The sequence below is a fragment of the Spermophilus citellus genome (assembly GCF_964194105.1).
Source record: "Spermophilus citellus genome assembly, chromosome: 10".
Lineage (NCBI taxonomy): Eukaryota > Metazoa > Chordata > Mammalia > Rodentia > Sciuridae > Spermophilus > Spermophilus citellus.
In genome coordinates, this window is record NC_138197.1 from 97,573,048 (window position 1) to 97,645,136 (window position 72,089).

Sequence of the window (72,089 nt, forward strand, 5' to 3'; positions counted from 1 at the left end):
GATTGATCAAGATGGTCACTTCCACTATCAACACCTTATCAAAATAGTTTAGAACAGGTAGGGAATATAGGAATCTGGATAATGGAACTGGGTTTGGCTGTATCTACAGCAAAGTTGTGGCTTTCTGATAAAAGTTGAGAAGGGAAAACACTGTGATTAGAGGAGGATTTAAAGCATGCTATAAAGCTTAGATAATAAAAAGAACAAGACATTTGGGCAGTGAAGAGGCTGAGGGTGGTAGGAATGGATATGTAAAATACTGATAAAGTTTGGGACTGAAAATATAAATAACAACAAAAAAAAGATTGGAAGGGTTATATATATGTCAAAAGCAATCTTATTTGTGCATATGCAAATTTGCACACATAACCTATTGCTTTCTCCTCAACCCCTTTGTTTCTTCTCTTGCAGAGCAGATATACACATACTAATGTTCTAAAACTTATATATAAAATCTACAAAGAAAATCAAAATTTATGTTACTATATGACTACAATTTTGTCTCCACAATGAAATATGGACATTGTGGTATCTCACAAATTCAGATTTTATACAAGTTAGAATCCAGGCCTCTTCTCCTGTATCTGATAATTTGTTCTCATTTCTTTCTCTATTCCACAATTTTCTCTCCCTTTAATATTATAAATTGCCTTTAATGTTATAAATTTCTTTCTCTGATGTAGCATACTCTCTATCAACCCAAGTACCTCTGCTCAGCTTCTCTCCAGAGCTTCTAAAACCACAAGTGACTGTTTCACCATTGAATTCATCCTTTTATGAAAAGCAATGTTTACATTAAAAGCTTTTTAATTTTTTACATGATGCCAACTGATCATGTGACCTTAAAATCTTGTTTGTTTATATCTCAAATTTCTGTACAAGAAGGAAATAGTATGCACATTAACATTAAAATGTCTCCTACTGAAACTGTTGTGGCCAAGATTAATAATGTAGTGAGCTGTGCCTCATATGCTTGTCCATTGGAAAGCTAGCACACATTCAACACAAATTTTTGGTGGAAATTATAACCCTTTTATAGACACTACCTCAGAGAGGAAGTCAAGTAGTCTTTTATTCAGACTTTGTGTCATTTTGAGTTCATCATTTTTCACAAAGACTTATAAACCTATCTACCACTCAACAATCTGCAAAGCAGTAGCTTCAATTAGTGTCACATAATAGTAACCCTCCAGGTATTGCAAGGAGCTCTAATCATTCAAGTGTTATTTCATTTAACATAATTGTTTGTGCACCTACTCTAGTCTAGGAAATACTCAAGCACAGGAATGTTAACTTGAAGCATCTATGGTCACTATCCTCAAGAAACTGGCAGAATAAAGCAGAAGCCAGAAAATAAATGAGTAAAAAAAAATGATACGTGCAAAAACACTTATAAGTGCTATGAAGAAAATGATTAAACAGTGATGTAGACTAACTATGAGGGCGCCTTGGGGAGAGGATGACTTGAACACACCTCTGTGGCCCTTGCTGCTGCTGCTGCTGCTGCTGTAGCTAAGCCAAGGGCTGCTAAGGCTTTGTGACCTGCTAGAGTCTAGCAAGAAGGATGACTGCTTCAGGAGCCAAGGAAAAGGCTGAGAGCAGTTAGGGAGAGGCCTGAGGGGAAGCCCCAGAAGTGATATCTGCCAGCATAAGCCTGGCCTGAGAGATGAATGAGCAGAGTTTGCCCACAGGAGGCTCCTTGCCAGGTGGACCAGTCTCCTCAGGCCTTGAGCAGCTTCCAGGTGAAGGAAGGAGTTTTTAATCAAGAACCAAAAGCACAGAAATAATTTTTAAACTTTGTTAAAGATCACTAGAATAAAAAAAATCAGCCCATATGAGAAATTGTGAGAGGACAAGCCAAGACAAAATATACTAAGAAATAAACAATCTAGAAGAAAATGAGAAAAAGAAAGGAGCAGGTATTTAGTTGAGAAAGAAATTTGAATGCAAAAAAAAATATATTAAAAAAACGTTAAAGCTCTCACTAACACCTTCTGAAACAGTAAAAATTAGGTAAAGCAGATTGGCCAGAATTAATTTCATAATACCAAGGTGGTAATGAAGATATACCACTGATTGAAGTATAAACTTATACCACCATGAAGGAGAGCTGCTTTGAAGTCCTAGGTCAATTTGAACATGTCATGCCCTGTGACTCAGCGGTTTCACTACTAAAAGAATTCCCTGGTGACACTTTAGCACATTTCCACAGGGAGTTACATGGAAGGATGCTCAGGCCAGTCTCCTCTGTGTTGGTGAAGCATAGCAACAACCTAATTATTCTTCAGTAGGGAAAGAGATAAAGTATGTTCACACAGAAGGATAATGAACTGAAATTCAAACAAATTAACTGCATTTACATATATTGGCCTGAATAAATTTACAAAAGCCATAATGGTTTTTTTTAAAAAAAGCAAGATGAAAAAAAAATGGGTTTTAAATGACTTAAAGTTGTAAAAAAACATATATATATACACTAAATGTTAAGAAAATGCATTTATAGAAAATCTTGGAACTAGAAAATATATCACATATAGAGATATCTATATTTTGTAAAATACAATATTTTGCATAGGTGACATGTATGCAACTTCAGAAAAGTAATTACATTTAAGAAGGAGGGAAGGAAGGGGCAGAGGATTAGACAGGCTTTATCTGAGGAGCAACACTTGATTCTTAGAGAGTATGGCAACAGGTCTGATTCTGTTCATTCTTGGAATTAGACATCCTTTGCACTACCATTTTGGTATTAGATGAAATCAAACTTATAGTAGGAGATTTAACACCTGGGCATATTTCATGGCAAGAGAATGTTGAAGAGTGAGGTGAGCTGAGGGTGTTCAATGTCACAGAGCTACAGAAGGGGCAGGTGGGCTGCTTTGAAAATAGGTGTGGAAGAATCCAGATGCTGCCACTGACCATTCCTAAATCTTTGAGTCATTTCACCCCTTAAAGATTCAAATTTTTTCCTCTACAAAATGGAGATAATAATGAAATCTATTTCATAGGATTGTTGTGAAGCAAAATGTACTAATATAATATAGCACTCATAAAACAGTTGGCAATGTGCTCAGAATAAATGTTCCATAAATGTTGAAGAACACAGAGTCCATTCACTCATCTTGATATTAAAATTTCCCAGATGATTATATAATTATCATAAAGATATTGTAAGGGCAAATGGAATGATACTGTAATTTAATAGTGAGCATTAGTTGAACACTCACCTGGCTGCAGGCACTTCACATAATTTACCTGTCATCTTCCAAATCACCATGCAGTGGTGACTCTATCTTCCCACATAAGGACATTTGGGCTTTAAGAGACTCGGTGTTTTGCTTGTAAAAGTTCTGAGGTCCAAAGTAAAGCTATATCTGACTGCTGAGCTCTTTCAGTTATGGTGATATTCAAGCTGTGTGCACACAGGCTATGTATGGCAGCTTAAAGATGTTCAAGAACCGTATCTCAATACCACATTTCCTTTCTGAAGACCAGGAGATGTTTCCTCATGTTCCAAGGAAGGCCCACATACTTAGCTAACACACATCTTTTGTACCAGTATGTTTCAATGATAATGTAAGATACAATGCAAGTAAAATTTTAAAAAGAACAAAATTTTTTACCCCTGAACATGTTTTTTTTTAACTGTTTTCCAATGTGGATTATAGAATTTATAAGTTAATTAGCAGACAAGCTATTGCTATTGGCTTCATGACAAGAGTATAAGAACAGGACATTGTTATTGGTTTAATAACAACAGTATAAGTATTGCATAGAAGAAAATAATACAATAGTTAACCATATGCCTGCAAGTCTGAGGCCAGTCTCTTCACAGCTTTGAGTCATCTGGGGAGTATGTAGTGAAAAAATGTAGCAGACTGTGACCCAGGGGAGCATCTTTCTCTGCTGCTCAGAGTGAAGGTTACTGAAGTTTTAAAACCTTGTCTCATCAGTGGTATGTCCCTTTTTTAGGTGTCAGAAAAAGAAAGATCTGACCTAAGTCAAGGGAGTCTTGTTCTAGAGCTGCAGGTGGCCAGGAGTAAGCCCTCGGCAGCTAGGACTACGAGGATCCCTTCCCTAGGCATCACTATTCCCATCTACATAAATAAAAGCATTGAATAAAATCAGGACAATAAGTTTCAAATCCATTTTCAGTCCCGCAGCTCTTTGTTCAGTTGAAATTGTAAGCCAAAGTTGAATATGTAAATCTGAGCCTTTCTAGAAGGGGACTTGAAGCACTTTCCCCAAGCCCTTGGAGACATCTTGAGGAGCACTTTGGAACTATTCAGAGAAATCTTTGAAAAAAAAAATCAGTGGACAATATGAACTATAAGATTAAATTAATTAAGGAGAAGATTGTGAGCCCCTAAATATGATCACTGAATTTGAATCCCATAACTTCCACATACAAGTTAGTAAGACATTGACTAAATTACTTAACTATTCTATAACCCCAAGCCCTACATAACCTACATAGGGTATACCTGATAACTCTATAACCTCCTAGGGTTCTTGTGAATATTAAATAAGATAATGCATGTGAAATACCCAAAAATATGACTAAAACATAAAAAAAGCGGTAAGTTAATCTATGGTCAATTTACCACCATCAATTATTGTTATGAAATTAACTAAATTTATGCAAAACCCTAGCAGTTGCCTGGCATCAGCGTGTATGTATTTTTAACCACCATCATTTTTTACTTTCTTACCCAATATGCACTCTATATCTGGCACTGGAAATATAAAATGCTATTAGATTAGATTAAAAGCTAATGAAGAATGAAGTGGCAAACCTCAGAACATAGTGATGGGAAATAGTTTTTTTTTTTTTCCTGCAGATTAGAAGGAATATTGAGCTAATGGTATTTTTGTCAGAAACTTTCCTTCATACCCAGCAATTTGGTATCCACTTTTCAGAATATTTCAGTGGTTGAATCATTCCAGGTTACACAGGCATGTGAAATGTTCATTAAAAGAAGCTCTTCATAGCTCTGCCTCGTAAAGATGATTCTGACAGCTCCATTCTTTATGAACTACTTGTGTGTTGGCTCACCCTGACTTTGCACAAGTTGGCCACTGAAGCAGAAACATCACCGCCAGGGTTGTCAAAGATCATTGATGCAATGTGCCTTCTATGTGCCTGGCTGAGCAGCTTCCAGTGACATCTGACGTGGGGTTTTCTCCCAAGGCTGGGCATGCTGTGTGCAGCAAATCCAAGCTGAAAGGCAAGCGCATGGCTGGATATTCTTGGTAGGCCTCTAGGCACTTCACGTTCATTTATAAAGTGCCTTCTCTCTCCTTCAAATTAATCTTATGTTCTTTCCAATCACCATTGTAATATTCTTTTGACTTTATATTCTGACAAGCTTGAAATAGCCTGATGGGATTGAACTGAAGTATAAAAAGTCAGAAACAAATGAGAAAGCAAAACCAAATCTGCAGAGTTACCTTTCACAGCTGTGTGAGTCTGCAATTCAGGTCTTTCTGGCTTTATGCTTCTGAATTATGTCTTTGTTTTGAATTAAGTTGTGGGCGTATTGTTTGCAGAGTAGTTCATCTATCTCCAAAATTTGTAACACTCCTGCTAGTTCTCTGACTTGCATTGCAAATGGAACTTGAGCGTCTGGTTTATGGGAAAGATACTGAAACAATAGGAAGAGAGTTATCACAAACCCCTTATGGATATTGTTAACATGTGGTAATTAATCTGAGTAGGACATTTGTTTTAATTCCATCCAAACAAATCAAATGAAATTTTCTCATCCTAGTTATATAATTTAATGCCTATTTAGGTTCAAATATTATATTTGTAAAATTTGTCAGCTGCAGTTGTATTTCTGGATTATCCATTCATCAATAAGCATGGATTTGGCATCTCCTATATACCTGGCTCTCGGAATTCAGGGGTAAATGGAATTATACCCCTGTCCTCACAGGATTCCCCAGCTGCTGGAGGAGGAAGCAATCAGTGTACACAAGCAATGGATGAAAGGGTTTCAAGCCCTATAGTAGTCAGATACTGGGCACAGGGGGTGACAAAAGAGAATGTCCTTAACTCAGCCTGGAGGTTCAAGAAAAGCTTCCTGCAGAAGGTAATATCTGAGCTGGATTAAAAAAGGGTAAAATCATGACAAGCACTGGTGGGAAGTCAGAGTTTGGTCTTTTGATCCAAATTCAAAGAATTGAAATAGGGCATTTGAACGATTTGTGTGGGGTTTTAGATTTATATAACACTTTCCTATCACACAATTCCTTCCTCTCGTTTATAAAAACCCCTTGAGGTAGGTAAACTGATATTCCATTTATTTTTCAGGTTAGAGCAACTGATTCTCAAAGTTTACTCTCAGGAACAGTTAGTTGAATAAGATAATAACAAATATTTATTAAGGGACTCTGCCTCTCTGTGCCTCCGGTTCTTTATCTATAAAATTAACATAATAATCATACCTCTCTCTTAGAATTATTGGAAAAAATGAGATGAGATGCTATTAATATGTAATGATATTGGTTCAAAGTCAGTGTTATATAAGTGTTATATAGCTATCATGCCAGACACTGTTTTCACCTCTGACAGTGAGCAGCACAGAGACTTGCTTTTATGGAGTTCATAGCTGAGCTGGAGTGGAGTAACCCAGGGGGGAAATAAAAAGAAATGAAGTTGAAAGATTTGCTGGAAGGAGGGAAAGGCACAGATTGTGTGGGGATTTATAAGACATAGCAAGAACCTAGAATTTTTAGCAAAACAGGAAATGATCTAACTTGGGTTTTAAAAAGAATTACTTACTCTGAACAGGTTGAAGGAGGACAAAAGTGGAGAGAGTAAAACATCAGATTATTCAAATGCTAGAAGCTTTGGATCAGTGTGGTGGGGGGCAGGAGGAGGGAGGGTGGGGGAATGGATCAGAGCAAAGTGGACAAAATCTGGATATATCTTGAGCACTTACCAAGCAGAATTCACTAATGGATTAATCATGCTTTATTTTAAAAAGAGTAGTTCTAAAATTTCAGCCTAAGCACCCAGATTGAACCTGTCATTTCTTGAGATGGGAAAAGATATATGAGGAGGAAAATTGGTCATAGTAATCAAAATTTCCACTGTAGACATGGTAATAATAAATAAATTAATGAATATGGCACGGTGTTTCCAAAGACCAAGAAAGTAACTAGGATTGAGAAATATTAATCAAGATATTTTTTTTTAAAAAAAGGAAGATCAGGAGGCTGAGGCAGGAGGACTACAAGTTCAAAACCAGACTCAGCAACTTACTGAGGCCCTAAGCAACTCAGCAAGACTCTGTCTATAAATAAAATGTTTTTATAAAATATTTTTTAAAGGGGCAGGGGATGTGGCTAAGTGGTTAAGCACCCCTGGGTTCAATCCCCAGTTCCAAAAACTAAAATAAAATAAAAAGAAAGGAAGAAAGATATTATTATGAATTAAAGATTCAAAGTGAGAGGTGGGGGATAGTACAACTCATAAAAGAGAAATATTTGCTTCTGTCTGAAGCAGAAGGATTATATGAAATAAAAATAAAAATAATGATTAGGCTTTAGAGGACTGAGATGAACAGTTTCAGCTCATTTACTAGTTGATGGGCAACAGTAAAAATTTTAAAACAAGTTGATTTGAACTAATATCTTAGCATTTATCACATTACACAGTATTGAGTCATCATTTTCTGTTTTGTACTCTGGATAGACTATAAGTTCCCTGTGTTTTGTCTCTGTACTAACACCCACTAGCACGGTGCCTGGCACATAGTCAGCACTTCAATTGTTTGTAGAAATAAATCATAGGAAAAAATGGCTTGTGCCCAAACAGGGACACTAATTGAGATGTAGTTTCCTGGGTCCAACCACCCACAGGCACTCACAGCATTGTCTACGACAAGCAGTCACTGCTTATACCCTAGAAACCATTCTTAGTACCCAGCTACTGCCTCTTCTTGCCTCACACCAGAGTTGAGAGCAACATTGCAGCATTTTTCTGTCTCTTACATTTAATTTGCTAAACTCCAAGTTTATTCAAGAGGATTCACATTGAATCCTCTACTCTATTGGAAAAAAATTAGATAAAATAAAGAGATGTTTCTCCTTCCCTGTGTGCAGGTTCATTTATCAATACCCTAAATCACACAAAACTCTGAGGAAAAATGCATCTGTATGGAAAAATTTATATGGCTTTGATCACTCCCCATGTGGTTATTCCAAGAATGAGTGTGTAACAGCATTATGGTGAAAATAATATCTGTGGCTTTGTCTTGTGTATACTAACACCCTAGTGAGATGGACAAATAAACTAAAACGCATCTCTATTTTTCTCTGAGATTTGTCTTTTCAATAGGTTTTTATTTACTATATCTCCTTCTTACTTTTAGTGCATGGAATCTCTTGAAATAGAATAAAATCTGTCTTTTCTAATTGAAAACACTATTTCTTCTTATTGTAGTAAAACTGTACCATTAAAAATTTTTGAAAGATATAACAATAGATCTCGTTGTAAGTTGGTACAATCTGTTCAATTTTTGATAGCAATAAATCCCACTAAAAGTGTAAGATATCATTTTTTTTTTCTCCTTACAGCCAAGTGTGTATTATTCCAAAATATCTGCCTCCATCTTGTTTTTTGTGAGAGATCCATTAGAGATCCCTTAGCACTTTTGGGGCTTGTGAACATCACAGTTTGCTATGGTGAAGAAGTTGGCCAGGTGGACCAGGCATTTCAGCTTGAAAGAATCTTCTAGGGTCTTAAGAGACAGGCCATATAAACAAACTGTATGAAATATGTTTCAAACTTAAATAGCTATAGTCCAGAGGAGTGGGCTCCCAACACTGGGGCAGCCAAAGAATATTTCAGTAAAAGGTGATGGTTAATTGATCCTAAAAATTGAGAATGAGTTTGCCAATGAGAGGAGGCATTCTATTTTAAAAAAAAAAGTATGTTAAAAAGGACAGAGGAGTGCAAGGATTCACTCATCTGGAGTAAAGGAATTAGGTGTGACTAAAACGAAGAGTAGTGAAAGACAGGGACTAGATGCTGGCTGGGCAGCTAGTGAAGGATTTTGAGCAGAGGCATGCCATCATCACACTGGGAGTATGGAAGACAATTTAACTTAGGTACCAAGTGCACATAAAAATCTATTGCCATATTCACAATGTGGTGGTATAAGATGGATTCAAAGGAATTAAGAAACTGAAAAGATTCAAGGGACTTTTGGAATCTGACTCCGTATCAGTTAATGGGAGGGTAGGATAAAGGGGGAGAGGAAGTAAAGGATCATTTTAGTGTCGTTAACTAAAGTAGAGAATGAATGAGACAGTATCTAGGTTGGATCAGGACAGGGAGGACCTACAACTAGAGGTATTGCACTTAAGGAAACCATGATTTGAGCTGACTGACTTGAGACTCTACACAGTGGGAAGGTAGAGGCCACTGGTGAGGAGGTACAAAAGGTAGAGTAAGTAACTTGTGATAAAACAAAAACATTTAAGGTTGTCCCAGGAACACAAGTTTATTCCTTTTACTGCTAAGACTATGATCAGCCTGGTCCATCTGAATTAGTCTAAGGGATATCAGCTATACTTCTGGAAGATATCAAGCATACATTTCTTGATTTGTAAAATTAAATGATAAATTCTCACCCTCTCAAGATGCAGGAGACCATGAGAACAGCCCATTAGCTAGAGATCACTGATATCATCTACCCAAAAAAGAGTTTTAACCTCTGAGGGCATAGAAAGTAGTTTTTATAGGAACTATAGAAGCAAATTTTTCCCTCTTCTTATGATTACCAATAGGAACTGCTATCGCTCTAAAATTCTGTGTAATCTTTGGAAGTCCCTCTGGCAAACCAACACGCTCCCAACATAAAGCCAAGATCTTGTCAAACAACGCCTTCCCCAGCTGTATTCAAGGAGAAAAGCAGTCCTTTTCACCTCTGAAAAATGATCCATTTGCGTTTTCCTCCAAGGAATACCAACTGTATATTTAATGATAGAAAAATTTAACTTTTAAGCATCCTGCTTAGAGATAGAAAAGCAGAACTCCCAAAGTGACATTGCTGGCTTCAGGCCAGAAAAGACCTTTCCTCAGTACCTTCAGGATGAATTCCCTGGATTACCTTGTGAATGTACATATGACTCACACAAGGCACATGCTTACCTAAAATCCAGTACATATCCCATGGTCCTTTTAAATTTTGCTTTTGTTTTCCAAAAATGCTTTTTTTTTCCATTTTGTTTTCATTTAACTTCTCCAGGCCTGTATTTCCTCTTAGTTACTACTTAATGACCTTCTTTGCCATGCCAAACCATAGTTCAAGCTTCACATTCTTTATTTCATTTCAGCGTCCAATACATATGTGAACAAGATTCTTCTTAACATCCGTTTTTACATATGACTTTCCATCTGTGAATGTCTCAACAATTTGCACAAAGTCACACATCTACAAAAGAGGCAGAGCAGTTATCTGAAACACAGTCTTTTTGACACAAAAAGTTCCACTTCTTTTATCATACAGTCATCTACAAATTAGTGAGGCAGAAGATAGTCCCTAATAATTCTATGTTACCTTGAGTGTGTTAATTCCAGAATTCAGCACTTAGTAAAAAACATTTTGGTGCTAGGAATTGAACCCATGGGTGCTCAGTCTCTGAAGACACATCTTCACCCCTTCTTTAATTTTTGTTTTGAGACAGGGTCTCACTAAGTTGCTGAGAGTCTTGCTAAATTGCTGAGGCTGGCTTTGAACTTGCTATCCTCCTGCTTCAACCTTCTGAGCCACTGGGATTAGAGGCAGGTGCCACCAAGCCCACATACAAAGAAACAATTTGTGGGCCAGTAATAAAAGTAGAAATGTAAAATCATATTTGCAATAAGGACACAATAAACATAAATACCCAACAATAGGGACTTCATCAATGTCAGCTGGATCTAACCTTGTCTGTGTTAAACAATAGTGTTTATCCAAGGGTATACTAGAATTTCCAGTTGTGAGATGTGATTTCAATTAAATATTATCCATAATCCTCAACAAGAAAGTGTTTTATAAAGTATCCAATGTATCACTAAGTGAAGACTTTCAACATGCTGGCTAGCGGCGATTTGTGGTTAGCATTTCTGTCCTTGAATTCTTGACCCCACTGTGGTCTTAATACACTGTACTCTGCAAACATGCAGCAGAAGAGAGCCACACGTTGACAGGGATACCTGTCAAAACCTGTGGAGGGACTCTTTGTGAATCGTTCGGCAGCTCCTAAGTCAGGTCCAATTTAAGCAGAACATGATCTCCACACTGCTACCTTTCCACATGTTATTTCAGGACCCGTGAACAGCACACCAAACAGCTGGCTGAAGAGCAGCATCAACTAGTCCACTGTATGAGTATCGATTATTTTTGTCCTTCTGAGCCTTAGCATAGCCACTCAAGGACAATCAAGGAAATAATTTCAAAAACTGAAGTCAATGGTAATTTTCTACATCGTGAGCACAAGAAAGAGGGAAATGAAAGAATGGATACATGGGTTGAGTGCTGTCCTCAGTAGCTCTGTCCAATCTTGGCAGTGACAAACCCATAGGAGGTTTACCAAATAAAGTCAGCTCAGCCAAGTGGTGAATTTTAACACTCAGCTTACAGTCTATTATTATTGATCCTGAGAAAAATTTTAATTCCTCTGTGATATTATTTAATCCTTCTAATCAATTCAGAACTATATTAATTTTAAAAATTCACTTTTCCCATAAAAGAAAAGATTTTGCACAAATGTTCTTTTTGCCTAATCATTATTTATTTATTATTATTGGGAATCCTAAAACAATGCAATTTGAAATAAACATATGCCTGCTTAATGTTATCCTTTAGAGAGGAATAACAAATTAATAATTTACAACCATGTAATTGTAAGGCATCTGGTTTGATAAAAATGTACTCTTGAGATAGAACAGTAAATAATTATTCAAAAATTAGAAATATCAGCAGAGTCACAACTTCTTCAATGATTAATAAAGTGCTGTTAAAAATACAAATTAGAAATTTTAATCCTTATATGGGTTATTATTCCTAATAATGCAAAGGTATTGATAAATTATCTTTTTAAAAAATGAGAATTTTTTTGCAATTCTGCATCTCTCCTAGTAACAAATACTAGTGCACTATGAAATGCAATCTTAGTTATATCCTGTGTGATTTTATGTAAATGTTATAGGCACCAATCCCTGATTACGACAGTGGCTTGCTTACTAGATTCATTTGGAGATGTATCTAGTTCACATTTTTCAAAGAAAATTCTTATGTCTTACTCCAGATTCACCATATCAGACTCTCAAGGAATGAGAATTATCCATGCTCATGCTGAAGTTCTAGAATCAGAGTAATTCGTATATTGCCATAGAAATTTCCCAAGTTTTGTTAAATTATTACATACTTGATTGAATAATTTTATATATAATTGCCCAACATTAAAGCAATAAAATAATATATTATCTGTTATAGATAATAAAATTTAAAAATATATTTAATGTGGAAAAATAATGACACTTGGAGTGCTTATTTGGTGCCAAGTACTATTTTAATTGGTAGTCCATTTACATTAATTTGTTGAGTACTCACAGCAACTGTATGAAGTATTATTGTGATCCCCATTTTAAGATGAGAGAACAAGGCACTGAGAGATTGAATAAATTGCCCAAAGTTACACAGCTAGCAAATAGCAGAGATAACCTGGACTTGATGAAATCTGATTCCCATAACCTCATCTTAACCATCATGTCATACTATGTTTTTCATTGAAAACTGGTCTGCTTAGAAAGTCATAGTGATAGTGGTAGGAAAATTCTCCCACACAATGACAGGTAAAAAAAAAAAAAAAAAAAAAAGAAAAAAAAAGATAAAAGATTTACAAAGCAATACAGATACAAAACTTTTGCAAATATTTGTGAAAATATACATAGAAAGAAAGTCTGAAAAGGAATAAACCAAAACACTTATTATCTGTTGATGAGTTGGCATTGATTTACTGTGTTTGCCCTATTTTCCGAATTTTCTGTAATAAGGTAATGAGTGATCATGAATCTCTCTTGTAATCAGAAAACAAAAAAATTTATCCAGTTCAAAGAATTATTACAATAGACATAGCTGACCTATTCTATAAAAATTATGCATTAATTTAGGTTTTTAATTACATTATTTTAGGACGAAGCCTCTTTTGAAACTATACAAATATATCTCCATATAATAGCAATGGGGCTTTTTATTTGAAGATTGAGTTAATCCTTACATATAAATCCTATATGTTCTTATATTTTAGTAGATCTGTGAAGAAACAAATGCAAAACATTCTTGGCACTGAAAGTGAATATGCAGAGCTGGGAATGCAACTCAGTGGTGGAGCACTTGCCTAGGATGCCTGAGGTCCTGGATTCAATTCCCATTACCACACATACACACACAAAAAAAAATTGTTAAAAAATGAAAAACAAGAAATGCAATTTCTACACTACTGCAATGGAACACTTGAGAAGATTGGAGAAGATAAGATTTGAATATCTACACTAAGAAATAACTAAGGTTCTTTGTCAGTAGGTATATTTTGTTATGAGAACCAGAATTTATTTAAATGTTAGAATCCAGAAAAATAACTATACCTTCAAATTTAAGGAAAGAATATATATTTATACACTTATGTTTGTAGCAATATTATTCACAAAAAACAAAAGATAGAAATAACCTAAGTAATCATTGACAAATCAACTATCCATACAATAAACCATCTTTCCATCTTCCAAAAGGAAGAAAATTCAGACACATGCAACAAAGTAGAGAAATCCTGGAGACATCATGCTAAGTGAAATAAGCCAGTCACAAAAGAATACGTATGGTACAATCCTACATCTCTGATATACCTAGAATAGTCAAATTCATAGAGACAGAATGTAGAGTGGTAGTTGCCTGAGGTTGAAGGAGAACATGGAATCAGGAGAACATGGAGTCAATGTGAAGGGAACAGAGTTTCAGTTGAGGAAGATAAGAACATTCCGGAGACAGTGGTGATGGTTATACAACCATATGAATGTACTTAATGCCACATAACTGTCCATTTAAAAATAGCAAAGTGTGTTATGTATGATTTAGCAAGCAAATATATAGATACATAAATAAGAAGACATTAATATAATATTTTTTTCAATTTGCCATTGCCTTCAAGAAAGATCACATTCTGAAAATCTTAAAATGACCCATTCATAAGGATTATATCCATAAAGAGGCTTGAATAGACATCTTTTAAGAAACAGTTTTCCTGCATTTTTCTTCTCCTAGTTGGTCTTTGTTCATAATGTCCCTTTTCTTGAACTGTTCCTGTAGCTTTCATTCACATTATGTATAAAATACAAAGACCCTTGGTAATCTCAGTCCCTGTGCATACAAGGGCGTACCAAGGGTACCAAGGGTCTGTATGTCTTGGTCTCCTCCTGTTGTTTTTTTGTACGTGTCAACCTTCTACCATCCTCAATTCATGATTCTGGCTGCTTCCCCACCCAGAGAGCTTCCTGAAGACTTCTGTGTTCCTCTTCAGAAGGCCATTCCTACAGGTCCCAGCCAGAACTGTGCTGCCTCAAAGGCAGCCATTACCCATCTCTATTTCCCCTCTTACGCTTATCAATCATCAAATGCTATATGGTTTTCTCCTGTTTCTTTCAACCCATTTGGAATGTCCACCCAGGTGAGAGGTCGCCTTGACCATCACCACTGCATTTCCCGTGTCTCAGCACCTAGCCTGTCTCTGGCTCAAAGTAAATATTCAGTGAATCCTCCCTGCCCCAATAATTTTTGTAGAAATATAGCCAACAGATCTCATCAGCTATTATTCATATTAGTGGAATTAATAAAATGGGATCAGGGCTTAAAATAGTAAGGATGACCCATTTCTGGGTCAACAGATTGTTGAGTAGTGGTCATGTGTTCTCTGGGATAATATCCTGATCACGGATAATGGAATTTCATGAAATGAACCTAGACTGTCTCCACTGAGAAAAAAAAATCAAATGTGGGCATTTGTCATGTATTTTCTTAAATAATTGACACTCATTGTGTAGCATTACATCCTCACAACACTATGAGGTAATTTTTTTTAATCATTCTCATTTTGCTGATGTAGAAACTAAGGTATAGAGAGCAATTTACCTGAGGTGAAATAAATATCCACATTGTTTTTCAGTATTAGCAACCATTCCGATGCCAATGCTTCTAAGCATCACTGAACATGGCTTTCCCTAAATATAGACACTCCTTTAATTGATTGTGGCATTTATTTTCCTTGTTACTCATTACATTAAAATGTGTGTTTATTCAAAAAAGACATAAAATTTTGAATATGAAAATAACATAAAATTTTCCCTAATTCTGTAAGTAGATATGACCCCTAAAATTGTTCCTGTTTATGTATTATATAAACAATTTAAAATAAAGTGAAAGAAAGCCATGGAAATGATGAATTTGTAAAATTACAGAGTAAGAAAAGTTTGAAAAGATACTTTATTTTTCTTTTGCAAGTTGATTACTTTCATTGGTTTTAATTCATCCATTCTTTTTTTAAAAAAATTATTTGTTCATTTTTTCATTCATTCATTCTAATCAGTTACACATGGCAGTAGAAAGCTCTTCAATTCATTGTACACAAATAGAATAGAATTTTTCTCTTCTCTGGTTGTATCAAAGTATGGTCACACCATTCATGCAATCATATATTTACCTAGGGACATGATGATCATCTCATTCCATCATCTTTCCTATCCATTCTTTTTCTTACATTGATAATCCATAATTAAGAATGGAAAATTGCTGAAAAACTTCATTTAAAAACTGATTTGGCAGGCTTGGTAGTGTATGCCTATAATTACAGCAACTCTAGGAGAGACTGAGTCAGGAAAATAGCAAGTTCAAAGCCAACCACAGAATCTGAGCAAGACTCTGAGCAACTTAGCATGACCCTGTCTCAAAATAAAAAATAAAAAGGGCTGTGGATGTGTTCAGTGGTTAAGTGCCCCTGAGTTCAATCTCTGATACTAAAATAAATAAATAAAAAGTAAATAAATAATTACAGTAACTAAATATAATGTTATAAAATTTAAGAATTAGTTGAAGCTGTAGTATTTATATTGAGTATCATCATTTTTATTATAATTACTGACATATTAATTGCACAAATTAATGGCATTCTCTGTGATGTTTCCATATGTGCATGCATCATGCACTGATGGGTCATGTCCATCTTTCTCCTACCTTTGCTCCTTCCCCCAACACCCTTCTCAGTCCACAGTCATCTCTCTTTATTTGAAATTTTAATCAAGTAATAGAGCATAACATTGATTTTATAAAATAAAAACATTTTAAGCAGTTATTGATGATGAGTTTAGAGTGGCTTCTAATATCTTTAGGGAAATGAAAATTATGTGATCAGTCAATTAGTTAGTGTCCACTCAGCTCCCTGCGTTTAAATGAACCTGTGATCACTGATCATATTTAGAAAGTTTTTATTTTCTTTGTCCAAGCCTTATTCTCATGTGTGAAAATGAGCTGTTAAGAGCTTTAACAAATAATATCAAAGGGTGGGGGGTCTCTTAAAACAATGTACTTACCCATATTAGTGACACACTTGTCCATGGACCTGTAAATATATCTTACTAGTTATTTTAAATGGCATATTTTAAGAGCCTAGGGCAGAAAACAGAGAAAATATAATGCAAGAATGTTCCCACAGTAACAAATAATTAAATCATAATGAGACTGTTTTAGAGTACGATTATAGGCTATTGTCAGGGGAAAATAGGCCTCATCTTGTAATATATTGCAATGACATATGATGGGTTATTATCAAAATCCTTCAATGGGTCAAACATTTTTGTAAATTGGTGTGCTCCTTTATATAATATTCATATACATTAAATGTACTTGAAACTATATAGAATTCTTTAAGTTTAATAGATATTTAGTAGAAAACTAAGGAAGGAGCTTATGATACTTATAAAACTGAATTGGAGAGCAAATCTCTCTACACATAATATACAATGAGGCAGGGAGTTGGATTTACAAAAACATAATACACAATATGTATAATGCAAAAATGGCATATTCCCCAGTAGTTGTAAAATGCTAAGGCAATTCAGAGAACAGAGTGATTATAACCAATAAGTTTGAGGGATAATGGTAAAGAAACAGAAATCAGACCCTTTATCAAAATGTTAGCTTTAATTTAGGTCTGGAGTTTTTAGTGGGTCATTATCAGGTAGAAAGCTCCCAATTCATCACATAAGTATTAATTTATCATATACTATGCATTTGTTCAGGGGCTAGACAGAGAGGTTGAACAAGACCAACTAGACCCCATATCTCATGCCTGTTAGAAAAGAAATGGATGGATTAGGCCAATTCAGATATTGACAAGTTCTATTACAATAATAAAATAGAGTAATGTATTGAGTAAGTTGGTTGAAAGAGGAAAGAAAAGAATCTTTATTCTGGAAACATAGTATTTAATAAACATTAAAATCTAGTCTCACTGGGTGCAATGGTGCACGCCTGTAATCCCAGAGGCTCAGGAGGATGAGGCAGGAGGATGGAAAGTTCAAAGCCAGCCTTACTAACTTAGAAAGGCCCTAAGCAAATCAGCAAGACCCTTTCTGTAAACAAAATATAAAATAAGGTCTGGGGATGTGGCTCAGTGGTTAAGAACCCCTGGATTCGAGACAAAAGAGAAGAAATCCTGAGGTCCATATATATTCCACTAACATGACAACAAGAATGAGTCCATGAGTGCCATAGGGAATGGTATGAGCCATGTGGTCACAGGAAAACCAGGAGAACACAGAACAGACTAGACATGTGATAAATGATACCTAAATAATGAATTTGAACACTTGAACTCATAAATATGGTTCACAGGATGCCAAGATTTAAAAATTATTGATAGCTTTTCTCTTATAATGGAATGATATAAAAATCCTTGAGCTCTTTTCCAGTATCTTTTTAATTAGAAATTTCTTTTAAAAATGTTCCATTTGTTAAGCTTAGAATAACTTCCTAAGGAAGTTGTAAAATATTCAAACCCAGAATAGCTACCTATAAAATAGGTCCTGTCGACAGTATGAAAAAAATTTTTTCCTTTGACATAATTGCTAGAGGTGATAAAATTATTTTCTTTTTAAATGACTCTGGTCTTGTGGTAGTATTAGGAATGCTCATTAAATGAGGTGTTATTACAAAATCTTGTTTTGTCTATTGCTACACTTGATCAAAATTAACTCAATGATCAAAGATGATCAAATTTAACTCAAAAGGAATAAAACAGAAATACTATAATAAACCAGAATGCAGTTTTATTCTTTATTGCAGAATTGTAGAGCCAGAGAGTACATGAATTAATTATATTAAAATCTGAGTAATAACATGTTATTTTATTTTTAGTATAATATAGAAAATATGAAATTCATTATTCCTGATGATAACAAAATTTGATCAACAGCATGAATTAATATATCCAAGAACATAGAAAATCTCAGCCATTAATGTGAAAGAGTATTAATGTCTTTTAAAAGTGCTAGAAATATAATTTAATTCTCATAATAAATTAAAAGTTTTATAATGTAAGTTTGTTCCATAAATGAAAATATGTTGATTAAATCAATGAATTTGGTAAAAATTTAATATTTACATTAGAAATCTTACTATTACAATCAAAATATTGGCATGCTTATTTTTCTAATTTTCTGAAATAAGGAAAAGTTATTGTTTCCAGAGCATGTTTATTTATACAGCATGCCTCAGTGAGTTTTCTGAAAGTATACTACATAGTCTTAACGACTTTGGCTATAAGAACTTTTTAAAGATTTATTATACAGACTTTTTATATTGGGGCAGCACAATGATACAGAATGTTATGTTTCACTGTGTCATATTCACACTATATGAAGACACAAATGGATCTATTTCATTCCGCAGTGTCCCCCTTATCTCTCTTCCCTCCTTCACTACCCCCTTCCTCTATGCTGATGGTCGCCTTTCTACTTTGATGGCACCCATTGTTTTTTGCAAATATTTTTCCCTCTAGCTTCCACATGAGACAAAACATAGAGTACATTTCTCTTTGAGTCCAAATTATTTCAATCAAAAGCATGGTCTCTGATTCCATCCATTTTCTTGCAAATGACATCATTTTGTTTTGTATGGCTCCATAAAACTTCAATGTATATATACCTCATTTTATCCATTCACATCATTGATGGACAGACACCTAGACTGGTTTCATAACTTAGTTGTTGTGAATTTTGGTGTGATAAACACAGGTATGAATGTATCTCTAAAGTATGATGACTTTAACACTTTGGGATAAATACCAAGGAGTAATATATGGATAATATGGTTGTTCTATTTTTTTTAGCTATAAGAACTTACATATACTGTAAATGTTTAGAAAACAGTAACTTGATTATGTATCACTTTAGTAAGATGGAAAAAATTATTACTTACTAAGAAAAATTCTAAAACATAGAAACAATCTTAACAAATTTGTGGAAACTATATCTGGAAAACTGTAAAGCTTTAATTTTTTTGAAGCTTAAACAGAAGCACTTCGGTGGGCTGATGGATAGATACAAGTATTATAAAGTATGAACTATAAATTTAGAGATTTAATTTGATCTTAAGCAATATATGATTAGAATACTTTTGGAACTTAGCTTGATTCTAAAGTTCATCTAGAATAATAAAAGTAGAAAGATAATTGGGCACTGTGGTACACACCTGTAATCCCAGTGACTTGGGAGGCTGAGGCAGGAGGATCTCAAGTTCAAAGCTAGTCAGCAATTTAGCAAGGCTCTGAGCAACTTAGCGAGACCCTATCTCTAAATAAAAAATAAAACGAACTAGTATGTGGCTCAGTGGTGAATTGCTCCTGGGTTCAATCCCTAGTAGAAAAAAGGAGAGTTGCAAATAGAGGTCTTTATTTTTTTAATATAAGAAAAAATAATGATTCCTTAAAAGAGCTAAGATAAAGATATGCACCAAGCTAAGAACAGTACTTACCTCTTGAAGGTAACTCAAAAGTTTTGAAGAAAAAGGAACACTTTCATTTCTATTTTTTTCTTTTTTCTGAATGTATCTTTCAAATTTAAAAAAGTTATTAGTTATTCAGGCAATTAAATTTAAAATCTGGAAAAAAACATTTAGATAATATAAAAAAGTTTAACATTGCTAATATATAAAGATATACTTTTTACCAAGAAAAGTGCTAAATATATTCCAATAGAAAATTTCATAAATATTATCAGGTAGTTGACAAAATAAATAAGAAATTAAAAATCCAATATCAGCAATAACTATATAAACATAAAACAAAGGAGAGATACCAGTTTTATCTCTGCAATTTTGTGGCTTAAAATGTTAAGAGTACTAAAGACTAGTAATGCTACAGTGACAGAGGCCCTGCCATGTCCTTCTAACAGGAGTATAAATGGATAAATGTAAATCTATGAATGTGAGATCAGAATGCATATTTATTTTCCATTTCATAATTTGTGGATTTAAAAAATACAGTATTACATAATATACTTTGATTATCAGAAAAACAAAAGGTCTTTAAATCAAGAAAGGTGTTTTATATAAATTTAACAAGCTAAGATTCTTTAAATGTAGCATTCCTTAAAAACACCACTTTTCTTAACTTCCTTATGAGTTTCAAACATTGTGATGGCTTCAGTTTCTCTCCCCAGTAAGTAAATTCATAACATTTAATAGTTGAAATTAAAGTACGGTCTCTTTTCCTAGAGATGCTAGGTGGCAGGTTCAACAATAATATTGGAAATAGTTCAGTATTGAACATCACTGTATGCTAAGTACTGTGTTAAGCTCTTCAGAGGCATTACCATATTTAATCATCATCAAACACTATGGGGTTGATATTATTGCTTTTAGCATTTTACGGATAAAAATCAAGGGCCAGTGAAATTGAGTGAATGTTCAGGATGGTGCTGGGACTCAGTCGGGACAGCAAGGTTTATATGACTGATTCCATACTTGTTTGCCATCTTCCCCCAGAGCTTATGCAAACTACCTGAGCTAAAGTTTTCTCAAACTCAGTTGAAAAATTAAAATAATAACACTTGGCAATGTTGTAAAATCCAAGTACTGTCAGAGGTATAAGTACTCTGAACAGAAAATTGTGTAAATGTAAGATATTACCATAGAAACCTGGGGATTACATATTTAAAATTTTCTCTCTAGAAAGCATATTTTCTGATTTAAGCTCTTATCTTTTCCCTACTTCTTTAAAACCTCTATGATATGTTGTAAGATTATTTCTTGATCCTTACCAAGTCCCGCATTGAAGCTGTGTCCACCTGTTGTTTCTAGTTAGTGACCAATTAACAACCTCATTGAAGGTCATTACAACCACAAAGCCTGTTTTCCTGTATAGAACTTCACCTGACACAAATAATAATTGAGAATCTATAGAAAGGTTTACAGTATACATTAATACTCCCAAAGAAAACCAGGTAAGATATGAGAGAAATGAAATCAACCACATATGATTAAAAATGTAGTGAACACTCACATGAACAAGTATATTTTAGTACCTCAGATAAATTTTGGCTGATTTATGCTCCATTGAAAATACTTCCCCCTAATTTCAGTTGGATAAGATATTTTTCCTGTTGACTTCCACTCCATTTGGCAAGAGAAATAATACAAAGAAGTAACCAAAATTTTAAACTCTTTTTTGTTTTCTCATGTATGAACAGAGATTAAAAGAAGAGCCTGCCATGATTCTTACACAAGAAGTAGCCAGAGATGTAGGTCAATTTTTCCCAGTAGGAAAAAAAAAAAGAAAAAAAGAGCTCACTTCCACTGTTTTCTATTGAGTTTTCACTGTGAAGAGCCACAAGAAAGAATAAAAATAAATAAATAAACTTAAGGGTGGAGGCAGTTTTTTTAAGTTCCTTAGCAACCAATGAATAGGAACTTGGGAAATATATTTTCCCCCAAAATAAGGATTTTATGAAGTTTAAATCTTCTAGTTTGAGGAAGAATTAGAGAATCTAATCTATTTAAGTCAAGAGAAACAAACAAAATCTAGTAAATGTTTTATTGCAAATTCATGAATGGACTATTTACACTAGCAGGCTCAAATTAAATTTTGATATCACAAGTTTATATTTTAGCTACATCCTTGGTTAATAAAAAGGAGTTTTACTTTTATAAACCTTAGTATTTCATCTTACAGTTCAGTTTGACCATTACATTTTGTAAAATTCATCAGCTAATCAAGGTAACACTTTAGTTAAATACATAATAGTCCTGAAAATAAAGCATAAATAGAATTGTCCAGAAAAAAATGTACTTATTATTGGTTCTTAGAAAGTTAATAAAAAAGATTAACACTCGTTGAAGTCATACCAAGTGCTACATGAGATTCTCACTTATGTATTATTTCTTTGAATGTTCACAAAATTTGTAATTTAAGCACCGTTATTTTATAGTCAAATACTTAAATGGGTTGCCCAAGAATGTGCAACATGAATTGACAAAGTTGGACTGTGCACAGGTTGATCTCTTTAAACAGTGTTCCTCCTCTCTCATCTATCCTGTGGATAACTTTAACGTATTTATTTTTCAAAATATTCATGGCAGAAAATGTGGCAATGAAAAATAAAGAACTTTCTGAATCTAAATCCTCTTCACTTACAATATAAAAAAATACAAGCTTCATTGCATAGAAAATCCTTACGTATCACCCTGATCTAGGATGTTATTTCTAACAAAGCTTGGGGGCAGGAGGTGGTGGAAGGAAGAAGAGAAACTCCTTAGAGGAACATATCAGGATCAAAGAAGATTGTATTACACCATGCTCAACTGTCCTCCCAACACCAGAATTTCTTCCCACTTTCTCTTGTTTCTTAGAAACCTTTTCTAATACTCTCTTTCTGAAACACCTTCATTCCAGTTGGGTGGCAAGTTTATCCTGTAGGTCTTTGTTACTTCCCCCAGGAAGACTCTCCGGCCCATGCATCATTTTACCTATTTATTTTCATGTGGTGCTGAGGATCAAATCCAGGTGTCCTTCTTCTTGCTCATAAGCACTCTGCTTTCTTTTCTACCATAGTTCTTAATATACATGCACAGTGTATTACAATTCTCAATTCATATGTTGGTCTCTTCCAGGTTATCAGAACCTTCCAAGCAGGGATAATGAGTTTTTCACTCATCTTAATGTAGTAATAAATTGTAAGAAACATAATAAATTTTAAGTTGTAAAAATAGAAGACTATCCTAACGCTTGCCACAGAAGCAGGACTCAAAGTATTTGTTGAAAGGCAAATATATTTCAACGTATCTCACAGTTTACAATGCATTTGCTCCTGTGTTATTTAATTTTCATGGTAAGCCTCTATAATCAGTATAATGTTCTCATTGTCAAATAAGAAATTCAAGACACAGAAGTGTTAAGAAACTTGACCAAGGTCACAAATGCTGCAACAAAAAGAACTTAGACTCATATATTTGAACTCTGTGTTCAGTACTGTCTCCCTCACGACTCCCATGAGGAATCTGTTTCCTGGCAAAGTACAAATTTACCAAATTTCATGCTCTAAAAAATTTTACTACACTGAAGTGGTTACATTCCACTAGAATGTTTTAGCTTTGCATCTCAAATTAACTATTTATTGCAGAGCAGAGTGGTAGTAAATAATAGATATAGTGTTTGCCCTTGAAGTTCAGTAGCAAGGACAAAAATAAAATTAAAAATAAAATAACTTAAGGCAGGAAAGACATACTATGAAACCGTTGATAATTAATTGAATGAATATTTACTAAATAACTAATTCTATGTGCCAAACTTGTCACAGTGTGCTAGGTAGATGAGGATTTAAAAACTGGGGATTGTGCCAGGTACAGTGAAGCCATGCCTGTAATTCCTGTGATTCAGGAGGCTGAGGCAGAAGGATCCCAAGTCTGAGGCCAGTCTCAGCAACTTAGTGAGACCCTGTCTCAAAATAGAAAGGGCTGGGGATGTAGCTCAGTGGTGGAACACCCCTGAGTTCCATCCACAAAACATAAATTAAAAATAAAAAGTAAGGATTGTGAACTCCCCGGCTCCATTAAAGAGATAGAGAGTTAGAGATAGAGATAGATAGATATATAGAGAGAGTGTCATCCAGGGATTGATGAAGAACAAACTCATGAAAGTGATAGAATCTGAGAGAAGACTTGAAGAGTTGGCTAATTTTTAAAAGACAAGGACAAGAGTGGTCATTCTGGGGAAATAACGAGACATTTAGCTAAAGCTACAATGCAGTGTGTTTTAGAGAGAGCCAGTTTAATTAGAGTGATAATGGGGGGGGGGGGAGAAGGTGAGTAAGAGTAAAATGTTTAAGCCCTAAATGACAGTCTAGGGAATTCATTTATCATCTGATAACCAATGGGGAGCCATTTAGAGTTTTGAGAAGGAAAATGACATTATTACAGCTGAGATTGGAAAAGATTGACTTACCAGGTGAATGAATGTAAGATTGCCTGAGAAACTGAAAGCAGGGATACTATCAGGTTTTCAAAGATAAGTATGATAAAGTAGCATCATTTAACCACGCCATTATATTACAGAAAATATTTAGGTGATCTAAAATAAACACATTTATTTCATTTACTCCCTAAAATAGAAGAAACAATTTTAAGAGAGTCTTCACTGATGAGTTTTCATACTAAACAAAATGCCTATTAGGACGAGAGATTGCGACTCAGTACAGCTAAATTAGGTTTGTGATTCCTTGGAACTCAAGTCCCTTTGGTAGCTGTAGAGAAGCTCTATTGCAGCTTTAAAAAGAAGAAGAACATGAAACACACAGCAATTTTTCATAGTTATTACAGGTGACATCTAAACTGGCAGAGTGCAGACAAAGGAAAGGCATATAAATTAGACAAATAAACGCTTTTCTTTAGACTCCTCCACAAACACCAACAGAAGTGTATAAAGAGATAATGAACTTAGCCAGGGTCACTGCTGCTGAATGAGCAAGCTCAAGTCAATTCCAAAATGTATACTTTAAAAAAGTCATTTTGTAGTTCTGTTCCCAAAGAAGCCATTTTTAGAACATTTGTGTTTCTCCTATAAGTTAATCAAAATAACTTATTGTGTTCGCTTTAATGGTATCAGTACTGAGTATGTTCTGTTCATTATAAAAATCAACATCCCTAAATACCTAAATCAACTTCAAAATTTTGACTTGATTTTTTTCATCAAGTAGGGAGATTCTTGCCTTTTAGCTGAGTCTAGAATGTGCCATTTATAGACACTGAATAAATTATTTTTCAATTATACATATCTCCTACTGGAGAGAGACAGCTTTAGAACTATATTATGTTAGTTGGCCACAAACATTCTCTGGGTTATAAATTCCATGAGATGATGTCTGAAAGAAAAACTCTATTATCAATCTCCTTTGGAGGTTCATAATGCACATTAGCATAGTTAAGTCTAATATGTCCTGCCTAAAAATAAAACCTATTTAACTTTATTTAACCAAGTGCTTTCAAAACTTCTTTGGCCATGTAATCCATTTATTTTCTTTTAATATCTATTCATATTCCATTCTGACTTTAGGAAATACTGAGAACAAGGAGGGAAACCTTACCTACCAAAGAAAGTGAAATTTTAATAAAAGTTCTGCACATCTCTAACCCTAGACCTCAAAAATCTGCCAGAGATGCCTGATCCAGGTCAACCTACTGAGTGCTCAAATTTAGTATGGGTGTTCATGAGATTTCCATATTCCTGTCCAGTTCAACCTCCAAAATAGATAATTATCTTTAGTTATTGCATCTCTGCTGCCTCCATCTATCATTCCGTCAATGCTTTCTGTCTTCTGAGTCAATGACAAGAAGTATGACATGTGCTAGGGACAAATGGTGAACAGACCCATGGTCCTTGCTTTCCCTAAACAGGCAATGTGGTAGAAGAAAAAGGATAAATAAGGAGCCTGAGTGTCTTCACTCAGGAAAATACGGTGCACTCTTGGCATTGCTTTAGTGGATTAAAGGTAGTTCTAGGAATAAACTAAAATCTGAATTATGAGGAGGTGATAGGTAAGGAAGTGTTTTCAACAAGGCCTTTGTCTTCTAAAGCACAGCTTTTAGCAAAAAAAAATGTAGTAATTCCCCCCATGGACCCAAGTAAACATCTTTTCCTTGTTTTTATATTTCCCTTCTCTGGAAGCTTAGAAGAAACACCATGCAAATCTTGGTGCCTATAAGCTAATCTGGAAGTGGGAGAAGGTGGCACCATGCCTCTTAGAAAGTTAACCATTGCTTCTTGATAAGCAGCTGCAGGTCCTGGGAGATGAGAGGGCTGCTGCTCAACCCTCCTCCCACCCCCAGTCTGACTGATGTAACTCTACTCCCATCACAAGTAGTCCTTCAGTGCTTTTCCTCTGAGTATTATACAACCCTGGAGAAGTCCTTTCTTTTTTTTTTTTTTTATTGGTTGTTCACAACATTACAAAGCTCTTGACATATCTTATTCTTGCAGCATTTGAGTCTGGGTCATAACTGCTGCCAAACTAAGGCCCCAAACACTTCTCAGTTGAGATAGACTATAGCTCTTTGAAGTATGTTCAGAAAATATGGGCTGTGTTAGGATACTGTAGGCCAGACCTATGTGGAGCTGACTTTCTCTCATTGAAACATTATTTGAGAATACCCAACAGACTGTAAAATCAATAGTTATGCCATGTACAGCAAAATTAAATAATTTCTACTATTGAAAATATCAGCATTATTTGTGCAAACTCAAAAGCCTTAAATTGGCAACATTATAGTGAAATAGAAATTAAAATGTTTACAGCAGCAAAAGTGGAATGTGTTCTTATATGCAACAATTCTACATTTTTAAAAGGAACAGTTACAAAATGGTGTGGATCATTTACCACCCTGACCAGACTTCTCTCACTCTTTTTAAAGTTGAAAATGGTGCAATTATTCTGTTATGCCTCATAAAATAGTAAGTTATCTCCAATTACTATAAATTCATAGTAGCAGTAAAATGTATATGTAGAACAACATACTCCCCATGGTCATCTTGAAATTTATTACACTATCATAAAACTATAACTCTGAAAGGAGTTTCAAAAACACATCTAGCTCATTTTCCTTGCCTCTGAGCAGGACCAAGTTGCAAATGATTCCAGAAAAATAACCAAAGAGAAGTTTCAATAATTATTCTTGTTAGCTACATGTATATAATGACAAATATTTTTCCATATAGTAAATACATTTCTTACATGATTTTGTATGTTCATATTTGGCTACATTCACAAATATTTAGTCTATCACCTCAACACAAGTCAATGATATCTAGACAATAAATAAATCTTTCATCAGCTTTACCTGATGAACTTTTAAAAACCCTCTCATTTCTTTGTCTTGATATTTCTTTTTTTTATCTTTTATTTATTTTATTTTTTTAAATACACAACAATAGTGGAATGCATTACAATTCTTATTACACATAAAGAGCACAATTTTTCATGTCTCTGTATATAAGGTATGTTGACACCCAATTCAAGTCTTCATACATGTATTTTGTATAATGATGTGCATCACATTTCACCATCCTTGCTAATCCCCTGTCCCCTACCTTTCCCTTCCACCCTTCTGCCCTATCTAGAATTCATCTAATCCTCCCATGCTCCTCCTCCCTACCCCACTATGAGTCAGTCTCCTTATATCAAAGAAAACATTTGGCATTTGTTTTTGGGGGATTGGCTAACTTCACTTAGCGTTATCTTTTCCAGCACTATTGTCTTGATATTTCTGTTTTTATCTTAGAGATAGTATTGTGCCTAGACAAATTTTTAATCACCTTAGATGAAATATCAAAAATGTGTTCTAAGAGCCATAGGGGAATCTAGCCTCTGCACAAAAACATTGTTATTCCCACAGAAACCATAAAGCACAGCTTCTTCTACTACTGTGATTGAATATTAGTAATTTTTTAAAATTATAATTATAATTTTTTCTCAGAAATTTAAGAAATGCCAAATATCCTCTGTGAAGTGTTAACACACTCTGTTATTATTTTATTGTGCAGTTCACCAGCTAAGCTCCCTTCCAGAGCTTGGCCTTCCATAATTTCAGGCTACCTTAAGTGTTTCTAGAACAATTCTTAGACATCACTCCACTAACCAAATATATATTAAGTTCCTAAAAAAAATTTTTCTCTCTCCCCTACAATCTGAAATCTACAAGGGCAAAGGGACTAATTTCTAAAGAAGTGTACAATAGCACATACAGCCTTTGAAATTAGATCTCTGTTATATACCTCTGTCACTGACTAGTGGATGACTTTGAAAATATCATTAAGCTTCTCTAGATTTCTGGCTCCTGGTCATTAAAATGAGAACAATCATATCTCTTGATAGGTCAGAGTAAGAATCAAGTGAGACAAAGGTTGAAAAACAATAGACAATTAAACAAATTGGCCCTCAGTCCATGTTTACAGTTACCATTGCTAATATTCCTGGTGGTCATAGTATTACCAGGCCTACTGGGAGTGCCCAAGGATGGAGACTCAAAGAGCCCAGCAAAAGAGGTCAGGATTGTTATTAGTGTTCACATGGAGAAATTACCAGGTTTTATAAACTGGCAGAAATGTGCAGTTTTCAAAAAGACAAAATATTTCCTGCATGTTTCATGAGGTACTCACGTGGGATTCACACAAAAGCTCTAGTACAGCAAAACACTCTTACTGGTATTCCACAATAAAGACAGGAAGCTCAGAGTGTACAGCATCAATATAACATGCCCAACATGACTAATCTAGGATTCCAACCAGCATTCTCATCTCCAATCAATTACTTAGTCATTGCCTATTGAAATTCCCATTGTATGGAATTATTTGCTATGTTCTCTCTTTCAACTAAAACATGAACTCAGGAGGTTAAGAATAATTTCTTCTTTGTCATTATTATCATAAGGCCTGGCCCTGAATCTGAGTTCCACCTCTGAAGTGCTGATGGAGATTCTGCTCCTCTCCCACTTCAGAGAGTGAGGCAGCCTGAGCTCTACTTAGACCCCTGTGCAAACCACAAGCAGCTCTGCAGATGGAGAAGGGCCCATGTTGGGAGTGGTGGATGATGAACAGAAAAGAACCAGTTGGGGTACAAAATGTTAAAGCATCTCTGTTCTGGACTCAGGATAAATCCTTGAGCTTAGGGATTTCTTCTAAAAAGTCCTGTTGCTGGAGAGATTAATCTACCAGTAATGTAAAGGACAAATTAGAGATGGAGGCCCCAGTAAAATCATTCATAGGCTAATTAAATTCCCTCTTTACTCAATTTTACTACAATTACAATATAAAAGGTCTGTTTACATTGTTGATGCCCTGATATGTGTTGAGAAATGCAATATTCTTGAATTGGGTTTTCCCTTTGCATTTCTCTGCTTTAATATAATACAGTCATTATCCGTGTGGGCCCACAGTGCTCTGTGCTAAATTCACCAACTGCTGTTCTGCACATTCCCTCAGCCAATTTATTTCAATTTCAGAAGGAGCAACCAACTCCACAGTGGATGACTGCTGACTGCAGTTCCACACCATCACTCTTGGAGAGTAAACTCGAATCAAGCAAAAAGCTTCCACGGGCGAACCTGGAGGTAATCAATCCGCTGTCGGCAGCTGCGGCTGCAGGGCTAGTAGACCCCAGCTTCTGCACATAGGCTACAAAGTTACCAGCTCTCCTGCCTCTATCATAGGCCTGGTTTTACACATGTACCACAGAAGGTTTAAGGGGGAAAAAAATAGGTTTCATAGAGATTTCAAACCAGGCATTGTACTTGTCAGAGGTAGGCCATATTTATGGCATAGTTGGTGGTGGCCAATAATCATAAGTACTGATATTTACTTTTGGATAAAATTATATAAGACTTAGGGTAACAGTTTAAAACTCATAATTTTCAGAGTTAGGGGGGTAAAGCCTAAATATTCAGAAATTTTCTACAAATGGCTATCATCAACTTAAAATAACTATTTTTACCAAATAAATTTGGAGATGGACATATGAGTTAGAAAATCTATAGCCCAGAGCTAGTAGAGACGCCTTTCATTCCACTTGACCTCCCTATTAATGTCTCTCGTTTTCTCTATGTACTGATTCCATCAAATCATTTGATCTCTGTAGGCGTGATTCAGCCTGTTATTTGACAGGACGCTTTTATTCTTGAACTACATTATCACTTACCCCCATTACCTTGTTCCTTGTGAACAGCATGTTAGAGCAAGTCGTTTTGTCATTTAACAAATGTGTTATGAATTATTGTTTATGTATTGTCGTACTCCAGCTAAGACTGTGACTTGAATATAGAAGCTAAGGTTTCTAGAAATATTGTACAACAGTCTACCAAGGTACGTTTTTCAGAATTTGGGCTGCGCATGATCATAAATTTAAACATTTTTCAAGTGTAATATTAAAAAAAAGTTTTTCATTAATTCGAACAGACAAGTCATTTCACACAAATCTTTGTGAAATTTTCATATATTCATATTGGTGTAAAAACTAAGGGTACACCATTGTTCTACTCTTGTTTAAAATGATGATAGTCAATTTTCGGTTTCTACCATGTAACAAAGCAAACATCACTAGTCAAAAAATTAGAAAAGAAAAAGAGCATTTAGTAAACCACAATGTTGAGTCAAACATCATACATGTATCATAATTCCTCTGAGTTTCAGAACACAGAAAAGGAAGCAGTTATTATCTATGTTCCAGAGGTATTATGTAAATTACTGAATGTTCTTTGCCGACTCTTTAAATGCCCTGCTCCATGGGCCTCTGAGCACCTTTTATAAATAAATAATATATATATTTCACTTGGGTAATCTCACTTACTTACTTCTACATCTACTCAACTGCCTACAGACTTCCTCCTCACATATCCACTTTTGAATTCCCTGTCTCTATTCCTTCTCCCATCTTCTTCAAATTTCACTGGTTCCATCCGGCTAAGGTAGGAGAAGCCTGGTTATTTTCTTTCCATTCCCCCTATTATCTTCCAATAATTTTACTTCCTCATCATTGTCCAAGTACAACTATAAAATCTGTGATGTCCCTCCACCCTCTCTGCCCTCTCCTTCATGTGTCTATTATCACCTCCTGCCTGGGACTTCTAATGGTTTCCCCAAATTTCAGTCTCACTCCCCTCAACTCAGTCCTCCACACATCTGCTAAGAAGTCTATATAAATCATGTAAATATGCCATTACCCTTTTTAAAAAGCTTCCATTTTCTGTAGAAACAGAAAACAGGCCCTCTTTGATCTGGTTCATGTGTTGTTCAATAAAATTCCATTCCTCTTTAATCCTTGACCACCACTTTATTCTCCAGAAACACCAATTCCTTCTATTTTTCTTATGTAACAGGATTTTGTTAGTCATCATATTATTTCAGAGTAGAAAAGCCTTCTTACTTATACTCTCCCTTTTTCTAACTGGTTCTTTTTCACCCTTTAAGAGTCAGTAAATATCACTACCAGAAATCTTCTCTGACCCAATCTTATTAAGGGTCATTCATATTTATTAAGGGTCATATTTGGGTATAACATTTATTAAGGATCATATTTGTTAGCTAAGTCTCTGAAGAATTGACTCAACATCATTGGCATTAGAGCTAATGAGCAAAAATATACATGTACAAAAAAACTAAGGACTCAGGAACAAAGAGAAACACTTCAAATCATTTTGGAAGATTCCTTTACTTCCTAAATTAATTCATAAGTTTTTTTTTCTTTTCCCTAAGCTAACATACTTAAATAGCTTTATTCTTCCCTTGAGTAAAGACGGAAGCTAATTAGGCATCCTCCAAGTCACAGATGGGAAAAATATCATCTCCCTTCTTTTTTTAATCCCAAATATAGCCAGATGTAGTGAAGGCCCCAGCTGCCTCTTAAAGACTTGCTGTGGAGCAACGGGATCCAAGAGACGAAGCCAGCCAATCGAGCCTAACGTTTGCATTCAAAGGCCTCCCCAGAAGCAATGAATTCAGATCCCCAACTCCCTACCCAGTCTACTATTTATGGGAAATAGCTCCACTCAAAGAAATGGGCCTGTGCTTAGGGAATAAAAACATATACCCACGTCAGAACATCCTTCTGTGGTAATGGGAACCCAATCAATTCAGGAGAACAGAGCAATTAATTTATATGTAATTGTAAAAATATGAGTCGCAAAATTTAAGAGGAAGAGTATCTTAAAGCACCTTCACCAATCCCAGGTCTCTTGAATTTCTATTTAGCAATCTTTTTTAAAGCAGTACGTTAACAAAAATAGCGCTTGATCAGTAAAATTGCACTTGCATGACTTATACTTATGCACAGTGTCTTCCAAGATATTCTTTTGCTTTGTGTTCCCATACATATATGTGGAATAAAATATAAGCATCAAAAAAGCAATCTATGTGAAAAAAATGTATATTTATCAAAAAAGGTGTGTGATGTTTTTGTGATTAAATTCTAAGAGAATTTTCTTAAAATTTAATCTTATGACTGGGAGTTAGTAGAGACATCTGATCCAAATTCTTCACTTTTGCAGCTTAAAATACAATGCAGATAGCAGCTCAGTTCCTCTCAAGATGACAGGGCCAAGGTTGGCCTCAAAACCCAAGTTCTCTGACCTTACAGGAAGTTCCTCTGTACTCTGAAAACTTCTTTCTTCAAATAGTAATGATTCAAGAAAGAAGTGACTCAGTATCTGTGAATGTTTCAAATCATCATAAATCATCTTTGTGTTACCTCAGTCCTTAATAGAATTGTGAGACCTTGGTCCAGAATATCACAATGTTTCATTGTTTCATATATATATATATAGAAAGAGAGATACAGATACACACACACACACACACACACACACACACACCACACACGCGCGCGCACTTATCTCCGAGGTTGGGATCTGTTTCTTTTCCTTGAAATTATTCCTAGCTCATCTTCTACTTTCCTCCTCCTCTGGCACACCCATTCCCAGTCATGGACATCCATTGTCCACATCCACACCCCTGATTGCCCTACAAAACTCCCAGAATGTGGAGATTAGTTACCAAGACACACATACAAGCCACCTCTTTCCCAGACATTCCTGGACTTGGCACATGAATATTTTTGTCTGCAGTTGTAGACAGCTTTCTAGGCTAATTGAGGGTGATGGTTTTCATTGTCTTTTGGATTTCTCCAACATCCAATTTCGAATAAAATGTGGGAAAGCTCTCAGTGGCATGAAGCGCAATCAAAAAGAAAGGAAGGCTGCTAATCTACATTGCCAGCCCCTTGCCGATGCCAGTCACATAATGAAGTACGTGACTTTGCACGTTTATCCCTCTCCCACTCAGGGCTTATTAATCACAGACAGTCATCCTCTACCCCACTACCAACAACAACACAAGTCCTCTGACCCTGTCTCTGGCTTCCAAATGCCTTATTGTCAGTAGGCCCACCTGTGACAGGCACTGAGTCTGACAAACTGGTGTGTTCATCACCTGAGGTGTTATTGAAAGGGAGATAAGAGATCTTTAAAAATAAAATAAAAATAAATTGAAGCCATAGTAATGTTATTAATGCCCCAAGGACAAATTTCTATGCAGAAGTCATATTCTCACATATGAATAGTATATAACATAAAGGATTTAGTTTAAGTCAACTAGTCTTATTGAGTTCCTAATACATTATAGCCAGATATATATTAAAAAGGAAAAGCCCTTCTCCCCAGTAAAGGGGAACTAAAAAAAGCTACACTTAACCACACATTCATGGAAATGTTCCCTCTTGTCGTTGCTCTCACTACTTTCTGAAGTAGATGTCTTCTGTCTGTCATGTTTCCAGGAAAGATTTATGCAATCCTTCAAATTAGAGATCTATCACACTGTCTTGAGTATACTCTCATTTCCGCAACTCATCATCACTCATAAATTTAGATATAAAAGACTGTAAAAAGACATGAAATTCCTTTGAAAGAAGGTCAATAGATTCATGATCCAAATAAATGTATGAATTTTGAGTTATTGAAATTTTCCCGTCAATTGAGCTCTTACGGAACTTGAATATATATAATTCAGATTCCAAATGTGATTAGCAAAACAAATTCTCCTGGTCATATATAAGATCCATTCGTTTTGTTGCCTATAAATTGAGTCTGATAAGTTTGAGGGAGAAATATTTAAAGCATTATGTTATTTAAGGTTATGCATTGTGTCCATCAAGTTCTCAGTGAATGGTAAAATCTCTATTTCTTTTTGCAAGATTTTTTTTATCTTTCCTGTATTGTCTAAACCTCCAAGTTATAATTCTATTAATATGACTTGCTCTATTGTTTCTAATAAATGATGTCACCTCCTAAGTAAGATGATTATTAACATCCATCATTTTAAAATATAGTTGCACTGAAAATGAAGAATTATGATGAGAGGAGATTCCAATTTTATAAGGGAGTATTTTACCCTCCCTTATAAAGACAAGTTCTGTAGCCTCCCACAGAAACATGCATGCTGAATTTAGTTATGATAAAAAGAAGGAATATCTTTTAAAATTTTTCCTATTAGCTTGCCTCTCAAAAGCTAGTGGATTCCTAGGCAAAACCTCCTTAAGTTCCCAGCTATCTAATGTGTCACATGTTGGTGACTTCAGTGGTGCAGGTCTCATTCATGGGTCCAGCCTTCAGGCCACCCCACTGTTTCTAGCACTCTATCTACAAGTACAGTTTGTGCATTTGTGTATGTGCAGGGACTAGTAATAGAAATAAAATAGAAAAGGATAAAGGACTCCTCAAAAAATTAGAATTTCCCGACATGGTGGCATATTTCTGTCATACCAGTAGCTCAGGAGGCTGAGGCAGGAGGATCACAAGTTCAAAGCTAGCTTCAGCAACATAGTGAGACTCTAAGCAACTTAATGAGATCGTGTCTGAAAAATAAAAAGGTTTGGGGATGTGGCTCAGCTATTAAGCACCCCTGGGTTCAAATCTGGTACTCAAAAACCAACAAAACAAAACAAAAACACTAGGAGAACTAATTCTGAGAGATTCTGAGTTTCCTTAGCTATCACTTTAGAAATCAGGGAAGGGAATTCTAGAGGAAACAAATAGGTAACTATTTTAAAAATAGTAACATCTAATATTCCTTTCAGTGGGGTCTGTAGGCACTGACATTACCTTAATTCTATGGGTAAGGAAACTGAGACTCAGGAATTCAGTAACTTGTTAAAGTCCATGCTGTTAACCACAGTGCTACATTATTATATTAAAAACATTTAGTCACTTGTATTTTAGAAATATGTTTACTGGGTAAAACCAATTATTTGTGCATATAACCTTACTATATTTTCCCCTCTGGCTAAAATAAAATTGAAGCATTTAACAGGTATCTAAATGTTTAGTTTTTCATTTTTAGTGTTAAAACACAATGAGCTCATATTAGTGATTCCTGATACATCTGGAATAATGGTCACTTCCTATTTGATAATCTTATAGTCCTGCATTCTTCCCCTTCCTCTTTCCCCTTTATCACTCAAATGTCCACTTTATAAAACTTTGAGAAATTAAGTGTGGCATAGTCAAGTATAATTGAAGGACTTGCTTCATTTCAAATGAAGCCAAAGACAGGAAGGAGAGATAGTAAGAATAGAGGTTAAGCCAGGAATGAAAGAAAAGAGAGTAGAAATAATTGAGAGATGGGCGGGGGGGAGCGGTAATGAACATACATATGTCACCGAACTTTGTGTTGTTTTCTCCATTCTCTGGCTTTCTGTGTTTGTTTGTTTGTTTGTTTGTTTTAAGGCTAGAACATTAACATATGAATTATTATACCCTTTTATTTCTGGTGAAGAGTAATCCATCTATTCTTTGCTTTGTGTCTTGACTCAGCAGACTACTCTATCATAAAAGGTTAAATCATAGAATCCTCAAGAAAGATTGCAGGAAACCATTAAAAACTATGCAAGTAGAAAATAGCAGACCAAAGTTTTTTTTCATCTTCCTAGTTCTGTACTTCTCTTTGGTAAACATTGTGCTGCAACAAAAATGTTCAGAGTTCTCAGCTTATTTATACATAACCAAAAGTATAAAAAATTCCTTCAACTTCTCTGATATCAAGAAGTCCTTCAGTAATAGGTATTCAGCACATGTCCCTGAGTCTCCATCAGTCACTCTTTGTATGACAGGCAGCCCTGGGTTCTTTCCTGTCTTCCCACAAAGCCTGATCAGAACCCTTCCTGACTTTCCTTCTTTCCCTCCTTATCCAGATAGTTCCTTGTTCTCTTTAAACCACTTGTCACCAATGCAATGTCTGTTTGTTTAATCCCATTCTCACTACATTAGGATGTAGGCTCATTTAACCAAGGACCTCCTTTTGTTCACCACTATATGGCATGGAGGAGGATTTCAATGACTTTTATTTCAATTAATGCAGTGATTATTAAATGGATGAATATTAAAGGCTGTTAGTTAGAAAAGCAAAGCCCTGATTAGATATTAAAGACTGGAAAAGATAATATAAGCACATTTAAAACAGCTTATATCATTATTATACACTATGTTTCATAAAAATATATGTGTAAAATATAAACACTATTAAAAGTGTTTTAATAATATACTAGAATTGTCACTTAGGTAATTCCAGTGAAATAGTCACTTTAGGGGATTTACATGCAGCATCAAATGATCTCATTTAAGGTGTCTAGCTAGACACCTCACAATGGTATTGGTAAGAATTATTTTAGACCTGCAATAAGATAGAGCCCCAGATGTCCTAGACTACTGGGTGAGCAAAAGAATGGATGTTAAAGAGAAAAAACACGAGCAGTGACTTTTGCCATGTCCTGTACTCAAGATTGTCATTAGGGTCAGGTCTACCAATTATGTGACTTCTGTGTTTGTCAACCCCTGATGTCTGCACTGAATTCAGTCAAATCTGGCTTTCACTTTGAGGATTAGCATGCATACTACCTAAATACAATGTTGTGTCATTCATATTCATGGGAGACCCCTTTCTAGGACCACAGCCCACCAGAAACCTGTTGGGGTTCTGCTAAAGCTTCTCTCAGCCTTTCACTCACTTGTATTGCCCATTAAAAAGTCTACCCCAAATTTCATATTTTATTCAACAAAATGAAAGTTGAAAGATTATCTGGACCTACCTTCCACTAGAAAAAAAAACCTTAAATAACTTTGTTATTTAAGTTTTAATTCCTTAGAGCCCCTCTTGCGTCTCCCAAGCTGTTCACCAGCGTATGCCTTCCAGAGCCATAAATGAATTTTGGCAAATATAGTTTTCTCCATCTTCTTGCATTCAAAGATAGAGTGTCATACACCTCCACATTGGTTTTCTGGCAAATGTCTGACTAAACACCCTTAATCTGACTTTGCACTTAACAGCTATAGTTGTAAGAGATATGAAAAGAAGGAGCAATTTTAATTATGAAAAAATGTTCTTATAACATCTAATAATATGTAAGTACAAGAGCTTTGAAGTCAGTGTGGGTATAGTATACCTGAGTTGGCCATGTAACAGCCATGTGGATGTAGGTACTTAATATTTCTAAAGCTCAAGTGCCTCTACTATAAATGAGAATAATGATAACCTAGCTCAGTGAACTGATGTGAGGAATTTAGGAAGCACCAAGCAAAGTTGTCATGAGGACTTGGTAAATAGTAGACATCAAAGTAGTTACCCTATAGCATTTAAACTTGTCTCATTTTCTTTTCCTTTTACTTCAGGAGAATCCAGTGACTGGGGTTTTCATTTGTAGCAAAAATCCTACCTTGTATAGCTGTTTCTGTTTCCAAATATCTTTAAGCAGTCACATAGAAGAAAAGCTGATAAGAGACCAAGAAAACAGCAATTTTCCAGCTTTATTAAGAGCAATAGAAGAAGCCTTCCTTTTGGAAATAATGCTGAATCATGTTGAAGGAATGGTTAATATTTTTTAAATTCGGCTATTTAAGAAATGAAATGAGAGTTCTAGTGAGATTAAAGACAAATTTAGTGATATGTAAATATAATAGAAAGACATAAATGGAATGGTAGGTAGTCAGAAAGATATATTTTGTATAAATGATGGATGGAAGAATGGATGGATGGATGGATAGACAAATGGATGGAGGGTCAGATGGAAAGGTAGATGATTAAATGGGTGAATAAATGGAGGATACACAGATACAGTGACAGATGAATGAGACTAGATAGATGGATGGATGGATGGATGGATGGGTGAGTGGACAGATAGATAGATGCTATAGGAGGATAAAGATATGAAAATATTGAAGATAAGTAAGGAATATTTTACAACTCTTCCCACTTTTGAATTGTAGCTGAACACACTTATCTTGTAAGTCTATGCTCTTCAGAGTTCAGCATGGTGCTTTCAAGTTGCAAGAAAATCTTTGTATTATTGATATTCTCTAAGAGGCATTATGTTGTAAAATTTGCTGCCTCATTTAACATATTTGAGCATTTTAACTCTACTAAGTAGGAATATCAAGAAATATTTAGTATTTGAATGTGTGCTCAGAGTACAAAATGGTTGACATTCACTGGGTTAAATTTTAGATCAAGAGAATTTTTAGCACCATATCAGAACCAGAAAATGGAGGTGGGGATATAATGACTTTTTATACAGTAAACTTATATGTAAATGTGCAAAATTCCATTTGAGTTATAATATTTTGGTTGTAATGTGAAGTTATATGAAACATAATTCAATATGAATGTATTATAAATATTTACAGAGATATATTATCCTGTTAATGGGTAAAGACCTCTGCAAATAGCCAGATGAAGAGAATTACACTTTTACAAGGAAAACTCAAATAATATTTTTAGTTTAAGAATTTGTAGCTCTTTATCAGAAACCCTTATAAAGGCAAATAAACTCATTTATCTCTTTATACATAAAAAAATAGAAATTTCTCTAAGATTGAATAGGAATTCCACAGTGTACAGTTATAGCTACAAAATGAATTTTTATGCTCATCTGCAAAGGATCATATTTCAGAAACGGAATCTTTTTAACAATGAGCTATAACTACGTGCCTATACATATGTATTTATATGTCACACATTTGATAGTTTGAGGAGATGCTAAAACATATTTGAAGGTATTAATTAGTCTGTACGAGGCATTGTCCAGGCTTTGCTCTGGACAAACTGTAACACACAGAAAATCTAGAAATTATAGCTATTCTAGAAATTACAGCTACTACCTGGATTTAATTTGCTATCCTATGCTTTATATTATACCCACCTAGACTCACCAATGTATTGTTTATAGGAGACAATTTTCCATTGTGATATATATATATGAAAAAATGAATATATATATGAAAAAAATGAATATACATATATATATATTCATTTTAAGTGCATAGGGACTGGATGACTTAACTCCAGATTACCTTCAAGAATGTAATCAAGCAGCTTTGGAAGATAGAGTTCCAGAGCAAAGGTTAGACTCATTTCCATTGTAGAAGATTCAGGTTTTTTAAGCTTAAGATTTCTTAATTGTGACCCAAGCCCACGAAGTGCACGCCATCTGCCTGCCTCATACTATATCGCTCCCACAGAATTTGGAGAGTCAAGGGAAATTGGCACAAATATAAAGATCATTTTTGTTGTATTTCACACATAATAAAGTCCTTTGTCTTTGACCCATGTCTTCTTCTAGCAACCATGAATTATGAGCAAGATAAAGAACTCACTTAAAGACTAGTAACTTTTGCTTAGGTAAGACTCTCAACTTCTTCATATTTCTTAATATGTGTTTGTAGAGCAAGGTAAAATAAATAATCATTGTAATAATATTTAATTCAGTTAAGTCCTAGAAAGGGCACTGGAAAGTGGTACAGAGGTGCTCTCTAGTGGAGTGGTGCAATCCCAGTGCAGTACAGCCTTCTTGAGTAGTTCTGAAAAAAAAAAAATTATTTTACTTCTCTCTAGTTCTTAATTTATTCATCTATAAAATGGTGAGGGGAGGGAGATGGTCCTGTGGGGTCTTCCTACCTCTAAATTATTTAGAGTTATGATTCTTTCACTGTGTCCCATAACTCTGTCCCCCATTCTTCCATAAGAGTTCACTTTAGCACATCAATGATTAGCACATAGCAAGATTTGATTGTTGCAACAGGGAAGTAGGAAATCAAACTTTCAAAGATATTGTCCATACTAGAGTGCTCCCTTATTTTGCCTTCAAAAATCTTTACTATATATCTTCCATATGCATAGCTGTATCTGATAACTTAAAAATCAGAAAGTATTGGAGTTGAGAAGCTTTTTAGAGGTAATGTGCTCTAGCAGTTTCCATAATTAAGCTCTAACCATCCTAGGGTTCTTTGGAGAAAATTTGGAGACTCCAAAATTCCTGAACTTTTCCTATATAAATGTTAACTAGTTTTTAAATTATAGTAAAACAGCAGAACATTCAAATGTGTTATAAACCAAATGTGAACACATAGATAACAATGACTTAACCTACATATTCATTGACCTTACAAGACGCAAATATCATACCGTTTACTTTCTAAAATAAAGCTAAAATTAGAAAATATTTTTGAACTATTTTTTTAAAGAGAGAGTGAGAGAGGGAGAGAGAGAGAATTTTTTAATATTTATTTTTCAGTTCTCGGCGGACACAACATCTTTGTTGGTATGTGGTGCTGAGGATCAAACCCGGGCCGCACGCATGCCAGGCGAGCTCGCTACCACTTGAGCCACATCCCAAGCCCTATTTTTGAACTATTTATAAAATGGAACACTAGAAACAACAGATCACTTTTAAATATCAATTATAGCAGTCAGAAATATGAAACACTAATAGATACTAGTAACATTAATATCTGAAACTCTAATGGGAGTACGTGTGTGTGTGTGTGTGTGTGTGTGTGTGTGTGTGTGTGTGTGTGTGTATACACAGAGAGAGACAAAGAGAGCTATAATAATTACATTGAAGTTTTTATTCTTTTTTGCGTTGTGGAGCCAATGTTGCTTTTTTGAGTTCCTATAGTTAAATGCTACAATAATTTACAGTGTGGTTAATCAGATTGACTTTTGTTTCTATTAGAAGTTGTTATTAAAGGATTCATTATATATTCTTTATTTGACATTGCTACCCCTAAGAATGAGGTGATAGACCTGAACTTGGGAGGAACTAACTAAAAAGGAAAAGACATAAGTGAAAGGCAATATGAAAGAAGAATTACAGAACCAATGGCTAATTCAAGTACAAAAAAAAAAAAAAAAAGTTAAATGGCTCTTGCAATTCCAGTGACTGGGAAAAGGATAGCCATTTTCACAGAAATAAAAAAGTCGAACAGGTCTGCAGCTCAGAAGGAAAAATTATGAGCACAATTTTTGAAAGCTGGAGTTTGAAGAAAGAGCAGGACATTCAGTATGAATCCCCAATGTACAGACCAGAATTCAAGAGAGACGCCTAGCTAGAATTATAGATTTGGTGGTCATCTATGTCCACACATTGCAACCTTCATATATCAGAAATTATCTGTCACTCTTTCCAATAAAAAGTCCACCTTCTGATTTCACTGTGACTCGGCAAATTGCTTCAAAAACTTATATACTCTTTTCCTTGTTTAAGGGTGTCGAACCCAAATCTATCTCTACTTTAAGTGTGAAGTTTTAAACAGCATTGTGCATATGCAAACTGAATAATTATATATTTCTTTTACCTGAGAAATATGCAAGCACAAAAAAAATGATAAACCATTTTCCCCAATCAGTATGAGTAAATTCAGTCTACAAAGGCATATTTGAATTACTATCAAAGAAAAGGAGACCTGACAATTTCTGTTTGATTGTGGGATGTATAGCATCATCAAAATGACAAGGTAAATGCTAGGGAAAATTTTTCTGAATGTTGGAAGAATTGACTGGGTATTCAGCAGAAGCTAAATGAAAATGTCAGGGTAACGATGAAGATTTTGCACTTTAGCACCCTCTGATTGGTACATAGCAAGATTTGATTGTGGCTTCAGGAAAGTAGGAAATCGAACTTTCAAAGACATTGCCCGTACTAGAGTATTCCCCTTATTTTGCATTAAAAAAAATAACATATACATTTAATAGCATGTTATGTGCTTTATGTATATGTCCCATTCATCACAGTTCATTCCTTCAATTTACATTTTATCTCTTCATCTTTAGAAGTATGAAATTATCCCAAGCTTTTCTCAAATACTAATCAGCAAGTAACAAAAATTCAATGACTGTATATCACATATCCAACATAGGCTGGGCATTATAAGAAACTTCCAACATTCTATAGACAGTAGCATGTTGCTTGACAGGGGTTTCAAGGGTGAGATAATGGAGAGATGTTGGTGAATAATAAATATTTTCAGTTATAAGATGAGTAGTTTCTAAGGATCTAATATACAATATGGTGACTGTAGTTACTAATAATACTGTATTGTATACTTGAAATTTGCTGGTAATAGGTCTTAAATGGTAAGTAGGTGACCTGAGGAGTGTATTAACTAACTTGATTATGATAATCATTTCACAATATACATGTACATCAAAACATATACACCTTATATAGGTATAATTTTATTTGCCCATTATTCCTCAATAAGGGACAAAATAAACCAGGATTTGTGACATCATGATAATCAAGGCATTTATAAAATATTACTTACTTTTTTCCCATTATTTTATATGTTAATTTATCCATTATTGGTATACCCATCTAGATAAACATAAGATAGCCTTGTACTTAAGGGCAAAAAGAAAACCATGAATAAATTACAAACTACTTGGGAAGAAAGTTTTGGCACTTATAAAGTATTTAATTATTCAACATTTCATTCTGTGATAAGGAAGAGTGAGATTTGGGGGGTGGAAATACCCCAGTGATTGATATGAGCATCTTCCTTTTGATGGGAAAGGCACTAACAAGAAAAAATGCTTGTCCAATTCTGTGACTTGACCTTTAGGATCACAGGAGACAGCGGTCAGGGTAGTGAGTAGATGCTTATTCTCTTGACATAAGTAGGACTGTGAAATTCCAATGCCCTTCAAGTGGTTGAGTTTCTGAACAAATGGTATCTAGCAAGAGAAATTAAAATAAATGGCTAATTAAAAGCTTTTGCTATTTAAACTTGGGGAAGCAAATCAAAGTGGCAAGTTTTCACTTCTAGTCACGTCATTATTCTAAAGTCCAAAAGGACAGCTTGGGACAACATCATCTGAAAATTGCCTGAATTGCTATCTAAAAGGAAGGTGTTGGGCTGAATTCAGCTTACACTGGGAAAAAAAAATATGTTGATGTTCAGCATAAATAGTGAATTTTCTAGTTTTGCATTTAGACAGAACATCACTAAATTTTCCATTGTTATAAAAATAAACATGCCATTCCAGTTAATAGAGTATGCATCCTTTCAGGTGCTATTCATTGAGAGCTCTTAATAGCCGCTAGAGGTATGTTAACTGCATTATCTTGGTTAAACTTCATAGCAGTACTATAGGGTAGGTATTTTAATTATCCTGCTTTTACGAAGGTGGGGGAGGCACAAGGAAGTTAATTAACTTGTTCAAGATCCATCACCTCACCAGAGGTGAAGCTGGTGTTGGAACCCAGACAGGCTGACTCCAAAGCCATCTTCTTATCTACCATCCTATGTTCCCAATCTTGACTAACAATAATCTCAGGTGTGCTGAGCAATGTTTAAGTAGTACCAGTCACAAAAAGACCTCTCTTGTCCAATTTTTTGTTGCTACCTATTATTATGGTGCAATTTTCTATAGTTTCCAGTAATACTGATACTTGGATTGTAATAATTTAATTGCTAATAATGGCTGTAAGTTTATCTCTATAATTTGCACTTTTAACACATTCCCCAAAGCAGTTTTTTACTTAAATAGTTCTTTTTGGCCAATAATATATTGCTTTCATTAAACTAAAAGGAAGTCTAGTAAATGTAGTTATTTCATGTAGATGACAAATCATTTATATTTAAAGGAAAATCATATTTCTTATGTTTTTCATTAACTATAATGGCAACTAATCAATTTTAAAATATTTATTCCCTCTGCATATTAAAATTTATTTCCCCATCCAATTATAAGTCTGCCTGTATTAGTTACCTGGGAAATAAGAAAAATTATAAACTATTTTCACTCTTCTGTATTTGCAAATTGTGAGTCGTCATTTATATAGTTTATGTCAGATATTATTCCAAAATATCACTTCTTCACTTCTACAACCATCAATAATAATAATAATAATAATAATAATAATAATAGTTAGGTGTAACATTTATTATTCAGTAAACTGATATGTTCCAGGCACTGTACTTGGAACTGATTTGGACTTGGAACTTTATATTCATTATCTCATTAATACAACCATCCCACAAAATAACTATCATTATGCACAATTATGTAAGAACAGTGTGGCTCAGGGAAGTTAAATAACTCTCCAGAGTCATAAATTAGCAATTACAAATTCTATTTCCAAAATCAGGACTGCCTGCCTCCTAATGCTCCTACCCCCATTGCTTCCAAGATACTTGTGAAAATATCAAAAATTAAAGTGTAAGTCTAAAGATAAGGTCTCAGGTCCATATACATTTTAATGAATAGTCTTTAATTTAGGTGAGTAAAACCTCACTAAGCCATAATTCTATAACTGTTTCTTTCCATATTCACCATCCTAATAATGCTTTGCTGATACTGTTGACCTTTCCCAGCTATGGTATTTATCCTGCTTTTGTATCAACTATGAATATTTCTTTCTTTCCTGTTCCCCTAAACTAATCTCTTTGGTGTTGTATTGTTAGCAGATATTTATTCCACTTTGGCAAGAAGTCATGCATAAAAATATGATCATAGATATTCATGTCCTTTCTCAAGGCCTGACACATATTTACCCATACGTCATTCATAGATATTTATTTCACCATGACAAGAAGAGCAACATTAATTATTAATATTGATTTCCCTGATCTTGCCTCTCACCCACACAGAGTTCGCTAGTACTGATTGATAAATACTTTACCTCTGAAGCTCTCTGACATTTAAATATTTAATCTCCATCACATATCTCACAAAATATTAGTGGGGTACACAAAAAAGAACTGCTAGAAATGCAGTAATTCAAACTAAGAACTTGAGAAACCAATAAAATTTCATGTCAGAACTGAAAAAAATACCAGTAGGAAATTGTATTCTGGGCATCAAATTTATATATCAATTGCAATGAAAGAGGCATGAACCTTATTGCTATTTAATCCAACATTGAGTTATTTCTCAGTGCATTTCCCAAATGCAATAACTGTAGTCATCTATTGGTGTTTATTACTTACCTTTTAATTTATAAGCAGATCACTCTCTCACTTCCACTCACCTCCTCACTTTTTTTTTTTTGGTACCGGGAATTAAACTCAGGGGTACTCGACCACTGAGCCACATCCCCAGCCCTATTTTGTATTTTATTCAGAGACAAGGTCTCACTGAGTTACTTAGTGCCCCACTTTTGCTGAGGCTGGCTTTGAACTTACGATCCTCCTTCCTCGGGCTCCCAAGCTGCTGGGATTACAGGTGTGTGCCACTGCACCCAGCTCACCTCCTCTCTTTGATCCCCAGCTTTCAGCAAATTACCTTGCTTTCTAGAGTTTTCCTTCCTTAATCTGTAAAATGTAAAATTTATTCACAGGATTAAATGCATATGTGTTCTTTATGTGTGTGTGTGTGTGTATACACACACCCCTGCACACATGAACAGACACTGTAGAGCATATGTATAGTATGTTCTCAACAAGCTTAAGTAGTCTCATTTCTCTTGTTCTTTTGTATATTTATACCACAAACATATATATACACCTACTTAAATACTCTGCAGTTTGCAAAGTCTTCATCTAAGGTGGGTACAGGTTAAGACAAGTGAGGCACAAAGTTTGACATGATGTAACAAATTCCTTAATCAAGATAATACATTACTTTAAACGATATTTTTCAATGTCAGAATCCTCACCCCCCCCCAATTCCATGTAATGAAATATGTAAAATCTCAAAGTATTCGGTAACAACAGGACCAGTATAACTAGTTGTCCCTTCATCTGGGGCTCCAGATGGCTCCACTTAACACTACTTTCACGAGCATCGGCTAAGCAGGTTTCATAGCTTTTAGCCCCTGCTCAGAAATAGCATTCAAGATGCCTATGTGCTTCGTCCTGGCCTCCTGAATGAGGCAGCACACAACCTCATTCTTCTCTCCCAGTTTTAGGCTGAAAAGTTTAAAGTTTGAACTTGAAGATAGGATGGAAAGATTTGAGCTGAAAGCTGAGAACCTGAGAAAGTAAAAATCTAGAGAGTTATAAGACCCAGGGCTCCTGGAACCTGCCCAGGTTGGAAAGGCCACAGATGAACACTGTCTCTTTCCCCACTCTGGTTTAATTTCCTTGTCCAAGAATGAAATAACCATGGCACCTCACAGATATTATGTTTCTATAATGACTTTGGGTGGCACAAAATGAACCGCTGTTTCCTCTTAGGCCTACGAATGTCATGGAATATTCCACAGTTACTTTGCGTTCTATCAGACTTGAAAAAACACCTTAATACTGAAGAGTATTCTAATCTTTCATCATGTTTTGGTACAGAGTTCATTTTCATAGTACTTTTTGATAAATAAAAATGGTTACATTCTATTACTATAATTTGATTCTATTGCTTCATGTTGCATGTATTCCAAAATATTCAAATAAGCCTCTACCAATACCAAATTCTGATGCTACTTGGTTTTGATTCCTGAGATGGGGCACATTGTCCTCTTTGGTTTACCCCAGGGGAAGACTTGTGTCACCACAGGGAAGGCAGTGAACAGAATTTTCAGGTCATGGGACAGAATGAATAGGTGATAATATTTCTATCTCTCCATTGCCAAATGGTACGTATACACACACAAAATAACTGCAATGAAATGCAGGTTTTCAAATGGGCCATGGATTGACAGGAAAAGAACATACAAGTCTACATAAAATCCCTGATTTATTTAAGAAGTGGGCTGAAGTTAATGGAAACATGGTGGCTCCCCACAGCAGGAGCAGATAGGCAGCATATGGCTTTCTTCTTGGCTCTAGATTTCCTGAGGGGCACACAGCTGCCAGAGACACTTCATCCTGGGAAGGCCCTGCTAGTGTTGAAAATATAGCCAAGTTCTTCTATGTTACAGTCTTTTAAACATGGGGCACATAATACATTTTAGCAGAATTTGAGCTAATAAACTATGTACTTCCATTAAGGGAAAGTATATAAAATTCAGATTCTACAAAATTTGCAAAAACAAGTCCACATCCTCTTCTGGTAGAGAAAGCAGAGTCACATTTTCTTTCAAAGTATATCTGCCTCTGTAATTCTGGTGTTTATAGAAGCTATTTTCTAATGGAACATTCCTTGATGCAGATTTAATACACCTTTACCTGGGTGCTTTCAATGTACAGTTTGGTCTGAAGATAAAAATGGACTCACTCCTCTGCAATATATTTAGTTCTTGCTTTGTTCATAGTTAAGTGCTTATTGAGATCTTAGAAAAAAATGAATGAGTTTGAACTTCAATCTCCCTGTCTTGTAAAAGACTGTGCTTCATTACCACCATGAGGGAACTTGCAATGCTATTGAATGCAGAATTTCAGGGCAATTGCCTATATTTAGTGCTGAATCATTATGTCTGGGGTTGAGACCCAGGGCTTGCTATGCTTCTAAGCTCCTAGTTGCTCCTGGAGCATGCTGAAGTTTGGACATCCTTGCTATAATGTTACACTGCATCCTGGTAGCACTGACTCCCTCACAATTTGTCTTAGGGGAAAAGGCTTAATGGTTAACATGTTGCCAGTACCACTATGACAGTTTCTCTTTGCTTCCCTCAAAAATAAAAATCAGTTGGCATCGTTATACTATGGCCACTACCAGCCTGAGCTGGGCAGGCTGCTTCAGAATGAACTGGCAGTCAGGGCAACAGAGTGTCAAGGTATTGGTAGAGGCTTATTTGAAACTTCCAGGGTTCATCCTGAAAAATGTAGGCCAGCTTCTTTCCCTTTTCTTTCTTTCTCTTAAGTTTTGTTAAAACAAAAACTATTTTTAATCTGTGGAAATAAGCATATATGCCATCTGTTTCCTTGCAGATATCAAAGTTCTATGTTGTTTTTCAATCAGCAACAAATATTTATTTCACCCTTCCATTTGATATTTATTCATCTTCTTCTCCCCCTCCGTGGCAGCTTTATCTAATCAGATTCCATGTATACATTAGTACATTACTCTATATTTTATTTTATTCCTAATTTATGCTTAAGAAGTTTGACATCTTAATATCTTGAGACTCTCTATGGATTCCTTATTTCTTCAAAAATTCACTCCTTTGGAAACATACAAATAATGCATAACTCTATCTTTTCTTTTTCTTAAGTTTATTGTTATTTAAACACATGAGATATTACATTTAACATCAAAAATGCTGGAATAAATTTGTTAAACAAAAATAAGTGATTTAGTTTGCTTTTTTTCTGCCTATGTTATCATAGTCATATGGGTTAACACATTTAAGAAACATGAAAAATTCATTCTAGTTAAATTGTTTTTGTATTTCATAGCCTAAAACAAGTAAAACTAGTGCTATTCTAACATTGTCAATAAGAAAAAAAGACATCATTGAATAATTGAGGCAAAGAATGAAGTTAGCTAACTCAGTAAAGATTACTTGGATATGGAAAAACAGATATTATCTATTTAAAAACAAATAGAAAGTGCTATTCAGAAATATTCTACTTGACATAATTAAGTTGGGCCCAGGATAGAATGATATTCATTGCTTCCAATGCCCTCATAATTTATTTATTTATTTGTTTGTTTATGTAGTTTAGCTTACTGAACCCTTAGTTTCTAAGGAGCATCAGGGCACATTACATTAGTATGCATAATTCATTAGGCTAAACAGTCTATGTCATTGCCTTGGGTCTCTATCTTTAGGGTGCTCCAAAGCACATCAGGACCCAGCTTAGCTAGCAGCAGTTTGAGATGCATAATTAGCATATTGTTTCTCCAGGAATACCCTTGAATGTGCTTGAGTAACTGTCTTATGTGGGGCCTGAGCAGAATTGCTGACAGCCAGAGAAGAAATGGGTCCTAGCACTATGCAGTAATCCAGCATGGCTGTGTCTTTTTTGGAATCTGAGGAAAGCTCCTCAGGAAATGCCAGGGTCATTGTTGAATAACTCAGGAGCAGACAGTGCAGGCCAGTGTCACACCTGGGGACTCAGAGCTTCGCTTGCCTCACTCAACACACCTATGCAGAATTCCAAAGTGGGGTGGGGACCTGTGGTGCCAGGTAAGCACCTCACCTTAATTGGCAATGCTCTGAAGTTACTGTTGAGAAATCATTGAGAAGTTAAGCTATTACTTTCTTTATTGAAACTCAAAAGTTTACATATTTACCTTTTGGAGAGGCTTAATATATGCATTTTCTGGACTAAAACAGAAATAAGTACAGGGCTGGCTGACGAGAGTAAATAAAGAGAAAACGTAGCCCCCCAAAAGAAAAACAAACCTCTACATGGACCAACCATGAGGGATGTAACAATATGACTCTGTATTAATCTCATATGCCAGGAAACAGTCCCTTACTAAGATAGATGGGATAGAATATTTCCATTTGGCAAAATGCTTACTGGTAGAGAAAAATTTAATCAATCAAATGCAAACATTGTTGAAATGAGGAGGAATAAGAAACACTAAGAATACCACAATTTCATATGAACTTTCATTTGTCTTTTGGGCAGCAGAATAAAATGGTTGTCACTGTTTTTAATCACTTGAGAACCAGAATTCTTTTTAGACTTCTATCACTTACTGCTGAATATCCTTGTGTCTGAGTCCAAGATCCAGCATTTTGAATTAGAGAGTCATTTATTTATGGGTTGTGCCAGCTGCAGCATGCTTGAAAGACTATCACTTTTGCTTAATGAAAAATTGAAATAGGCATAGTAGGGATTCACTCTTACATCTCAAGTGCAATTTAAGGCAGGAGGTCAAGTGCAAGTTGTCCTTGGATAAGTGAGAAGCAAGCACAATAACAAAGCTTCAAACCTTGGATTGTCTTCATGTGACCTTCAAGGACTATGATTTTGGGGAAACTGTGCCTTTAAAAAGGAAGATGGATGATTAGGTACAGGGAGTAATACAGTTTCCTCTGATGATACTCCAAAAATGGATTCTTAAGAGCAGATCCTGTTAAGATCTTTTCATGTTGCTAGGAGCAATTGTTACCATAGGAACAATGGTACTAGTAAGCATCACTTACACACGCATAACACATAACCTGCGAAGTAATCGAATTAAAATGCCTTTAAAAATATAGATTGTCATCTATTGCAGCATTTGAATGTGTGCATCACAACTTACCAAGTCTCTTTTAGGGTAAACATATGTATATTTTCCCACTGGTACTTTTCATAGTTTATATCCTCATCCAGTTTGTTACTTTGAAGTTTGGTCTTCCTTAGCACACAAGAAAAAGAGCTGTCATTACTTTTCAAGGGAACACTGAGTCACAGAGGTGGTGGGTGCTCAGCTCTGATGAGGCTGCCATAATCAGTTAAGAAAATCAAAGAAAACATTGGCACTGCTGCAGATTTAAATCATGCTTCTCCCACAACCCAGTCATTTTATCCTGAGTATTATTTTGAAAACAAAATCAGGACAAGTGGCCATCCTCAAATTCCTTAAAATATGCCTTTTCACTAAAAATCACATACTCTGACCAAACTGAAAAGAGTTCAGTTCAAGGCACTTTGGGAACACTCCTCCACTTTCCCTCTCAAAAGAATAGTTAATAAGGCTGCATTACACAGGCACTGGGTACAGCCCCCCTGGGTTCAAAGAATGTGTTAGCTCAGGTTACAGATCTCTCTCAAACCAAAAAGATAGAAGCTAAATTCTGGATTTAAAGTGTGAACATGTTCAGAAAACAAATCCAGAGAAGTGTTCCCATGCTGTGATTGCAGATTTACATAATGTTTATAGATTTCCCAAAGTACTGTAAGTGGAGAGTTTACAGAGGTGCTGGGGAAGATAAAGCACACCACACTTGACCGCAATAGGTTTCTGCTAATGGCACATCCATCATCGCCTCCTTGACGTATCGTTTCCTCCAAAATTAGCTCATTTATTTTACTATAGATCAAATTACTTTTCAATTTCTATCAGTAAAGTGTGCCATCTATTACTGCAGCTATGTAATATACTGGCCGGGTCCCAAGTTTGTTTCTCCTGAATCCCAAAGCAGACAGGAAAAACAGAGTCAATGACATCTGTTAACAGGGATTATGCATCCAGCAGTGTATATAGAAAATATTTTCCTTTTTGAATGGGGAACACAGACTTCAATCCCAGGTGACATTCTTCTGTAAGACATTTGCTACTTTTTCTGTCAGTCAGGAGAGCATGACTTAGTGGTCTCCTCAGTCCGTGCTGGGATGAGGGAAAGAGGCTTCCAACTCTGATGTGAGGAGTCTTTCAAGAGCACCCATACCACAGGCATCCAGACCCAATAACATAATTCCCACTTCCTGACTACCGAGCTCCATGGTACTAGCAGGTAGGCCTTGTAATAAAACCCTTCATGCAGGGTCCTGGTGACTCAGCACTGGGAAGACCAGAATATCTTACTGTTCAACCATCTTTACAGCCTGGTTCATTTTTTTTTTTTTTAAGAGAATCTTGTTTCTCAAGGAGTTAGCCAGAGGATAAGCTTCCAGGAAGTGAGCTTTTTCATTTTAAACCAGCAGTAATTACTTTTTACCATTTTTAGGAGAGAAATAACCTCATATCCATCTATACCACCAAAATTAAAACACTGTCTCATCCCACTGAGTTGTAGCCTAAAGGCACTTTCTAAATTTTATATCAAGCCAAGGTTCTTCAACAAAAAATTCAGGGTTTGGTCTCCTGGGTAATCAAGAGCATCAGAGTCTGACCTTGCCCTGGACAATTTGCTCTCCCTATGGGCATCACAGAAAGAACAAGAACCTTGCCATTCACAATTCTCTAAGCCTCCGTTTCCATATATAAAAATGAAGAGCATTACTTCACTCCATAGTGTTGAACTAGTGATAAGGATTAGCTAGATCTGTATATTAGATGCATATACAGGCCCATAGCACAGTATGTGGCATATATTAACTCTTAAATAGATGATAGCTTCTACCACTACAATCAGCCACAAAACTGGCTAAGGAGGCAGTTGGGCTAATATCCCTGATTGTGATCTGTTTTTCTTGGGTTTGTATTTAAATTTGCTTCTCTTTGTGACATCATTCATGGAGCTTTTACTTTGAATTCTAGAATTGATTCAAGTTTCAAATTGCTCTTATCCAAACTCAGTAAAAGAGATTGAATAACAAATATACAGATATGAGAATATTGCTATGAGAGGAATTGGGGAGAAAATTTGTTCGTGGTACTTCAAATAGTGCGATACAAATTACAGACATTAAAAAAAAAGAAGTGAAGAAAAGCAAAGGTCATCAAATTTGCTTGCCTATCCTCCACCCTCTGGGATTTTGTACAATCTTATTTTCTAATGTTCCAATTAATAAAGCTGTTTCTGCTTGTTTTTAAAAGTATCTTAAAATCAATAAATCTGATCTTCTCCAATACTCAGACCATATTTTATATTTTTCCCTCATTTCATTCTCTTATTTCTAGTTATGACCCATAACATACCTGAGCTTTATAACTGTGATTACAGCCTTGTATATATTGGATGGCCACTCTCATGACTTCTTAAATATTGCCTCTTTTATTTATTTTTCTACTTTGATCAAGGTACCAGTACCTATTTACATTGTATTATAACATAATTTTAACCCCTGCCTTTAATTAAAGTGAGACTTTATAATTTCTAGTCATCATTAGATTACTTCAAGAAACAGTTTAACCTTTATCCCTTTTGTTGAATTTGACACCTCCTAATTTTACCTATTTTCTATAATTTTCAATGTTATTTAAACCTTTTTTACATTGCTTATAGATGTGTATAAAATAAGGACTCATAGGACAAAAATATACATACTCATTCTATACAATATCAAAGCCCTTTGAAGTATAAATTATTTCTTGTAAGTCTAGTTTCTGCCTAAGGTCACATAGCAAGCTGTTTGCCCAGAGTAGTTGCTCAACAAGTGTTTTACAAATTGAATTCTCTTCTCACATGGAAATACAATAACTTTTATGAGAATTGAAAATAAACTAGAAAGAAGAAAGTAATAATGATAAAGACTTATATGGCAATTCTTGAAGCTGAAAATTATGAGACAACTAACATGTGAGATTCAATTATACTCAACTTTTAGGTTTTGATGTGTGAAAATCTGCCACAAGATTACAAGCAATAAAATTATGTAAGTTTCCACAGAGTAACTGGAGGCTATATATAATTACATCTTAAGGAAATATTTCTATAAACCATGCTACCAAAATTATCTTTTATGAATATTTATTTCTCCTCTCAATTACTCTTTTTTTCTCCTTCTATTTCATTTCTTGGAATTATTTGTCACATCCTCTCTTTCAAGTGCCCTAACATTGAACTTCTCTGTCAATTTCATATTTCCTTAGCAAATTTCCCATGTCAACTTCTAGGTGAATATTGTGAACTTTTAAGTAAGCCTACTTAATAAGTTACTTTGCATGAGTATTGTCCCTTTTTATGCTCTGATAAGATCTTATTCTTTTTGTTCATATAATACATTATGAAGGAGGCAAATATACAATCATTTGTTTGTTGAATGTCTGATCTTCAGCTAAATTGAAGGCTCTATGAATGGAGTAGATATATCTGTTTTATTCACTAATATCTCTCTACTCACTGTGATATATCTAGCATTTAGTACTTGTATAATAAATTGTTTATTGAACAAATGAATTGATGGATACAATTTTATTCTGATCATACATTTACTAGTTCAAGTATGTGATAACTTTCTCCACGTACATCTTCATTTTTTAGCAAACTATTTCAATATCCTTGGGTGGTTATGAACTACCTAAGAATATAATGATAAAATTACCTTTGATTCATTTTGTATAAAGAATCACTAGTTACATTTCCCATACTGCCCTTAGCAGAGGTATTGGCTGGACAGAATCTGCTTGATTGCCTGCTGAGTCATTTCTCACCATTGGAACTCCAAATTCCATTCTTCTAATGGAGAAGGGCACAGTAGGGAAATTAAAGCCACTAGAGTGAGCTAAATTGTATCTCAAGATGGGAAAATGTGGGCTTGAGATTAAGAGGAAGTAAATGCCAAGCTCTTTTATAACAACAACAACAACAAAAAATAGTCAATTAACTCCTATATAATCACTGTGGTTAAACATCATTCCAGTTGTTGGTATCTACTGGGTGAAAAAAAAAATAGCTGATGTAATTAATTTCTTACATTTTAATTTCAGTAGGAGATCTTTTATTATAACTAAAAATTCAAGAAGTAAACACATATCGTGTTTGTTACATGACTTATCACATGTCTGGGTTGGTTTTTTTGATAATATCTGTCTTGTATTGGGCTGGGGTTGTAGCTCAGTGGTTGAACACTTGCCTTGAATGCATGAGGCACTGGGTTCAATCCTCAGCACCACATAAAAAAAATAAAATAAAATGAAGATATTGTGTCTATCTACAACTAAAAAAAATATTTTTTAAAAAAATCTGTCTTGTATTTAATAAATTCAACCCTAAAAAGAGCTATGATGTTCTTCCTGCATATTTTCCAATACCATGCCTGAGTCACTTTTGGCTAATCCACATTATGGATTTTTAGAAATTCCTTTATCAATTTTTTTATCAGTTTACCAATAATTCAGAGTAAACAGAGCAACTGTTGCTCTAAAAATGTAACCAATCTAAAATATAAGAGCTTATCTTCTCATTTCTAGTCCTTGCTCAAATGCATTAGATGGTAACAAATCTGGCTAGTGTTCCAGAGATATGTGCTGATACTTGCCCAATAATACATTTTCCAGTTTGTAAAATCTGCATAACTTGAACTCATCTTCCTTAAGACTCTTTTGTTATAATTTCATTCAGAGTATGAAGATTTTTTTCAAGAAATAAGAGTTAGTGAATTTTATTATATAATGATGCTTAAATTTTAAAATTATAACCTCCCTAACCCATCAATAATATTTTAACTATTCATTTTTATCTGATTCTTTAAATGCATTTAAACTCACTTTTTGTATAGCAAAAACTATATAGTCATACTAAACATAAGCCATGCAGTAGTTAGCAGTAGCTAACATAGTATGGGCTTACAATGCACAGGATGCCATACTGTTCTTAATTTTTATATATTAAAATTTACTCTTCATTGCAACAACCCAATGAAATTGCTGTCATTAACAGCCATGCTTTGCAGGTTAGGAAATAGGGAAACAAAGGCTGTAAATAACTTCCTCAGCATCTCAGGTCAGAGATTCAGGACCAGAATTCAAGCTTTACATCTTTCACTATCTACCCTGACTCTCTTTGTACATGTAGTCTTATCAAAAAAAAAAAAAAATCACAATAACAAAAACCACATTAGTCCTCAGGGAGTTTGAAATTATAAGAGAAAGCCCAGCCCTCTCAGCACTAAGCATATTCCCACACACAGGAAGCACAATCACACTCTCTGCCAAAACACTTTAAAACAAAGTGGAAAGCACATTGAAGTTCACCTTCTGATAGGGGACAGTCCATTCAGAGGACTACAACTTATATATAGAGATCGTCAACTATGTGCCAAGCTCTTTTTCTAAGTCATCACTTTATTGAAGAGGAAACTGAGGCCTAAGGAAATTCAATACCTCTTTGAAGATCATACAGAGATGATGAAAATGTTGGAATTCAAACCAAGTTCTGTGTCCAAAGTTCATAACACCACCAGACCACAATACAAAGGCAGTAACTCAAGCTCCTGGTTTGAAAAGACTTGTCTCAGAGACTGGGGAAATGCTAGTATATTTTAGAAACTCACCTCAGAAACCAGCAAGAGATACCTGTAATAAAAAATGACCCACTTGATTCTAATGTATGAAATATGATTTGTCAAGAGCTTTGTAATGTTGTGAACAACCAATTAAAAAAAAGAAAAAAAATGACATCTTTTCATCAGCAATTCTGGAAATAAACAAACTTTAAAATATGACCTTATGGAGCCTGGTGAAAGACATCAGAAAATGTTTTCTAGAAGATTTCAGATCTGACTTGGGTTTTGGAAGGAAAACATAGTGATATGTGTTTACAAAGTAAAGGAGATAGAAAGCCTAAACACCTATCTACTTACAAAAAAATCTCTAAAATGTAAACTCTGTTTATAAAATACATCCTTGTAATAATGATAAAAAATTACTATTTAAGTTGTCTCTTCTTTATATTTGCTCCCCTCTTCTATCCCTTAACTAATACTTATCTCCAGCTATTATGTTCTTTACTCACAAACTATGTAAAAAGAAAACACAGGCCTTTAGCAAATATAATTTTCATGTTTTCTTAATTATAGATTTCCATGAAAATTAAAAGACAAAGAAAGGACCTGAAGCGAATAGAGTGTTTTACACACACACACACACACACACACACACGCATTAACATTTTTAAGGCATATTGTCTTTTTTTTCTTAGATCTACACTGATTTTTTTAAATACATCTGTGAATTTTGAAAGTGAGTAAAAGGATTTATTATAATGCTCATTACAAGGTTTATAGCAACATAGATTTGGACAATTTTAAGTAGGACTTGTGATTTTTAAGCCATATTAACAGATATTCAACTCAAAAATTGATCAACTAATAACTATATTTTTTAAAATATATGACTCAAGACCATACACTAGTAGCTAATAACTAACTTAAATAGTCTCCTCACAGTGACTCGAAACATTTCAACTGATGCAAAGGAACAGTTAGACCTATTTAGCTCATGAAAGTCTTTGAGATGGTCCACAGGAACAAATATGAAATATCCTTTAAAGGACTTTTTAAAGTTTTAGTAATTGTAAGCTAGGAGGAAAGTCAAACTTAAAAATTTTAAGGGGATCCTTATTTGGTGAAGTAGCAATGAATTCCAGCACTAACATATAATTGGTTTGAAATAGCAACTTTTAATACCACATCTGGAGAATAGAATAACATAAGCCACAACAGGTAGTAATTACTGAAGGTAATTGTAATGCAGCTTGAGTGGTAAACATTAATGAAAAAAAAAGATTTCTAAGCAAATAAAATCTCAAACATCAAAAAGACAAAAAGTTTGTGATAAATGGTTCATTTAGGCATGCAGTGCTGTGTGGGCAAAATTGGATTGCAATCATAGCCATTTCAAAAAACGAAAACATTAGGAGAAAAGAAAATTGGACAGAAATGGCATGGAAATTACAGCCTTTGATCCATTCTGAAGAACCTTTTTTTGAAGCATCCTCATGAGTAGGCAGCAAACTCCTTCCAATCTTCTGTTAAAACCTTTATGAAAGCCTGGAGACCATGAGATAGAAATAATCAATTTGGGACAGACAACGAGAGCATTTCTCAGCGATGATCTTTTTTTTCCATAAAATTGCACAAAATTAATTCCACTGTTAAATTGCTGATTTTGAAATTGATACTTTTAATTTTAAGAGCAAGTCCTTCCTGAATCATCCTTGACTTTTCCAACTAAAGATAAGTTATTAGACACATGCTTCATGGTAACTAACAGCATAATTTAAGAAAAATCAAGAGTATTTAATGCTTCTGGTTGCACAAATAATTCTAGGAATAATAATGTATACCTTGGAACATAAGTGGGCACCATAGTATGGAAGCAGATCTTTGGCTAATATGATTGATGCACTATAGTTTCCAAAGACATGCAGAGCTAGATCTGTATTTGCAAAACTTAAATTAATTCCCACAGCTTTGAAACAATAAGGAGCCTAGACTTCTTCAATCACTATTAAATATGTCTGTAATTTGATTCTAAACCATTAGTATTTTGAATTACCCAGTTGGCTTTCTTCATTAAATACTGATAATTATTTATTTCATAATGTTTTCTGACCTATTTTTTAAAATCCATGTTTTAAAATTAATTTAAATAATTGTTTTAAATAAAAATAATCTTGTACATAAAGACTACTTTAGGATTTTATCTGACAGAATGATACATCCTGATGTTAAAGGAGAGTTATTAGCGAATAAGTACAAGAACATTTTTTACTTTTTAGCAAACAGCTGCTTTATTCTTCTGAGAGGATTGTTGAAGTATGATTTGCTATGCTTGCAGCAAAATTTAGATTTATTTTCTTATTTGCCTTGACTACATTCTGTTTTCATTAACATTTTCTATTTGACCTTTTGAATTATAGACCCTTTCTAACCTCAGAAGATGTTATTATGAAAGAAAAGTGTGTTCGTGTGTTTTATACCTTTGAAAGTAAATATTGGTTTTATTGCTATTAGAAAATACTACTCAAAATACAGTGGTGTGAAATTTCAAATGAAATGGCTGAAGTATGGGGTTTTTTTTCTCTGCTATCAAAGATTTTTAATTCAACTATGGGTAGAGAAGCTCTCCTTTCTAACATTTGTTAACGTGTATTTAATTTACTTAATAAAATGAACTACTTGTATGATACCCTTAAAGTTGGTATTTTTTCCTAAATTATCTCTAACAATGTTAAGTAATATAAAATTATTTTCTAAATAGCCCTTCTCTTATATCCTTGTAACATATAACACATTTTTTTTTAATCTGAAAGGGATAAATGTCCTTACTGTGACCCTTGAAAAATTCATAACAATGAAAAAGATTGACAAGTGGCAAATTTATAACTAGTATTGTAAGGGTGATGTTAACAGATGGCTTGCTGCCTCAGGGACTGCTAAATGGTGATAATCCCCCTAGCAAACTGAACTTTCTCTGTAGAATATTCCATACCCTAGATCCAGTGTGGTGGCACATGCCTGTAATCCCAGTTGCTCATGAGGCTGAGACAGAAGGATCGAGAGTTCAAAGCCAGCCTCAGCAACATCGAGACGCTAAGCAACTCAGTTTGACCCTGTCTCTAAATAAAATAGAAAATAGGGCTGGGGATGTTGCTCAGTAGTCAAGTGCCCCTGAGTTTAATACCTAGTACCAAATCATTATCATCATCATCATCATCATCATCATCATCATCATCATCATCATCATCCATACCCTGTATGGCACTTGCCTTTTTCTTACTTCATGATAGACCATAAACCCATGAGGGCCCATGTCATTTCTCCTGCGCACTAGAGTATTTTCAGTGCCTTATCAGTTCTCACACATAGTAGCTACTTTATACTTACTTGTTGACTATATAAATAAACAGAATGAAGGAATGATATGAAAGAATGTTCTGGTATTTCACCAAGATTGGACCACTTATTTTAATTTTTATTTTTAATCAATAAATATTAATTACATATGTCTACAGGGAAACAGTGGGCTGTATGATGTATTCTACTTTGTAAAATAATCAAATCAAGCTGTTTAACCTCTCTGTCATATGTTTTTGTGATCAGAGCATTTAAAAATATACGTTTAGAAATTTTGAAGTATAGAATATATTATAATCATAGTCATAAATGGATGAATGATTAAAGAAAATATGGTATATATACTCAATGGAATATTTCTTTTAAAAAGAAAGGAATTCTGCCATTTGTGAAAACACAGATGAACCTGGAAGACATTTTCCTATGTGAAATAAGCCCAGCACAGAAAAATAAATAACACATAGCATCACTTATATGTGGACTCTAAAAAAGCTAGGTGGTTATCAAAGACTGGCAGGGAGCAGGGAGGATGGGTTAAGAAGATGTGGGTAAAAGGGCACAAAGTTTCTTGTAGCCAGATGGAATAAATTTTTGAGAGCTGCATTTATAATTAATTGTAACATATTGGATATTTCATATCAGACCATTTTTTAATGAGAATTAAACTAAGTCATAAAGGAAAGTTCAGATGAACACTATGAGGAGGGGCACCAAAGTCAAGATTCAACACATGCACCATTATAGAGGTGACAAAGAGCACAACATAAGTATAACCAACTGCAAATAATTTGGTATGCCTAGAGATGACGAGAAGTTGTGAAACAGTAGTGATGCAGAACGTGTTAAGATCAAAACTGCATTTTGATCTTAACATTCTCCTCTACTTCAAGTAAGTAACCCATTCTTTGCTGAAGGGAATTGTTTTCTCAGAGAAGAAATGATGAATAGTTAGAAGAAAAGGGCACTTGATTTTCATGAGTAGCATGCAGTATTTGGGGTCATTTGAATTTGGAACTTCAGATTCATAATATCCCACCAAACCTAGAGAGTTGGGTTGGAGCTACTTCATCAAAAAGAAGTATATGGGCTGGGGTTGTGGCTCAGTGGTAGAGTGCTTGACCAGCATGTATGAGGCACTGGGTCCAATCTTCAGCACCACATATAAGTAAATAAAATAAAAGTATAAAAAAATACACCAATATTATTTAAAAAAAAAGAAGTATATAGCAAGCTAATAAATTTTAAATGGGTTCTTAAGAGAGCCACTAATAATTCCTCATCAGAAGAATTACAGGTTTGGGAAAACATTTTACAAACATCACCCTAATGGCAACAGAAGGTTGGATTAGACAGCTACAAGACAAAAAGGAGGTGACCAAGTATGGGTAAAAACTCAGTCAAGAGATGATGATCTAAACCTAAGGTTATGAGAACAGCAAGGAGTTAAGAGACACTGAAAATACAGAATCTTCCTCATAGGATATGTGTAGTGAAAGATAACTGGAATATCAGATGACTTCCAGCAGAGGACAGGAGAAAGGGAGGTATTATATTAACATTTGTACAAAAAGGGCATAGAAGGCAGTATTGCTGAGAGAAGGGGGAACATGATATGGAGGAGAGAAAAACTGGGGGCTTATTAGAAAAGTTAAGTTGAATGTTGAGGCATGTTAAAAAGAGAGAGAGGGAGAGAGAGACAGACAGACAGACAGACATAGTCCAGAAATTAATAGAGTAAAAGGGCTGAGAAAGGAACTTTGAGCTTGATAAAAGAGTAGCTTCGTGGAAGACTAAGATTGAGCACGAATAAAAGCAATAGAGAATATCATCACAGGAGAACAGAGAGGAGAAATTTTCTGGAAGGAAAGAGAGGTCAACTGTGTCATAAAACTAGAAAAATAAATCCCGCAAAATTGCACAATAACATCTTACAAACCCAGAGGAAAAGAGTTTTGTAATACAGGAAGAGGAAGGGAAAGGTGGACGTCCGAGTCAGGAAGGGAGCTCTGGGTAAGGATGTAAAAATGGTAGAATTTGACCAGGAGAGAGAGATATGCAGGACTCTGAAAGGGTTTTATTTAGAGTCTAAAAAGTTGACTGCAGAGAAGTATAAAACATAGACAGATTAATCTCTTCTGTCAGCATGGAAGGGAAGGAAGTTAGAATTCTTATGGAATCAAAATCATTTTGTACATTATAGAGAAGTTAAAAACAAATTTAAAGTACAAAATATCAAGGAAATTATTAAGGAAATTATTGCCTGTTTCTATTTTTTGAGAAAAAATATATGAAAGAAGAATTGTCTATTGTATGAGATTATATGAGGAACAGATAATTCCTCATATAATATTCCACCTAAAATGTAAATATTTAGCTACTGTATCTATTTTGTGAAGAATTATATGGAGGAATCTTTTACATGAAAAGAATTATCTGCTGAGAGGACACAATTTGGAAAACTGGGGACTTAGAAGTGAGCATAGTAAATAATTCTAGCCCAGGAACTGATTATTAACAAAGTTACTTAATTTCACAGATTTCCCAGTTCTTTCTATCTAGAAAATAAAGACCTTGAACTACATAGTATTCTATTCCCTGTAATCAACAGATTGCCAATCATCCCAAACCCAACTGATTTGAAATTTGACAATGAATCTATATACCTCTAGCTATCTTTTGTCAAAATTATGGTTTAGAAGCAGATCCATTGAACATACTAGAAAAATCTGTTCTGTATCACTGTATAAAAGAAAAATGGAGCTACAATTTTAATGGTTTATGGGCTACCCTAATACAATCTATGTAATAGAATGACTATGATTAAAAACTCAATTGATGAGTAATACAGACACATTAATTATGACTACAAAAAATAAACATAAGCAAAGGAGAGATAATGCATTTTATATGCAAATGATCCTGCCATAGGAGAAGGTTGAATCAAACTCTGTAGCAGTGGTAATCCTTCTTTTACTGTAGTGCTGTTATTTTCAAATACTTTTACTTCCTCAAATGAACTTTACACATGACAATCTCTCTGGCATGAAAAAATCATGCAGTTGTCATCATAATTTCTTGGTAAACATGAAAGTTCAGAGGTCAAATCATTATGGTAGTACTATTTTTCTTCCTGTGGTCTGTCTGCCCACGTATGCAATTAGACTTTTGAGGTTTAGAAGTAAAGTCCTATTGAACATTCATCAATTGGATGTAAAAGATGTACCATCTGTAAATCACTGTTGCTAATAAGATTGCCTCCATTTTAGGGTCAGGTAAACAGATGCTCAAGCAGCTTAAAGGACTTAAGAAAACCAAGCAGATTTTAATTGGTAAATCTGAGAATTAATTCATGGTTAAATTAATTCATGGTATAAGTCAGAGTTGAAATATTCATAGGTATGTTAAGGAACCACTGATGAGCCTTGAAGATTTGAGAAATTTAAAAAAAAATCTTATTATTTTATTTAGTTAAATGTTACCTTAAAATATTGAGTACTTAGTCACATTATTCTGAGAACTGAGGTAGGAATTTATTCAATCTTCAAAACAACTTTATGGTATCAGTGTTCTTTTTCTCCTGTTGAGGGACAGAGAGATTAAATACATAGACAAGGTTATACAACTTGGAAGTTCTGGGAGTAGGTTCCAAATCAGTCTGACTCCAGACTCTAGGTTCATACCACCTATAGGTAAAAATAACGGGGAAAAGGAACAGAACATTTTATCCAATGACTGCTTCTGTAGCAAACTTTGATGGGAAACAGTAAAACCCCTGTTGAGTGAAACAATTAGAAAATATTGCTGTTGGGGCTCATCATACTGAAACAGGGACCACAGGTGAAACACTTTGAGCAAGGGATACAGAAGGCACATTGGCTTCATAGTGTCACCTGGATGTGTGAACATAATTCAGAGGGAAAAGCATATAGACTTAGCTTTTAGAATCCACATGACAAGCATGGTGTGGGCAGAAATATGCTGCTTTTGTGCCACTGAATACATATTATGCTGCTTACTTAATACATTCATCAAGGAACTTTAAAAAGATCCAGAAAATTCTCTCTTACTTAAAACAGCCATTCAGACAAGGCACCACTATTCCACTCCTGTGACTCAGGATCTGATGAGCAAGAAAAAGTAAAAAGATAAATTTGGGCTAAGTTGACAAGCCAAGTTTAGAGACTGAAAGCACACCAACATCATGTTAATGGAAAAATGAGATTACTCCAGTTAAAATATATGATATCTTGCTGAAGGATGTGCTAAAGAACTATGCCCATTGCCACAAAAGACCAAACAAAAGACCAAAAATTAAGCAAGAGTTTGGAAAATGTGTGACATAAGAGAAATCATTTTATCAATATTAGAATGGGTTGCCAAGAGAGATTTAATAGATAGCCTCTGTCCCTGAATATCAAACACGATGCTGTTCATCCTTAATAATTAAAAATTCAGCAAAGGTAGGGATTCCCTAGAATCCCACAGTTAAATACAGAAATCCACACTCAACTGTAATCACCATCTCTCATACATCAATAATCCAAACATGCTTGAATTTCTTTGTTGGCATTACATTCTTTTAAAACAGAGTAAAACTTTCTTTTCTTCTAGGCATCAAATCAACCGTGCATATTTTGTTTAAAATCTGTGAATAATTTAGTAGTGTCCTAGATTCACAGGGTGATGTCTCTAAATAACACAAAATATTTTTTAAGTGTACTTTATTTGTCAGGAAAGACAGCCTATTAGAATAATGACTCCATTAATGCACAACTAGAAATATCTAGTTTGGCTTTTAAAATGTGCATTAAAATGGAATGAAGTTTTCTCTGGCAAACTTTTAATGGTGATTCCATTTCAGAAGGAAAAGAGCCAAATGGAATTCTCCTGTTGATTTCAAATCCCTCGTGAGTAGTCTCTTTACGGAGTGGGACTTGAGTATTTTTAAAATAACTTACTAACATTAGTGGGGAATTTGTTAACAGTAGCATAACTTCAATGGATGATTTGGTTGCCTGGTCAGTGTTTGTTAAACGTATGGAACAGATTACTAAATCATGCAATCAGTCTCTAGCCAGTCTTTCTGGAGAAACCACATATTAAAATCTATGTAAGTCTAGCATTCAATCACTGTACACCTCCATTAAGTATCATGTACCAAGTGTATTACATATATCACCTCATGCTAAGAACAACCTTGGACAAGATGGTACTTTAAGTATATCTTTTATAAACGACAAAACCAAAATGAAATAGAATTTGAGGTTCACCTAGGTAGGTTTATCTGAATACAAAACCCATGATCAATTCACGAGGCCGTATAACCTTCTTTTCCATCAGAGAAGCTCACTGGATGCTGATTTATCCAGTTGGCTTGTATGGGTTAATTATTTATGCGCATGCTTAATGCTTTGAGATGGCTTACCTTCAGATGCTGTGATTATCCTGAACTGCATGAAAAATGCAGGCTTAATCATTTAATCAAAAACAGTCCAAATTTAACCCAACTTAAAGTTATAATTAGATGCACTCAGTGACTTCACTTAGTAAAGAGTCCACTTTGGCAAGCATGGCTTTCCATTGCTATAAGCAAATATATTCAGGTCACCATACCCCTATATCACCAATACAGGAAGGAGGTGTCCAAAACTTCCCCTCCATGATTGTCTTAGATGGAAAGAGAGAGGTGATGGGAATGAAGGAAAAAGAGCAAGAGGAAATGGTGGTGTGAGGGTGCAGAGAAGAGAAAGATGAGGAGTTCAGTATGATCCCTAACCTGATCACGGGTTGGGGCATCCATCCCTTCTGCTGTACCTCTGCACCCTGCTCCGCTTAGGACCCTGTCCTCTCCAATGACAGCAAGCTTGTTCCATAAGATAAAGTGGGCTGCTCGAAATTTATTGCAAGGGTACATTTTAACAGTGACCTTTGAAAGTACAGAATTCTATAGGCATGATTATCACTCACCGTTTGCACAGAAGCGACTGGCTGAAGTTAAGACTACAGGTTGTGCACATTGGCAAATAAAAACTACAAAAGACAGATGGACATAAAGTTAAAAAAAATCAAAATAGCTACCTCAGTCCTGTCATTGTTTTAATACTTCCTTTTTACAATAGAAAGTGACAAGAAAGCCCTTTAAATGAGACCTACAGGATTAACTCTTTCTATAGACAGAACCTGACCAAAATAATTTACCCCTTTGAGCATATACGATAAATTTGTGCTTCTTTTCAATGTTGGTTCAATTGCAACATTCATCCAGTAAATAGTTATGGTGTGTTAGGCATGTATCAAGTGCTAGACTGAGGGTTGCACAAAGTAAAATAGGATATTTCTTGGCAGAGAAAGAATTTCTTTTGTAATTGGGGATACAAATAATTATAGGACATTGTGCTAAGGGCTATATGACCTTATTTGGCACCCGGAACTCTTCTGCATTATTTAAATATAGTTACTGACAATTTTACTAACAACCTTTTATGTTATAGCTATTATTATCTGCATTTTATTGATGGAAAAGTAAAGAGGTAAAGTGACTTATTAAAGTGCTGGAGTTTGGACTCAAATAGATTGGCTCTAGAGTCTGCTTTTATCCACCAGACTATAAAGCACATACAAGAAATAGAAGCTCTCTCAGAGGAAACAGGAAATAGTTTTGAGAGATGATGTTTAAACTGAACTCTAAAAGACAGGTTGAATGTAGTCAAGGAAAATTTTTTCAAGGCAAAACACAGCATGAGGAATGAGTTTGTTCAGGCAATCTATATAATATTTGTAAAAATGTAATTAAAAGTGGGAGATCCAGGAGTGGTAGCACTTAACTATAATCCCAGCAACTTGAGAGGTTGAGGCAGGAGGACCACAAAATCAAGGCCCAGCCTTGGCAACTTAAAGAGCCGCTGTCTCAAAATAAAAAATAAAAAAAAAAAAGACTGGAAATGTAGCTTGGTGGCAGTACACTTACCTAGCCTGTGTAAGATCCTGGGTTCCATCCCTTGTACTGGGTGGGGAAAAGAGGTATATGGGAGAAATGAAGAGAGGCAGGGAAATTACATTAGGGCCAGATTGAGAAGGGCCTTTTACGGTCTGCTAAAGAGTTTGGATTTTGATCTTATAAATACTAGAGACAGCAAGTCAGGTAAGCATCAGTAAGGTAGAGTATAGGCTAGTAGAATCTGTCCAAATCATGGGGAAAGTAAAATGTAGAAATTTGGTAAACTTATAGACTGCAAATACATTAAACTCAGCATGATATTTTTTTCTGGGTACTGACACAGAAAGAGCTGAGAAGTGAAGAGACAGAGAGGAAACAGAAGAGATGAGGATGGGAAAGTGTTCAGAAAAACATTAACACATTTCATCAAATCTAAGGCACCATTGATTGTAAGGTGCATGATTGAAGAAACACTTAGAAAAATGTTCCCAATTAAGCACCATCTATCATAAGATGCATTCCATATTCACAGATGTTAAAAAGCAGTTAATGCACCTCAGAACATATGAATTATAGTTTATAATTACTCAGGTAAAAGTAGATTGAATCACTGGTCCCAGTTACTGAGTAAATTATAAAATAAATTAATTGAAAAAAGGACAGTGAATGCTATGCAGAAATATAATGGAGATATTGAGAATAAATGACAGTAGTGATTGAAGGGAATAAAGATAATGGTTATATAATATTTAGAAAATAAAATCACTGGACTTAGATGTCCCCGTGTATGCAGGTGATAAGGGGGAGAGCTTCCAAGATGACCAGTAATGTCTAAAATGGCTTTCTAGGTAAAGTCTCTAAGACTGAAAACACACAAAAAAGAGCAAACATCATGATTTGGGCTTTTTAAACATGAAGAGATTAAAATAAAGGTAGGAATTCTACATGGAGATGCCCAACAGGCAGTGGGAATATAGGCCCTATCTTGAGAAAAAGGAGAGGGTTAAAAATAATGACTTAGTAAGCATCCAAGTGATATGGTCAATATACATGTATCTAGCTACCTACAAAAAAACAAACCAACAAAAAATTCTAGCCAAGAAGTCTGATTGACTTGAATTAGAGGGAAACATAGGAGTAAATGAAAGGGAAAGGATTCAAACCATATTGTAAAGACATAATTTCTAGGTCTTGATAACTGATAATCTTTAGGGTTTGGGATAAAAGTGTTCCAATGAAAGATATAAAGAGGTTAAGAAGTATGGTAGTCTCCACCTTACCTGTGGTTTTGCTTTCCATAATTTTAGTTACCCCTAGTCAACCATGGTTCAAAAATATTAATAGGAAAATTCCAGAAGTAAACAATCTATGAGTTTTAAATTGTGTGCCATTCTGAATAACAAGATGAAATTTGTTTTTTTATTTATTTATTTTTTATTGATTGTTCAAAACATTACAGAGCTCATGATATATCATCTTTCATACATTTGACTCAATTGGGTTTTGAACTCCCATTTTTACCCCAAATACAGATTGCAGAATCACATCTGTTACTCACATTTTTACATAATGGCATATTAGTGACTGTTGTATTCTGCTACCATTTATAAGAATGTTTTATATTTAACATTTTAAATATTCTATTTTAAGAGTCTTTTTTTAAATTTTTTTATTGGTTGTTCAAAACATTACATAGTTCTTGATATATCATATTTCACACTTTGATTCAAGTGGGTTATGAACTCCCATTTTTACCCCGTATACAGATTGCAGAGTCACATCAGTTACACTTCCATTGATTTACATATTGACATACTCATGTCTGTTGTATTCTGCTGCCTTTCCTATCCTCTACCACCCATAGCACAAGAATTAATATCTAGAATCAACAAATGGGACTTGCTCAAACTAAAAAGTTTTTTCTCAGCAAAAGAAACAATAAGAGAGGTAAATAGGGAGCCTACATCATGGGAACAAATCTTTACTCCTCACACTTCAGATAGAGCCCTAATATCCAGAGTATATAAAGAACTCAAAAAATTAGACAATAAGATAACAAATAACCCAATCAACAAATGGGCCAAGGACCTAAACAGACACTTCTCAGAGGAGGACATACAATCAATCAACAAGTACATGAAAAAATGCTCACCATCTCTAGCAGTCAGAGAAATGCAAATCAAAACCACCCTAAGATATCATCTCACTCCATTAAGATTGGCAGCCATTATGAAGTCAAACAACAACAAGTGCTGGCGAGGATGTGGGGAAAAGGGTACACTTGTACATTGTTGGTGGGACTGAAAATTGGTGCAACCAATTTGGAAAGCAGTATGGAGATTTCTTGGAAAGCTGGGAATGGAACCACCATTTGATCCAGCTATTCCCCTTCTGGGTCTATTCCCTAAAGACCTAAAAACAGCATGCTACAGGGACACTGCTACATCAATGTTCATAGCAGTACAATTCACAATAGCAAGACTGTGGAAGCAACCTAGATGCCCTTCAATAGACGAATGGATAAAAAAAAATGTGACATTTATACACAATGGAGTATTACTCTGCATTAAAAAATGACAAAATTATAGAATTTGGAGGGAAATGGATGGCATTAGAGCAGATTATGCTAAGTGAAGCTAGCCAATCCCTAAAAAACAAATGCCAAATGTCTTCATTGATATAAGGAGAGTAACTAAGAACAGAGTAGGGAAGAAGAGCATGAGAAGATGACTAGCATTAAACAGGGATGAGAGGTGGGAGGGACAGGGAGAGAGAAGGGAAATTGCTTGGAAATGGAAGGAGACCCTTAGGGTTATACAAAATTACATACAAGAGGAAGTGAGGGGAAAGGGAAAAATAATACAAGGGGGAAAAATAAATTACAGTAGAGGGGGTAGAGAGAGAAGAGGGGAGGGGAGGGGAGGGGGGATAGTAGAGGATAAGATGAAATTTCATGCCATCTCATTTGTCTTCTCTTTGTCCAGCATCTCCACGCTGTCTGCACTACTTATCTGTTATTCACTTACAATCTCAGTTGTCAGATCAGCTGTCATGGTATTCCAGTGCCTGTGTTCAAATAACATGTATAGAGTGGCTTCGTGACACACTGCAGTGTCTACCTCATTCACATTACTTCACAGATAATGTGTATCATGTTATCTTACATCATCACAAGAAGGATGAATCTAGTACAATATTTTGAGAGAGCATATTCACATTAATTTTGTTACTTTATTTGTTATCATTGTTCTATTTTATTATTGTTAATCTTTTACTGTGCCTAATTTATAAATTAAACTTTATCATAGGCATGTATGTATATGGAAAAAAAACTTGTATATATTGGATTCAATCCAATCCATTGTTTCTGGTATCTATTGGGGGAGTTATAACATATCCCCCATAGATAATGGAGGAACACTGTGTAGAAGTTTGGTTGGAAAAGAGTAAAACTTTCAATTATAGATGTGCTCTGTTGAAAGTACTGCTAGAACATCAAGTGAAAATGACCTAAGAGTATTTGAAAATGTGGTCTATATTTCTGGAGACAGGTCAAATCTGGAAACATAAATTTGAAAGTCATCTATTCAAAGTGAGAGTTGAAACTGTGACATGAAAGATTACCAAGAGAACAATATAAAAGGATAGTAAAAAAAAAAGTGATTCAAAGGTCAGACCTTAAAGTAAGTTATATTTAACAGGAAGAGGTAGTTCTATCTTATATTAAATAAAACTATTTAATGAAAACAACTATGATATATTGAATGCCAATATGTATGAAACACTTTACATCTGATATTTATAATACTTAAAAGTAACTGCATGTAGATAATTTAAACTCACTTTTACAGATGAAGGAAATCTGAGACTTAGTGACTTTTCCAAGGTGACACAGCCGAGGCTGAGTTGGGGTTTGCACTTAATACCTATTCCTTGGCAGTCCTTGGGGCTATAATGCACTCCCGGCACACAAAGGCTGTCTTCGTATAGTTTCCATGCATGGCTTTCACTTCCTCATAGACAACTTGTAACAAACCCATATGATTACAGAGAACACAATGAAGTCATGCATCTGGGAGATTTGCACAGAGTCTGGTCCTGGATGGCATCTGGAGCGTATGTTTAACACTGACACCTTTGATTTAACCCTAAAGATGCCTTCTTCACTTTACAAAAATTTTAAAAAGGTTTTCTTAAAACATATGACCCTGTTCATCTATTCCCATTTCTTATTGAAACATGGATACAAAGAAATACTTCCCTATTAAAAGGGATGTGAAGATGAAAAGATTAGAAGATAATTTAAATTCAGTGGTTTGTACAATAGGAAACAGTGAGGACTGTGGCAAAATGGAGAATAAAGCCTCATCTAAGGAGAAAACAACAATCTTTCAAAGTCCTGTGTTGCCAAATCTTCAACTTTCGCAAAAGGGAAGATGGCACCTTAACACATCAAGTGAAACCTCCCATTTTTAAATTTAACTCCTACTTTAAAGACTGTGCAGGCTATTGAAAGACTGCAGTGAGCCAAATGCACACTAAATGGTACCATTTCTCCCCTAAGTGTGCTTCCAAATGACAATCTTTAGTATTGAAGGTATCATTCTGCATTTTATCCTCCAAATATGTATCTCTAACTTCTTGACTCACAAACTACTCTTTTAAATAGAATCCATTCCATCAGTGTTCTTATGACAACTAGAACTCACCCTATTCATATGACTTCTCTCTGACCCTTTCAGAATTCAGTGGTATTGCTACTGACCTTATACCCAGGAATCTGGTATTGTACTAGCTGATTTTTTTTGTCTATGTGTTTAAGTATTGGTGCTTAGTAAGTTTCTCTTAATAAAAGTTCTTATTTTTTCACATTAACTGCTATGATAAATCTTACATAACCAGTATTTATAGAGTTGAAGCCATTTTGTCTTACAATTAAATACAAAATTTTACTTCCCATTTAATTTTATCTGATTTATTTGGGTCCATTATTCTAGATATTAAGTCATGTTTTCAGTCTTCTATCTCTTTCCTCAGCCCCAAGTATAATTGTGTATTTTTTATATTCCATATAATATCTCCAGTCTGTGTAATGTTTACAGGAATAGTGAATGTTCATGAAAAATTTTGTCCACTGAGATATATATAATTTTAAAAGGTCCCCAGAAGAATTGATTTATCATTAGAAAATTATATTAGCCATGAATCACTATCCCTGCAACACTCTACACATTTCCCCCATGTCATCTGAATTTGCCTGTGTCACTTTTATGCACCCAGAGACTTGACACACCTGCTTACACATGGGGTAAGACTAAAGTGATTTTATCGACTTGGCTGCTTCTGCCACCATTCAGAACTCTAGCCTTCCAGGTTTCTTCAATAATCTTCTTGATTACAAAATTTCTTTCTGGAAACTATAAATATACCTTTGATCATAAAGAACATTCTCTTCCTGTTCCTATGCGTAAAAGAACTAATCCATGAACATCAATTTATCTGACTCATTGAGGCCTTTCACTCCACATGATTTTCTTTCCAAGAACTAGTCATGCTGCAGCGTCAATAATGATGGCAGCTCATGCTTTCTATGGATTCAGTGTGTGCCAGGCACTATGCCATGGCTTTATGTAAGTCCTTTTCTATATTCCTTAACAACAATGCAGAGGGAAGGACTCTTACATACTTAGCCTCGAATAGCATAGTAGTCTGACAGTCAGTAATTGTCAGGGTCAATTTTCCAA